Source organism: Phoca vitulina, unplaced genomic scaffold (assembly GCF_004348235.1).
Source record: "Phoca vitulina isolate PV1807 unplaced genomic scaffold, GSC_HSeal_1.0 scaffold25, whole genome shotgun sequence".
NCBI classification, from domain to species: Eukaryota; Metazoa; Chordata; class Mammalia; order Carnivora; family Phocidae; genus Phoca; species Phoca vitulina.
The window spans coordinates 10,572,240-10,644,328 of NW_022589728.1; the positions used below are offsets into that span (position 1 = coordinate 10,572,240).

A 72,089-nucleotide genomic window follows, 5' to 3' on the forward strand; every position below is an offset into this window, starting at 1 on the left:
CAATTTCCTAGTGATGGAGAGGAAGAACCGTTTGAAGGGGGAGCCTCTGGCAGTCTTACAAGATACCCTTTAAAAAGAATTGATACTCTGGGGACAAGATTTTAAGGGAAGAGAATTCTAAATATTCCACCCTTTGCTCACCACAATATAAAGCTGTTTGACATGGTGTGCTTTTGTTCCAAAGCACATAGATGCATGGGTGTGGAGAGAGCTAGGCTCTGTCGTACACCAGTTTTCCCCTTTCTCTCCTTCTCCTGAACTAAATCCCAACACGCTGCCAAAGGACAACTCCTGTGAGGACAGATACATTTCATCACTTGTAGAAATTAGGCAAATATGTAGATAGCAGAACAAATTGGTACTTAGACTCTGCCATGTTTCTAAAAATAACAACAGTAACAATTACCCCTGAAACTGCTCATTAAAATGTCTAAAACTCTTTCAAAAATAATAGTTAGGAATGCTATTGAATCATCAATTACTTTTTTTTTTTTAAAGATTTTATTTATTTATTTGACAGAGAGAGAGACAGCAAGAGAGGGAACACAAGCAAGGAGAGTGGGAAAGAGAGAAACAGGCTTCCTGATGAGCAGGGAGCCCAATGTGGGGCTCAATCCCAGGACCCTGAGATCATGACCTGAGCCGAAGGCAGTCGCTTAACCAACTGAGCCACCCAGGCGCCCCCATCAATTACTTTTTAAAGGCATTTGTTAATTGACATAAAACCTCCTTGTTAATATAATTTATTGCAGATAGTCTGTTACAGATGTAACATAATTTTTTACATAATTTTGGAAAAAATGCATACAAATCTAATTTTGTAAACTGTATAACATTTTAAATATGCTTGAGAGCTTTCTATCTGGAAAAAAAAAAAGCCCATACTGTGTCCATTTGAAGGTGAGAGCAAGAATGTAATATTGCAAATAAAAATTGCCTACTTTATCTTCTCTGTACTTTTAATATCTTACTCTTTAGAATTTCTTAAAACTAGTACACTCTCATAAGGATGCATGTATGTATTGCATATTTATGCAGTATAGTCACTTATTAGAATCTTGTAATGAGGTATACCAATTTAGGTATATTCCCAGTCAGGTTACATTTCCCCACACATAACAACTCGATATGTTATGTATGCAGATTGTAAAAGTGTGATATGGCTTGAGGAAGCATGGGCTCTGGAGTCAACTATATTTGACTCCCACCTCTTTCAGTAGCTTTGGGAAAGTTGCTTATACACTCTAAGACTCAGTTTCCACAACCGCAAAATAAGCAATAGTAATAATCTTATCCTCAAGGACTTATGGCATATAAAAGCACTTTTGCATAAGACAAATTGATCAAGACTGTAATAGTCCCACGGCAGTCAGTTCTTGCTGAGGTAAGGCTGTGTAACAACTTCAAAATCTGAGAGACTTACAAAAACATTACAGTCTGTCACTCAGGTTGCAGGTCAGGAGCTAATTGACTGCAGCTCTGTGGGTCTGAGGCTATGTTGCAGGCAGCAGGTGGATGATGGGTCAACTCTACATCTCTGCTTATGCTAAAATCCAGGCTAGAGAAGTGGCCCCTATTTGATACATGTTGTTCACATGATGGAGGGCAGAAACTCAAGAGTAATGGTGGAAATATGCACAACCTCTTAAAAAATTCTGCTCAAACTGCCACCCTGTCACTTCTCACACTACACCTGGACCAAATGGGTCACAGGGCCAAACCCAAAGTCAATGAGGCAGAGATATATACCCCCCACCAGGAGGAAAGTAAGTCACATGGCAAAGGGTATGTACGGATATTTAATTTATTCAAGGGGAAAAGAGAAAATTTGTAACAATAATGCAATTTACTATATATGCCCAGTGACAAAAACAGCTTAATATAATTTGGTGAAAAAGGGGAATTTGCTGAAAAAGACCACTGATTAGAGAAAGGGATGAACAAGTAAGTCATGAACATGGTAGACACACACCTACACCTCAAGAACATGGGAAACAAAGTCTTGATAGAGGTGGACTTCTGTTTCTCTCTCCCACCAATGGGTGTTGTCTTCATTTTTTTTGTCCCCAAAGAAGATTAAATTCCATCATGTGGCAAAAAGCATGGCTGTGTCTGGCTCCCAACTCTCACATTCTTCCCTTAACAATGAGTGACTCCCTCTCTTTACCAATTCTGGTTATGGAAGTCCTGAAGAAGAATACAGAATGAGTCAGATAATCTGTGTTTTGGCCCAACCTGAATCAGATGCCCCGTCAACTATCAGCCCGAGCTAGGGTCATTTTCCACAGGACCACATGATGGTGAAAGCTGGTGTGGGGACAAAACAAATGTTCACCATACCAGGACATAGTACATGGATGTATTTAAGAGTTGAAAATTATTGGGGCACCTGGGTGGCTCAGTCATTAAGGGTCTGCCTTCGGCTCAGGTCATGATCCCAGGGTCCTGGGATCGAGCCCCGCATCGGGCTCCCTGCTCTGTGGGAAGCCTGCTTCTCCCTCTCCCACTCCCTCTGCTTGTGTTCCCTCTCTCCCTGTGTCTCTCTGTGTCAAATAAATGAATAAAATCTTTTTTAAAAAAGAGTTGAAAATTATTTATAGAACAGGTAGTATTTTGCTTTAAACACTTAAATATATTTTTATGTAGTATATCAGTTCTATTGAGCAATTCTCAGTGATACAAGTTTAAATTTCCATATACAATTCTGAATGACCTTTAGAGCCCAGTGTACCTAGTTGAGAAGCAACCTGCCTTAGCTGTAAGATGGATATTAATGGAGTACCCTGTCATATGGTTTTGTGAAGGTGAAATGAGTTAATACATACAAAGTGCTAGAACACTGCTTGGTCCATAGCGAATGCTCAGTAAATGTTTATTTTTTTAATTGATCTAGATTGATGTATAAGTGAAAGCGTGTGTGTATAACTATATAAAAAGCATATATTTTAGATGTATAAGGGAAATACATATACGGGAAAATGGTCCTCTCACAAAGCAGAAGGCCATCATGAGATTATTATTTTGTGCTGTATTACAGCAATATTTCCTGGGCCACATTTCATCTTAATGGCTAAGCAACAAACAAGGTGCAAACAGATGGTTATTCTGCTGTGGGTCCAGATGGCTTCTCTATAGTCCTACCGTGGGCAGTTTCTAGGTTCACCTTGAAATGTGTACAGCAACATGTTTCTCTTGATGATGCAATGACTTGAGAGCACTACAAGGGTCTGCCAGGTGCATGGTGGTGAGGATACCACAAGAAGAGTGCTGGAGTATCACCCAACCCTCCGCATTCCACGTGTGCCATCCTCAGATGAATTAACGTAATGCCTTCTCATAATTTTCAAAGTATCTACCATCTATCTGACCCCACTGAAATATTTTTGAGATGATTGTTTTTTAACTAAGATATATCAACAGAGGGGAACTATGGGGAAATCTCTGAGGTCTTTATAAGAAGTCAGTGTTTGACCAAAACAGAGGATCATAGGGGAAGGGAGGGAAAAATAAAACAAGACGAAATCAGAGAGGGAGACAAACCATAAGAGACTCTTAATCATAGGAAACAAACTGAGGGTTGCTGGAGGGGGGGGGTTGGGGGATGGGGTAACTGATGATAGACATTCAGGAGGGCATGTGATATAATGAGCACGAGGTATTATATAAGACTGATGAATCACTGACCTCTCCCTCTGAAACTACAGAACACATTATATATTAATTGAATTTAAATTTTAAAAAAATGAAATAAAAAAAGAAGTGAGTGTTTCAAATTCCTGACAGCTCTTCATTATTTAGAAAAATTCCAATGGCATTTTAATAGCATTCTTCTGGCTGTGGGTGGAAGAATAGCTTCTCAATGGAGAAGACAACATATTAAAACAATTCATGAGGCCATGTTTTTGCATATTACCTGAATAATGTCAGTAGTCACTCTTAGATTATTTACATATTTTCTATTTTATATATGGAAATAGGAAAGTTGCAGCAAATAAGTTGGGATGCACAGGACAGCTATAGAGCATAGTGGGAAAGAGTAAGGACTTCAGCATAATTAAAAATAGGTATGAATCTTAGATCCACTACTTTAAAAAAATTTATTTTTGCTTATTTTGATGCCAAGCAGTTTTTTGTTTTGATTATTTGCTAAAATTTTTGAAAATCTGTAGACATAACCAACATTGAATGGTACGATGAATGGCTGTATGCCATGTTATTGTAAGCATCTCTTAAACATATGGATATTTTTCACTCAATCACAATGCCCACATGACCCCTAACAAAAACAACAATTCCTTGGTATCATTTAACATGGACTCCATATGTAAGTTTCTGCAGAAATCTCAAAATGTCTTTTTTCAATTAGTTCAAATCATAATCAAAGAAGAGACTACATGCTACATTTGGTTGCTACATCACTTGAATGTGTGTTTTTTTTAATTATTTAGTTTATAGAATTTACAGTAAAAAAATAAATAAGAAGAATTTATAGTAAAATTCACCTTTTTTTATGTACTGTTTTATGAGTTTAGACAAATGCCTAAATTTGTGTAGCCACCACCATAAGATACAGATGGTTTCATCACTACCAAAAAATTCCCTGTGGCTGCCCCACCATAGTGACACTCTCTTCAACAGCTACTGAGCAATATATTCTCCATCCCTATAATTTTGTCTTTGCCAGCATGTCATAGAATCCTGAGTAGTATTCCATTGCTTACATATGCCATAACTTGTTTATCCATGAACCAGCTAAAGGACATTGGGTTTTCCAATGTTTGGGGGGGATTATAAATAAAGCTGTTATCAACCTTCATATATAGGTTTTATGTGACTATTTTAATCTCTCTTGGGTAAATACCCATGAGTAGGATTGAATCATAAGGTGAGTGCATGTTCAACTTTGTAAAGAAATGGCCAAACTATTTTTCCAAAGTAGCTATATTATTTTGTATTCCCAATGGATGTGTAGGAATGTTCTAGTTGCTCTGCACCATAGTCAGCATTTTGCGTTGTCACCATTGATTATTGTAGTCATTCTGAGAGGTGCGTAGAGCTACATCTTTGTGGTTTTAATTTGCATGTTCCTGAGGACTAAATAACGTTGAGAATGCTTCTATGTGCTTATTTGCTTACTATATGTTTTCTTTAGTGAAACATCTGGCCCAGCACAGACACCACACAAGGGTTAGTCTGGCACTGGGGCAATGGAATTTAGTTCTCAAACTCTTCGCTATGTTTATTTGGTCTATAACACATATATAGCTCACAGGGGCCACCGAGATTTATGTCAGTTCATGCACAGAATTAGGGGGTGCTCTTCTCCAGCTCTCTGCAATCTGGGATTTGTCCTACAGTCTCTGGCCCCATGCTGTCTTTCCTAGTCCTCTATCCAGAAAGATGGACTTCTCAGAGTTTAGCCTTCTACACAGACACAGTTCCACACAGCGGAAGCTGTCCGTGTCTTGCATCATGAGTCAGGTTTTGACTTTTGTCCCCAGTCCACCATTGTTTATTTTTCAAGATCTTCAAGTAGCCGCATTTTATATTCTGTTCAGAGTTTTTAGATGTGATCAGTGGTAGAAATGGGCTGTTGTCAGTTTTGTCCAACTTGGCCAACACTACAAGTCACTTTGAGTCCCTAAATCCAGAAAGTTCTCCCTCTCTTTTTCACTGTGCTGTTGGCTTTTTGAAGAAGCTGGATCAGTATATCTGGATCATGTCCTCCAGTCTGGCTTTCTGTGCTTCTACATACTGTTATTGACATTCTTTCATCCATTTATTTTCAGTAAACTAGATACTGGCTCCAAAGACTTGTTTAGCTGTGTGACTATGGACAGGTTCTTTTAGGTCTCTGAGCCTTGGTCTCTTCCCCTGAAGGTATAAGAATAGTAGTTATGCATAGATTTGTTATAAGGAGTAAACGGAATAGGACATGTAAAGAGCTTAATGAGATTTCTAAAATAGAATCATATATACTGTACAGAACCCTGGGAATCTAGTGATTCAGCCAAATGGGTTTTCTTTTACTCAAGTAACTAGAAGTGCAGAGGTACATAAACCAGGGCTGATGGTGCTGCCTAAGAACACCACCCCGGACCCAGCCCCATCTAGCTCGTGCTTCATCACTCTGTTATGGAAATGAGCCTCTGTGTATCAGCCCCTGGTTGTTTATTCCTTCAGGGAAGGCTGAGGACCATCAGCACAAAAGCCTGCCAGTACCAAACTCAAAATTTTACACATGCAATTGTTTTAAAGATAGTCCAAATGAGTAGCAACTTAGAGCCTGCCTGCTTTGCATATCTCACAAAACCTCACTCCACATCTGCTAGCAATAGATGGTATAGAGCCTTGTGGTTATAAGACCTCCAGCTGTTATGGCCCTTGAGGGCTCTCTGACCCAGACTCCCCACCGAGCTGCTGAGGGACATCAGTTGGGCACATGAGACCCCTCTCCCATCCCCATCTCCTCTGGGAGTCTCCTTGCCCTCCTACCCCTTCTGGGTAGCAGCCCCTCCTCACCGTGAGCTTCTGGACAGCCCCATGTTGTGAATCCATCTCGTGCAACCCTGTCCAAGCACAGCCCAGTCAAGCTTGTTGTGTGTCACTGTGCCTGGTGGCCATATCTTTTTTCTTGATCAGCGCCAAAATCCCTCAAACCACAGCTACTCTTAGGGTATGGCTTTCATTTTCATACCCACAGGAGAGCTGCGCCTCTTTCTGAAGGCTAAACACAAAGGGCGTGGGTCATCTGACTTGATCATCAATTTATCAGGAAAGCAACAGTTCTACAAGTGCCACTGAAATGTAAGTAGGCTCAGTTATATCTCGTTATCCAAAATGGCAGAAGAATTTGAAGAGGTGAGCATTTTTAAACTGCGAACTTCTATATCCTGAACAAAAGTCAGTTTTCTGTAGGGAGCAAGAAGAGGAGAAGGGATATTACCTAGATAACTGGCAGGGCGGCTTTTTTTTTTTTTTTTAAAGAGAGGTGCCAAGCTAACAGCAAGGACATGCTCCATGTACTAGAAAAGAATAATGTGCTGGTTTTCTTATCACACATGTAAAAACATTACCCCACTTCACATACAGCTGGTTCAACTCCTAGGTCTTTGCATGTGGCAAACAAGTATCATTTTGTACTTTAATTTTATTTCCCAAATTGTTTACAACAACAGTTATTTTCCTGTGAAAAAGAGTGGCTGGAAGGGGAGACATTTTTTTTCTACCAGAAACGTAGCTTCTCATAGCAGCATGATGAAATTCAACGGTACTTGTGGAAAGGGGGCAAAATCACAAATGTAAGTATATAGGCAAATATGAGCTTTTCTTCTTTCATCTTTTCCTTTTGCCTGGAGATAGCTATTAGTAAAAACTGCAGGAGGTGGAAAGAAGAGCTAGGGCTTGAACCTATCCTCTATCACTGGGATTCCAGTGAACAGAACATGCCCAAATTCAAGACTACAGTCAAATCATTTTCAATATGGAACTTTTTGTTGAAAATACAGTAAACAAAAGAAGTTTTTCTTGTGTTTTGTTTGTTTTTCCAAATGAGAGGTCTAAGTTTTCTTTTCTTTTCTTTTTTAAATTGAGGTATAGTTCACCACATTTAAATGTGTATTTTGATAAAATTTGGTAATTCTAAACAGTTGTGTAAACACCACCAAAATCACTTATACGACATTTCCCTCTACCTAAACCTTTTCCTCTTGTCCCTTGTAAGTTAACCTTCTCTTCTCCCCACCCAACCCCTTGCAATCACCATAGCCTTGCCTTTTTTGGAATTTAATATTTATGGAATCATCCATTACGTAGTGTCTTGTGTTTAACTTCTCTCACTTAGCAAAATGTTTTCAAGAGCCATTCATGTTTTGTGTATTAATTTTTTGTTGTGGATTAAGGATACACTACACTTTGCTTATCCATTCATTAGTTGAATATTTGGGTTGCTTCCAGTTTTTTGCTATTATGAATAACGCTATGAACTTATTTATTTATATACATGTCTTTGTGTGAACATATTTTTATTTCTCTTAGGCAATGCCTAGAAGTAGAATTGCTGGGGTTGATAGCATATTTATGTTTGAATTCATAAGACGCTGCCACATTGTTTTCCAAAGCATGTAAACCAGTTTTGCATTCCCACCAGCAATGTGTGAAGGTCTACTTGCTCCACATTTGGTATTGTTAGGCTTCTTAACTTTTACTGCTTTAGTGGGTATGTGGTAGTATCTCATTATTGTTGTAAGTTACATTTCTCTAATGACTAATGATGTTGAGCCTATTTTCATGTGCTTACTAGCCATTGATACTATATTGTATCTATTCAAATCTTTGGTCTACTTTCTATTGGATTATTTACTCTTATTATTGAATTTTAAGAATTCTTGATGTATTCTGGATAAAACCTTACCAAACGTATGTTTCACAATTATTTTTTCTGAATATGACTGTGATTTGCTTTTATTCCCTCAATTGTATCTTTCAAAGAGAAAGTGATTTCATCTTAATGCAGTCTATTTTACAATTTTTTTGTGTGTTAGAGTTTGGGCTTTTTATACTTGTTTAAGAAATCTTTGCCTAACATAATACCACAAAGATTTCTTCCTATGTTTTGTTTTTGAAGTTTTATAATTTTAGCTCTTATATTTAGATGATGATACATTCTGAGTTAATTTGAGTGTGTGGCTTGATTCAGTGATCAAAGATTACTTTTTTTTTCCAAACAGAGATCCAGGTGTTTCAGCAACACTTTTTGAAAAACAAAATTATCTTTTTCTCATCAAATCTGGCACTTTTGAAAAAAAAAATGACCATAAAAGTGTGAGTTTATTTTTGGATTTTCTATTCTTTCCCATTTATTTATATGTCTAGCCTTACACTTGAACATACTGTCTTGATCACTGTACCTTTATAGTAAGACTAAAATTAGGCAATGTTTAAGTTCAATCTTTTTCTTCTTTACTGAAATTATTTTGGCTATTCTGGGTCTCTTTCCTTTCCATATAAATTTAGAATTAGCTTATCAATCTCTTTCAAAAGCAGCCAGTTAAGGGGCACCTGGGTGGCTCAGTTGGTTAAGCGTCTGCCTTCAGCTCAGGTCATGATCTTGGGGTCCTGGGATCAAGCCCCACATCCGGCTCCCTGCTCAGCAGAAAGCCTGCTTCTCCCTCTCCCTCTGCCTGCCACTCTGCCTACTTGTGCTCTCTCTTATTCTGTCAAATAAATAAATAAAATCTTAAAAAAAAAAAAAGCAGCCAGTTAAGACTTTGATTGGAATTACAGCAAATCTACAGATCTACTTAGGGAAGATTACCATCTTAACAATGTCAAGTCTTCCAATCCAATCCATAAACATGGTACATCTCTCCATTAAGGTCTACTTTAGTTTCCCTATGCGAATTATTCTAGTTTTCGGTGTAAAGGCCTTATGTGCTTTCATTAAATTTATTCCTAAATACCTTTGATGCTATTGCAAATGAGGTGGGTTTTTTAATTATTTCATTTTGTAATTGATGTTATATCTAGAATGAACTCCTTTTTATATATTGGCTTTGTATCCTGCAACCTTGCTAAATTCACTTATTAGTCCTAATAGCTTTTTTGTAGGTTCCTGTCATCTGCAAATCAGAAAATTTTTATTGCTTCCTTTCTCATCTATATGCCTTTTATTACTTTTTCTTATTTTACTGCACTGGCCAGGATCTCCAGTGCAATGTTAAATAGTAGTGTTGAAAACCAAAATATGTGCTATTTTTTTAATATAGAAAACGTTGTGTCTTTTACCACTAAGTATATTAATTGTAAGTTCCTTTGTACATGCCCTTAGTCATGTTGAGGAAGTTCATATCTATTTCTAATTTGCTGCATGTTTTTACTGTTAAATTTTATCAGATGCTTTTTCTGTATCTATTGGGATAATTATATTTTTGACATTTATTCTATTAATATAATAGATTTATATTGTTTAATGTTTAAATATTGAACAAGCCTTGCATTTCCAGGATAAATTCTGCTTGTTCATGATATATCATATATATATATATATACATATATATGAATTTCTGGATTTGATTTTTTAATCTCTTATCAAACATTTCTGCATTTATGTTCCTGAGGGATATTAGTCTGTAGTTCTCATCCTTTGTGAGACCTTTGGCTTTGGAATCAGATTAAAACTGGCTTTCATAAAATGAATTAGGAAGTGTTTCCTTTCCTTCTGTTTTTCTGAAAGAGTTTGTATAGGATTGGTATAATGTCTTCCTTAAATGTTTGATAGGATTCAACTGTGAAATTAGCTGGATTTTATTTGTAAAATTGCTGGAGTTTTTTTTTTAACAGGAAGTGGGATTTATTGGTGGGCATAAATAAGGAGGGGGCAATGCTGAGGTTCTCATGAGTGCAGACCCCACCATTTGTCCAGGAGGCCACAATTAAGGATGCCATGTAGATGGCCCACAAGCCATCTGGGATGAGCTGCTTTTCAGCCACCATGTCTTCAAAGTCCTCCACATTAAACTTAGTAAGGTTGGATCTTGTAATATGGATCTTCAGGCAGCCAGGGAACTTGAACTTGGCCCTGTGTAGGCCCCCAATCACATGCTCCTTGTTGTGCAGCTTGGTACAAATGGACATGATGACTTGGCCTGTGTGGAATCTGGCCACTGTGCCCTGGGGCTTTACAAAGTCACCCCACATAACATACTGTTGGGAGCAAGTCAGCCCCAGCACAGGACAACATCTTGTTGATATGGATGACGTGGAAGGGGTGGAGCCATGCTCAGATGAGAAAACCATCTTTTCTACAGCTTTTCACCACGTACTTATTGGCACAAATACCGGCAGCCTTCAGGGTTTAGAGGAAAGCTGCTCATATTCATTTGATACCACGTGACCACATAGTGGGCATTCATCCACTTTTGTTGTCTTCCACCCCAGATCAAAGATGCGGATCTTGGCATCAGGGACACCTCTGCAGAAGCGAGAGTTTGGATACGGCTTTTTCTTACAATACTGTTAACACCGGGTGGGGGGGTGGCCCCTGGCGACACCAGGATCTTCAGTGGCGTGCCAAGGAGAAAAACTATTTGTGAAATTGTTTTTTAATTATAAAGTCAATTTTTAAATTGAGATGGCAGGGTTCATGTTTGCTATTTCTTCTTGTGTCAGTTTTGGTCATTTGTGTCTTTCAAGGAATTTATCCATTTCATCTAGGTTGTCAAATTCACTGGCATGAAGTCCATAAAATTTCCTTCTTATCTTTTTAATGGCTGGAGGTTCTGCAGTGGTTCCCTTGCTTTTATTCCTAATATTGCTAATCTGTCTGCTTTCTTTTTCCCTAATGAGTCCAGCTGGAGGTTTATCTGTTACGTTAATCTTTCCAAACATTAGCTTTTAGTTTGAAGAGTTTTAGCTATTGTTTCTCTGTTTTCTATTTTATTGATACCAGTGCTTACCTTTATTATTTCTTTCTTTTTAGCTCGTTCTGGGTTAAATTTATTCCCCTCATGGTAGAAGCTTACTTTGATCATTTATTTGAGACTTTTTTTCCTAATATAGGCATTCAATGCCATCAGTTTTTTCTCTATGTTCTGTGTTAGCTCTATATGTTTCTTAATTTCTCTTGTGATATTTTTCTTTGATCCAGTTCCTTAGAAGTGAGTCATTTAATTTCCAGGATATTTTGGGTTTTCTTAGTTGCCTTATTTTAATATTTCTAATTTAATTCTACTGTGTTAAGAGAACCTAATTGGTATGATTTAAATCTATTTAAATTCACTAGGGCTTGTTTTATGGGTCAGAAAATAGTCTATCTTAGTGAATCTCTAGCTGCATTTTAAAAGAATGTGAAATATTTATTCTGCCGGTGGTAGTGGAGTATACCATAAGTATCACTTAAATCAAAGTGATTGATAACGTTGTTCGGATATTCTACATCTCTGATGACTTTGTCTAATTTTATCAATTGCTAAGAAATAGCTGTTAAATTCTCCAACTGATGTAGAATTGACTGCTTCTTCTCTTGATTTTGTCATATTTCCTGCATGTATTGGGTGCACACACATTTATAATTATTATATATTTCTGATGAATTGACCCTTTTATCTTTATTAAGTGCCTTTATCTCTGGCAATACAATATTGTTAAAATCTATTTTATTTGATATTAACAGAGACCCTTGAGCATCCTTATGCTTTTTGTTTGCATTGCATATCTTTTTTCCATCAGTTTACTATAACCTCTCTCATCTTTATATTTAAATGGAATCCTGGTAGAAAATGGTTGGTTTTTGCTTGTTTTGTAACCCATTCTGACAATCTTTTGGAGTGTTTAATCCATTAACACTTATTATAATTATTAATATAGTTTAGTTGGGTCTATTATTTAAGCAACCATTTGTCTCCCCTGTTTTTTTGTTCCCCTATTTCTCCTTTCCTGCTTTTTAGATTATTTGAATATTTTTTAAATTACAGTTTAATATTTCTGCTGACTCTTTTGCTATGCTTCTTTGCAGCTTTTTCAGTATTTTCCCTAAGAATTATAATATACATTCTTAAATTTTCATTGTCTACTTACTGGAAAAATATTACTACTACAATAATAGTTGTTATCTGTGTTACAGCTACATATTTATAAACCCTACAAGAAAGATTATATTTTTCTTTACACAGTTCAATTGTTTACAAAGAAACTGGAAGGAAAGGGGGCCCCAAACAGTCCTTTGTTAAACATCCTCCAGATATTCATCATTTCCAGTGCTCTTCTTTTTTTTCCTGAGGACTCAAGTTTCCATCTGCTGTCATTTTCCTTTAGCCTGAAGAACATCCTTTAGCATTTATTTTAATGCAGGTCTTCTGGTGACAAATTATCTTAATTTTCTTTTACCTGAAAATGCCTTTTTTTGGGTCTCATTTTTGAAAAATACTACGTGTGAAGAATACAGATTAAGTACATCTCTTAAGCCTTGCCTTTGAAGACTTTCTAAACTTCTTAACGAGGTGGAGTGCTTAATTGAAATGACATTGTGCTTTGCACATGTTTTATGCCTATATGATAAGTCTTTTTCTCTCCTCCCCTCCCCTCCTCTGAATGAAGATTCTATCCTCATACTTTGACATACAATTCAAATATCATCTCTTCTTGTGTGCTGTTCTGCCCACTGTGCTGGCCAGATAAGTGCTATTTTCTTAGACTTCTTATTTATATATTATATATTACATCTCAAATAGAAAAGAACAAATCATAAGACAGATGGTGAGGATGTCCTAAGTGAGAGCATTTCTTATCTGAACATTTCTTTTTACTTTCAATCCACTTACCCTGCACTGAGAATTTCAGCACGCAACTACGTTTTCCTTTTGTTTCTTGATCCGGTTATGTGTCCTCCTCCACTGATGAATTTTTCATGTAATTTCCCATTGCTGTCACTATGAGGTCTTTGATTGCAGATCTGTTGCATTTTTTATCTTTCCTATATCTATGTATATGGCCCTTTTTTAAAGATAGTGCTGGATAGTGCATTTGGTCTTTCACCCATGCCAATGCCAATAAGCAGAATTTCCAATGGAATTGAAAAGCATCAAGAATGTTCCAGAACACCTCACCATTACCCCTGAAAAGGCATCTGGCTTTGGCCCCAGGTGCAAGTTTTTGCAGAGAGATCTGAGAGAACATACCACTGCTCCGGGCAGTTGCCTTCATTCTTACATGATATTTTCAATAAATATAGAATTCTAGTTTGACGGTTGTTTCCTTTCAGCATTTTCAAAAGGTTATTCTATTCTTTTCTGTCTTTAAGGGTTTCTGATGAGAAGGTGCTTATTTAACCATCACTGTTCCTCTATATGCAATGTGTCAGTGTTCAAGATTTTTTCCTTATCTTCGGCTTTTAACAATGTGCCATGATGTGACTTAGCCTTGGATTTTCTGTGTTCACTGTGGTTGTTGTTTGTATAGCATGTTGTACCTAAACATTTCTGTCTTTCATCAAATTTAGGAAGTATTCAACCATTATGTCCTCAAATATTTTTTTCTGTCCCATTCTCTCTCTCTTTTCCTTCTGGCATTTCTGTATGTTTGATCATTCTATCCAATCTAACAAGACATTGTCTATTTTTCAAAATCTGGTTTTTCTTATTTTTCATTTTTGGTCATTTCTATTGCTCTATCTTTGAGTTCACTTACTTGTTCCTCTGCAATGTCTTTTTGCTTATTAAGTTTCTCAGTGAATTTTTTTTTCATAATTCTAACTTTCAGTTCTGTAACTTCCATTTGCTTCTGACTTTATTGTTTTTATTTCTCTGCTGAAACTTCCCATTTCTCTGCTGAGATTCCCAATTACTGAAAACACATTCTGTCTTACTTCATTGACTTTTGTTATAATAGCTGCTTTAATATCTTTATCTGTTTATTCCAGCAACTTGTTCATCTCCAGGTCAGACACAATTCATTGTCTTTTCTCTTGAGAATGTGTTTCATTTTGAGGGATCTTTGTACATTAGATAATTTTCAGTGTATCTTAGACCTTGTAAATGTTAACAGATCCTGGATACTGTTTTTTTTTCCCTCTGGTAGTGTTGTTTTCTTAGTTTTAGCAGGGAATTTTCTTGGCTGGTCTTGAAGTGCAGATGGTTGCTTAGACAGCAGTTCCATTTCAGTTCAGATCTTTTGTCTTTAGCTGAGCTGTTTTGAGACTGTTCCATGCATGCGTGTTTCTGGGGTCCATCAGAGATACTGTTGGACAGAGACTGGGGATCTCTCCTCTAACCTCTTTCCCTTCCAGCATTACCCCTACTTGCATTCAGTTTCCTGGCTTCACTATGGTTTTTCAGTAAAAGTACCCCTGCCACTGCTGTGTGAGCCACACAGACTGCACTTAGCCCCATAGCTACTAAAATCCATGGAAATGGAAACTTGACCGGATAGATCCACCTTCCTGGAAGCACATTTGCATTCCCCATCAGTCTGGGCTTCGGTTCACTCTCTGACACTATCAGGTAGTCTTTTCCTATGACCTGCTTCCACAGTGATTTTCTGCAAGGGAGGGAATCGTCCAGTAGGGTCTTAGTCTATCAGACTCATAAGTGGAAGACTCTGCATAAGTTTGTGTGTTTGTTTGTTTGTTTTAAGAGAGAGAGAGAGCACATGGGGGCATATGCACAGGAGTTTAGGGAGAGGGACAGAAGGAGAGGGAGAGAGAGAATCCTAAGCAGGCTTGATCTCAGGACCCTGAGATCATGACCTGAGCCAAAATCAAGAAACAGGCGCTTAACCGACTAAGCTACCCAGGCGCCCCTGCATAAGTTTATTTTTTAAATAATATTGTACCCAGGTGAAAAGTCTCCATTTTAAGTACTAAAAAACCACTTTTTAATCTAAATGTAATGGAAGGAGTTAAAAAAGCTACCTTGTTCACTTGCTGTAAGGAATCAGTAGAGATACCAAATCAATTGATAAATGCTTGGGAGGTGAGGTTCTGTAATTCTCAAGGGAGAAGCAGAGGAGAATATTTAAAATATTTAAAATAGCAAATAGTTGGAGAGTCTGGGTGGCTCAGTCGTTAAGCATCTGCCTTCGGCTCAGGTCATGATCCCAGGGTCCTGGGTCCTGGGATCGAGCCCCGCATCGGGCTCCTTTCTCAGCGGGGAGCCTGCTTCTCCCTCTCCCATTCCCCTGCTTGTGTTCCCTCTCTCTGTGTGTCTCTCTCTGTCAAATAAATAAATAAAATCTTAAAAAAAATAAAAATAATATATAAAATCGCAAATATTTATTGAGTGCTTATATTTGCTCTTCAGAATGACACGATGACTTAGGTACTAACTTCATCCCTGTTTTACAGCTGAGGAAATAGAGGCATGGAAAGTTAAGTAACCTGACCAAGGTCACAGAGTGAGGGAGCCTGGATGTTTCAGGGGAAGCCAGAGACAGCCAGAGCTGACCTTGGCATCCCCTGGGTGAAATTTTAAGAGACTGTCAATATCCTCAGCGGAGTGTTGTGGTCAAAAGGCAGAACAAAAGGGACAAATTAGCTTTGTAGAGATACTTGAAGGCAGGCTCAGAGACTGCCACTCACTTGCAGGGAGAACAGAATAAAAAACCCACCTTAGACAAGAGGTGCCGAAGTCACAGGAAAGGCGTCGGGTTGGGATGGGAAGGCTGCAGAGTGTAGGAACCCTCATAACCCGAGGCTCTGTGGAAACATGGCCAGCAGTGTGCACCAGCACAAAATTCAAAACTAGCAGAAGGCACCTGCCACACCTCAGGGGACACCAGTGCAGGAGGCCCAGAAGAGGCAGCATTCTGTGCAGAGACCTCTTCTGCGATCACCATAAACCCTTCCTCCACTCAGAAGCCCTCAGGGGAAAAGACCGTGAGGGAAGAACCTTGAGAGACAGCCCTGAAGGAAGTTTGAGCTTTGCACTGATTAAATACTCTCAAGATTTTCTAAAATTAGAAGTGGCATATTAGCTAGCAAGCTTAAAGGTGTTTTCCTCCCCATTCACAGCGGATACGGAAGTTTTAAAGTAAGATGAGGTCAGTTACAGAAAACAAATTTTATGATACTTTTCACACCTGAGTCTTAGCATTTCGTACATTGGGACCCTCCTCTCTTACACCAGCAGACATTTGCGATACAATGTGTTAGTTGGTCCGTGGAGAACAGCAAAGTCTTCTGAGAAGATAGAAGATAACGGCGTCTAAGTTAAGACGCTCCAGGGCCGGCAGTATCAAGCCTGGGAGGAAAAGGTGTTTCATGATCTTGCCTTCAATTCTTTCAACTAATTAAAAGATTTAGAGGTAAACATGATTGGTCTGTGGTACTTCAAGTCTACTATTAGAGCTGGAATTTTCAGAATAAGGGAGAAAACAGAAATGAGGGTAGAAGTTAGGAAGATGTAGATCATTAGTGCCCTGTTCCCCCCAAATTAAATGAATTACACAAAATGTTTTGTAAAAATACAATAAGATTATTATGGAACTAGAAAAGCTGGCTCTAAAGTTAATAACGAGAAATACTAAGCAAGAAAACCAGAACATTTTTGAAGAGTAAGAGTAATAAGGCATCATTTATTGTAACATATTACAAATCTATACTCTAATAAAACATAGGATGGTTCTAGCACATGGGTAGATTGATCAAAGGAATGGAATAGAAAGTCCAGAATTAGACTCAAATACATAAAGTAATTTAGTGAATGATAAAAATGATAATTAGGGTCAATGGCGGGGGAGGAAATGGATTATTCCATCAATGGTGTCTGAACTTCTGGAAAAAATAATAACAAAGCTGGAGGTACAGGTCTGTAATTCATCTGTCTTACACAATTCACAGCACAAACTGAGGGTTCCAGAAGGGAGGGTGGTGGGGGGATGGGTTAACCCGGTGATGGGTATTAAAGAGGGCACGTATTGAATGGAGCACTGGGTGTTATACGCAAACAATGAATCATGGAACACTACATCAAAAACTAATGGTGTAATGTATGGGGATTAATGTAACATAATAAAATAAAATTTAAAAAAATAACAAAGCTGGAGCCATACCACACACTTTTACCAAAACAAATGCAGAATTCTGATGAATAAAAGTTTTAAGTGTCAAAAATAAAGCCATTAACATTCTGGGGGAAGCCATAAAATATTCTTTTTGAAAACATAATCTCGGAATGAAGAGGATCTTTCTCAGTGTGATGCAAAACTCAGAAGCCAACACTTTTTGATAAATTTGGTGACATAAAAATGTTCCTCACAGAGAAAAATGCCAAAAGCAAAGTCAAGATAATGACAAGCTAGAAAACACATATTTTTTCAAAAAGTTATTCTGCAAAGAACTAATTTCTTTAATATGTAAGGAGAATGACCAACAGTATGATAGGTAGTAGACAAAATATGTTTTCAGACAGTTCACCAAAAAAGCTAATACGAACATGGAATGTGTTCAACTGCTCTTTTTTTTTTTTAAGATTTATTTATTTATTTATTTATTTGTCAGAGAGAGAGAGAGCATGAGCAGGGGAAGGGGCAGAGGGAGAGGCAGACTCCCCACAGAGCAGGGAGCCCGATGTGGGGCTCCATCCCAGGACCCTGGGATCATGACCTGAGCCGAAGGCAGATGCCTAACCAACTGAGCCACCCAGGCATCCCTGTTCAACTGCTCTTGTAAAATTTTTTTTAAAACGCAATTAGAACTACCATGGCACACAGATTTTTACTGCTCAGGTGGACAAAAGGCACACATGGGAGCTCTGTAGGCTCTCTCTGGCAGGGAAGCGCTTGTCCTTTCGGGGGATGCGTGCCCTGAGCTGGTCTGGAAGGCAGTGATTCTCAACACGGATTGCACTTTAGCATCACCTTGGCCCTTAAAAAATTCCTGATGGCCAAGGAATAACCTGAATCTTTGTGGAGAGACCCAGGCATCTGCAGTTTTAAGCTCTCTGGGGGATTCCTATGTACAGGCAGGTTGAGAATCGCTGCTGGAAGGAATTTAAGAATTCAGGTTGCAGATATACTCGCACACATAACATTATATGCAAAAGAGATGAGTCCTTGAAGCATGGTTTGCAGTTGCAAGGACAGGCAACACGCCTGTCACCTGTCAGCTAGGCACCGGTTAGATGATCCGATGCCTCCGGATGAGGGAAAACTACGCAGAAGGCAATTCTGTGTAAGTTGGCTTGGAGCAATTGCGATAATGTACAGTATGGTTAGTGAGAAAAACAAAGTGTAAGAGTGTGGATACCATATCCCCATTGGTGTGCACTGGAAAGACTATGTGTGCATCAGCTTGTAAATGTATGGAGACAGAAGAGAGCTGGTAGGTCTGGGGGACACTGGTATGGGAACTGCCTCTGGGAGGGCAGTAAGACAGGGAAGGGGTTGGGAGGGAGACTCCTTTTCACTATATAACTCTTTGTTCCTCTTGGATTTTGAGCTGTGCGCATGTATTAACTATTTTTTAAAGTTAAATAATTTTTTTAAAGCAGATGTGGGCCCAATCTTTCAGGCAGATACGGATTGTTGTCCTGCAGAGGGTTTTAAACTATTTAAATTCATTGTCAGTATTTGAAAATCAATAGCTATACTTTAAAACCACATTTTTGATGTTTCTTAAAAAAAAAATCATCTGGCAACACTGGGCCTAAAGGCCGGGACAGTGTCCATGAGCTGAAGACGGTGGGCACCACTGTCCTCTTCAGGCAGGGCAGGAGGCTCCCACTGGTCACAGGAACCTTCCACAGGCTCTTGAGGCAGGAATTTTACTGTGTTTATTTCTCACTCGCCGAGGATAGTGTCTGGCACATAGGAAGTCCTCGATGATTTTTATTTTAAAATGGAATCAGATTTCCATATTAATTATAAATTCCAGTTTACTGGAATGAACAAAGGGGGAGTGGTGTAGGAGGGGGTTGCTGCAATGAAATAATTCTTATTTTACCCTGAAATGACAGCAGTGCGTGTGTATGGTATTCAGAGGAGGTCTGGTTACTCCTCTCTAGTGGCATTGCAAGGCCTAACACGTACCAGGAAACAAAGGTGCGAGAACTGTGGAAAGTAATGCTTCCAAATCAATGTTTCTAGGAAGATGGAGCTCCTCTTTCAGAAAGACTGTGTTATTTACTGATGTATTCCAGAGAAACTAATTTGTAATCTGGTCAGGATATGCTTATGAGTTTAATACATTCATTTTTCTCTCACCAAAAAAAAAAAAAAATTAAAACGCCTATCAACTAGTATACAATTCAGAGAATGGAAATTGGCACAGGAACTAATTACAGCTCACAAAGAAAAAAATCTGCTATTTTGATGAATGTGTGTTTTCCTAGCATTTCTGTTATTTCCGTTGGTAACTGCAGAAAATAGTTTTAGTGTGAACAATTGTTATAGTTCCCTATGTATTTCTATTCTAAGTTGTGAATAAGGCAGTGTTCTTGGCAAATACTTAGGGATCCATCTGGAAAGAGGGAATGACAAAAATTTCAGAAGATAAGCTTTCCTGGTTTCAATGTCTCGCCTGCTTTAAACTGCTCGTTACATAAAAAATATACATGATGTGCATTATGAGACTCAGAAACTTAAAAACGTATGCTTTCAGCTTCGAGTGAACAAAAACCCATAGAATACTTAAATATCTATCTGAACACAAAAAAAGCTAAACAACTGTGTACTCTCGGTTTGTCGGATACAGGTTAGGATCAATTCAGAAAGTCTAGCCCACAGGCAGCTGTTTTGTTTGGAGGGCGTTAGGGACATTCTTTGGCAGACTGCATTCTGAGATTTTTTTTTTTAAGTTCTATTCCAGGGTCTTCTGCAGGCCCAGAGTCTACTGTTGCCCCAGCTGTTAGGATGATGGGGCCCAAAGAATGTGAAAACGGAAGAATTAATATATAAAAGAGAGATCTGCTTTAAAACAGCATGGAAGTACCAGTATTTTATAGATTTATAACTGTACATTTTCAAATCAATTTCACAATTTATTCTCTAATGAGGTAAAACTCCTGCTTGCTCCTGGCATGCATTTCAAATTTGAAACACATTTTTCTATTCAATGAAAGTAGTAAATGATGCTGCTTGGAGCCTCAGAGGAACCCCTAAAACTCTTGAACAGTCCCTAGAGTTGCCAAAATACCACATATTTTAAATGAAACAAAAAAATAGTACAAAACCGAAACAAGTAAATTTGTATTTGAAATAGTTAACAAGGACCTTAAAGGCAGTTTCACGAGATAGAAAGAAATTAACCAGAAGTAATGAAACAGATGAGCACAAAAATTATGAAGATCTGTTTCGTTCCTAATGTTATATGGGTTTCCTGCCTCTTGATACGGGGGGATCATTACCCATATTTGTGTGTTTATCCGCTTTAGTTAAGGTTGTGGAAAGGAGAGATTTTCCTCAGGCAACTAGCCACAAACTGGAAAGTGTAGGGGGTATGTATATAAATATGTAAGAGAGGGAAAGTCTTCTGTGAAATAACTTGAGTGGATGACAGAACCACAAAGAAGAGCACGAATGAGCGTGAGTCCCTCAAGAGAGGGTAGCAGTCCACCAACTGGAGAGTGAGGTGCTGTCTGGAGTCTGCCTGTTGGTTGAAGCTGGGGCCCAACTGATGGTTTTCAACTGTCTCCCCAGGGCTTACCATAGAGCCGGGCATGTAGAAAGGGTTCACAAATATTTGTGGAATGAGTGAGTGAACAAATAATAGGCCAATGAATCCTGACCCCTGGGGGAGTCTGGTGTCTTCTCACACACACGCACACCTCCTTTCCTAAAGAATGGCAGAGGTGGGAGGAACAGGGAGGTTGGGGGATGGGCAGGGTGGCTCTCCTGCCCAGGGTGCCCTGGCTCCTCTCCACCAGTCTTTGGGGATATGCATCAGTCTTGGGCTGGACACCCTCCCTCGGTCTTGCTTCTCTACCCTTCAGGCTCTAAGGATACTTTCTAAGATTTATTCCTGCACTTGAAGGTGAGAGAGAAAGTATAGAAGAGTCAAGGCAATTTTTCCAAGGGGACGCAACAAAAATTGATATCTGACCCATTTGGGGCTGCAAGAGAATGATTGAGTTGATCATGGTAAATACTTTATTTATTTATTTATTTATTTATTTATTAGAGAGAGAGAGAGCAGGGGGAGGGGCACAGGGAGGGAGAGAGAGAATCTCAAGCAGACTCCCCACTGAGCACAGAGCCCATCGTGGGGCTCGATCCCATGACCTTGAGATCATGACCTGAGCTGAAACTAAGAGTCGGACACTCAACCAACTGAGCCACCCAGGTGCCCCTGTGATGAATACTTTAAAGTATATTCTTATAATGTAATTTTCCTTACTAATGTTTACATAGTCTTGATAATAGGCATAAAGTATTATATCATTTGGTAAGATATTTACTGTAACCATTTTTCCGTGGAGCAATGTGAGACGAAGCATGGTTAACTGACCTGCTTGTAGCTATTAAGTGACAGAGCCAGGACTGGGACCCAAAGAATCAGATCACAAGGTCATCACTCCTGCCACCTGTTAATAATTAGCATCCCAACATCGATCCAGGTACATGTTTCTATTATAGGCAGAGCATCAAGCTGAGCCCAGATCTCGGCTCCACATCCTTTGTCCTCTCTCAGCTAGGCCTCCTTAAACCCTGCCTGTAAACTTGGCTTATCTTGGATCATCCTGTTGCCATCAGCTGGGTGCTGGTCCAAGCCCTGGTCTCCAGTCCCAGTTATCCCCAGGCTGGGGCCTCCTGGCCATGCTTTGGGTAGCTCCCTCCAAATGACTATGAAGACCCGCTCTTGCCCTCCTCTGCCTCCTGTTCCTGGCCGAGGACTCATGCCCTGCTTCTACTCTGACCTTCCATTTTCCTCTCCACTGGCCATGCCTACTGGTCTCTGCTCCTAGTATTAATATCAAATATTCAGCTTGGACTGAGCACTTATAGGTACAAGTATGTTAGCCATGAGGACCCAGCAACAAGCAAATCAGAGCCCTGCCTTCACGAGGCTTATAGTCTGCCAGGTACAACGGAGGTTGGACAAGGATGACAAATTTGCTGACTGTCATAAAGTGAGGACCACAGGGGACGATGAGCTGATCGAGAGCAGAGAGCAGAGGTCAGTCCAGGCCTCTTGGCAGACTTTGGGACGACACTATCATTTGCATACCCAGGTGGAACGTGCATGTCTCAAGCTGGATCGTGTGAGGTTCTGGTTTGTCCTCTCCCGCTCTTTGTCATCCTAAATCAGATGCCACTCTCATGTCAGAATACGACAGAAATAATATCTCTTCTAAACCCATGCCCTATCTGTAACTTATTATTCATTTTTCTCCTCAAATGCGCACCTTTCCAAGACGATTTCATAAAAGACAATTTCTCAGGAGTGGGCATTGTATAGATGAGTTGCCCTACGGCAAACTGGCACACAAGGCTTATCGGAGCATAAAAGAGAACATTCAGGAATATATTGCTGATTGTCTCTGTTAATTCAGTTTTTCAAAATGTGGCTCTCCCATCTGAACAGGAGTCAGCATGAGTCCATTCGTGGGCTTTCAAGAAGCATTTCTGAGCCTCTGCTTGACCCACTGAGTTCTCTGTGGGAGTAGCTGAGTGAGGACAATTTAAATTTCCATGGTGCCCCAGCCCTCTTAGTGACTTGGAAGCATCTGGAGAACTGTGCTGGCCAGGTAAAGGCATGGAGGCTCTGGGGGGAGGTGGAAGAGGGGGGATCCCTGCAAACTCCAGCATGCTCCTGCCAGGAGACAAGAGGATCACTGTGGGTGAGGCAGGGGCAGGGGGAGGAAGAGCAAGGCAGGGAACAGACAGAAACTAGCATGACAATGTAAAACTATAGTTTTGGCTCTTGGCCAAAGACAAGAAAGAGCCTGATTATATTGCATATTTTAGGATCCTCTTTCTATTCCGTTGGAAATGAGGAGGCAAAAAGCTTCTCTTTGTCATAAGAAATCAATTTCTTAGCTGCCATTTCTGCTTAGCACAATGTTTTTCTGCTATATCCTTTAAAATGCCATTTGTTAGTGTGATTACAGACTGAATTCCGATCCATGTTTAATTCTTTAAAATCATCTTTTGCTTTTAAAGGGTATGAAAAAAGCATATGGATGAGCATATTAATCACAGCTACTATTTCCAGGGTCTGAGTGAAAAGAAGTATTTATGTTAATGGTGTGTGTGGCTGAGCATACAAGTCTAGAAATAGTCCTGATTACCAAAATTATCTCTTTTGCTGCAAGAAGAATATAACTGAAAGAATAAATTTCCATAAAGTACCATAGCACACCCCATGCAGGTTAGCTTTCTGAGGTTAAATTGTTGCTCTTTGAATTGGGGTTACAGAATATATATTACTAGTCACACCACTTAGGCCGTGATTGAATGAGCCAAAATGTTTAAGCCACATTCTCTGGCTCTGACTCTGAATTAATTTGGAAAGTCCCAAATGCATCCCATTGGGCTCCCTGGAGAATCAAACCCTATGAAGTGATTCCTTGTTCACTTACAGTAAAATCTCTTGCAATCTGTACCTTAGTCAAAAATTGGCACCGGTTGTCCATAGCATGCTCTACGTCACCCACACAGGCCACCGAAGCGCTGGAGGCCAAATACTGTGCAGTTGGAAATCTAACAAATCATGTCGGAATTGGGCAGGGAAAGCGACTGCACATCCTTCAGTGGCCTGGGTCCTTGAAGAGTATTTTAGAGCCACAAGCAGGGAAGTCTTGGGAATGATAAACCAGTGTCATGTATCAAAGTCACATTAAACAGGATAAGACCAACTGTCTCAGATGTCTTGTCTGATATTTTGCCTTCCACAAGGTAAGACAAACTCTCCATCATCTGCATAAAGGATGCGCAGATCAGTATACTGTTTCCAGAGATGAAGAAAGATTCCATTCTTGTTACCTCTGAATTACAACCAGGAAAACAACTGATTTTTTAGTCAATTTCAAAAACACTGTGGACAGCTAACATTGTTTTTCTTATCTGTCAAAAAAAAAAAAAAAATGGAGAAACTAATCCCTAAGCATCCAAGGATACCAGATTAGGACCACGGGAGCCTAAAATGATCAGATCCTGGATATCGGTTTCGACTGCTTCTGTGAGGTTTCAGTCAGAGGAACAAGATTTACCAAAAGCTTCTGAGATGAAGAGAGTGGCCGGCAACATGTAAAGCTGAGGTATTAACCCCATTACTGCATTTGTCTTCAATTTATCAGAATAAAATATTCATAAGCATGGAGACCCTCATGCAGTATTCCAAATTACTAAGCAGGGCTTTTGCTAGCACTGTGTTTATTGTCCAGAAAAACAACGTTCTAAAGAAAGAAGATGACTGAAAAGTTTTAGAAATACCACCAATCAAAGAGGCCGACACACAGCGTATCTGTGGACCTGAGCGATGGTAGTGAGAACGATGATTATTGCCCCTTCAGCGGAGAAAACCAAGAAGCTATTCCACACTGATGCAGCAACAGGCAGGAGGCTGACACTCTGGCTGACTGTTGTCATCCTCAGCATCCTCATAGCCAGCATGCATCTTCAAGCACCTACTACTCGCTTTACCTGTATGATTTCATTTCATTCCTATGGCAACTGTGTTTGTTTGGGTCCTTCGTGGAGCAGACAGCAAGACGGGATTAGATCTGTAAGAGATCTAAGGGGAAAACAGATTTGATGGGAATGGGAAGGGAGCTGGGGAGGTCACGATGCAGGCTACGCTGGAAAAGACTGGGAGGGAAGGAAGGTTGGGTAGGAAAAGTCTTAGAGTACAACACACTTTTTAAGGAAGTCTATGGAGAGTCCCTGAGCCAAGGTTGCCCGTCCAAGGAGCCCACATCAACCAAGAACAAGCATGGCTCCCTGTCTGTGCCTCACTTGGTCACTGGTGGTGAGGAGTGTGGCCTTGGCGAGGACACCATGGTGTATCAGACCATAGCAATGGGACCGTTTCGTGCGCCATCAGTCTGGGTCCAATTAGCAGAGAGGAACCACATTGTCAGTTAAACAGGACAAGTTTAACCTAAAGAATAATTAAATTCTGATAAAAGAATGATTATAAAACCCAAAGACATTCTGTATTATAGACAGGGATTAAGGAGACAATCCAAGAGAAGACAGACTTGAAAGGGCCCTCTCCCCAAGGCTGGGGTTCAGACTTCATTGCAGAAGTAGCTCAGCCTCTCAGGTAGCAGGGGCATTTGCTGGTTTGTCCCAGCTAGAGCTGGGCTGCTGTCACCAGGCAAGCAAAAAACAGCCCTCTGGGGCACACGCAGGGTGCTGGTGATCAGCAGAGAGAGCATCAGCTCAGAGGGAAATTGTAGGTGTAGGCTGGCCAGCCACACCTGGCCTGCAGAGGGAGCTGGGGGCCAGCATGGGCAGGAGGCCTCAGGACTCTGGTCAGCGTGTTGAGAGAGTCATGGGATCCGCCGGCTGGACGGAGGGTCTGGGCAAGAGGCTGAGGGCAGAGCTCCACTAGATTCTTCACCCTCATGCTGGGACCCACTGTGCAGAGGGTCCTTCCTCCTTCAGTGTCCCTGCAGGGCGTGGCCCTGAGAAAGTTCACCATCCAGCTCACTGTGAAGCAGAGATATTTAAAGGAATGCTGTCCATTCAGGCAGAGCATCTACAGAAGGTGAGCCTGGATCCGAGAGGGGTGATAAATTGATAATGACAGCAGGTGGTCACCTCGGGAACCCAGGAGGATAGTTGTCCCTTTCTAGAGAAGAGAAAACGGAGCCTTGGGGAGGTTATATAATTTGTACACGGTCACATACATAGCAAGAGGAGGAACAGGGGCTCCAACCTAAGTCTGTATGATTCCAGAACACATGTTCTTAGCCACCACGCTGTTTTATCATGATTCATCACAGAAGATACTAGAATCCTTCGTAAAGCCCCTGATTATGACAGGAAACTCTTTTCTAATAAGCTTGGGGATTTGTTAGTATACCATCAAAATAAGTTGTCTTTTCCTGCAGCCTTGAGAAGATATTCTTCCCTTACAATCTGTAATCATTCAACTCTGCCAAGAACACAGAGACAAATGTTTAACCAGATGTGAAGAAATTAAACCCTCCTCATATAAAAGGATCAAAGATGAGAGAGCAATGGGGACCAGTGACTACAAGGAACCATTCGAGGCCCTTGGCTATTCAGACTCAGGGGGAAACAGGAAAGGAGTGATGATTCAATATGGCGAAGATTTTCTGGATTGAGAAACCCAACAGCTGTTCTCCTATTCCCCTGAGGTCTGAATCCGAGGAAATGAGCTTGCTGATTTCTGCTGCATATGAGGAGGAACTTCTTAACCATTACGATGATGAAACACTAGAAGAAAATTCCTTGTGAAGTATTAAGAGTCTCCATTCCCAGAGATATTAAAAAAGGAAATCAAAACTATCTATCATGAATGATTTAGACACTCCTCTAGATGAACATAGTAGTTCCTTAGGGTCCTTCTGTGTCCCAGATTGCCCATATGCCTCAGTCATCTTTAATTCTTCCTTGTCACTAGAGGTAAATGCCTTCCAAGGGCATGAGCCAACAAGTGGCATCACTAATAAGAGTTCACATCTCCTGAGTGCTCACATTCGCCAAATGCTGTATGCATATTGTCTCTCATCTTTGCAACACTACAAGATAAGCCCCATTGTTTCCAGTTTCCAGATTCTGAGGCTCAGAGAGGTCAAGTAGCTTATCAAAGATCACATAGCAAATAAATGGTAGTCAGAATTCTAACCCAGGACTGTCTATGCACAAGCCTGTATGACCTCATGGGCAAATCGTGCCTTTTTAGCCCGTCAGCAAGTAACTTAGCAGTAAACCCTCATAGGCTTCCTCTACTCCTGAAATCTCCCCAAATCTGCCAAGTCTAATTTGTACAACTCATTTAATACTGCATGCCTGGAAAACTAGCAAATAAGTAAGCCACAGATGGAAAAAGGAAGATAAGTGATAAAGACAGAGAGAAAAAATAGAAGCAAAAGTTTCAAGAACACGCACGATCTCTTATCTCTACTGCCCAGGCTCTCATGAAATAACAAAGAACTGACTCGGTTCACAAACCTCATCTGAAGGGAGAAATACATGATGCAGCCCTAGTCAAGCATGAGAAAACTGTGACACCACCCAGCCCCATTATTTTTGCACGGGGAAGTGTGAAAACTGAATAAGTTTTGCTTTATTATATGTGTGTACAGAAACGGGACCATCTGAAATACACAACCTCATGTGTTTCTCTAAGGGATTGGGTTACGGTGTTTTGATAACTGAAGATTCTTTCTTAGTCCCTTGTCATTAATCTTTTGCATCTGAGGTCACAGAACAAGGGAGCAAATCCCTTTCACACATATGCCTCACTGGGCTAACCCCACCTGCCATGAGCATTAACTAAGCGTGGTGGCTGGTACCCTTCCCAAGAAGCAGGGCTCACTACAACCTCCCCAGTCACGTCAGCTGGCTGGCTCAGGATCCCTGTTACTCCCTCTGTCCAGATGGCTTCAAACTGGAAGTTCCTTATGAGAGCTCTACATGAAATATATTTCCCAAAATGTTCTTTAGCTGCCTTGAAAGATTTTTTGCAAAATACTCCTAAATGATCAACCAACAAAATATCTCCGTTCTGTACCTCTCTCAACATTAAAATAAACAAATGACATGGTGGGGATTTTGAAACAAAGATGAATAAAAGACTCCCCTTGCCTTCAAGGAGTTCACAAAACTAGTATAGAAAATCAGAATGACGGTAAGCACAGTAAGATGCGGGGCCCTGATGAATGTGTTCAGGGACGGCACGTCAGCAGAGGAGAGGCACCCAGCCTTGGATATTGGAGCGCACTCTGCAGGGTGTGAGGTTTGGGCAGAGCCTTCTGTATCGGTCAGCTCAGGCTGCGTAACCAAATGGCTTCAACAACAGGCATTTCATTTCTCCCACTTCTGGAGGCTGGGAATACGATATCAGAGTGCCAGTAAAGTTGGTTCCTGGCTCTCCCATGGCCACCTTCTCACTGTGTCCTCACACAATGGGGAGACAAAGAGCTCTCTGGTGTCTCTTCTCATAAGAACATTAATCCTATGGGGTCAAGGCCCTGCCTTTATGGCCTCATCACTTCCTAAAAGCCCTATCTCCAAATACAGTCACTTTGGGAGTTAGGATTCATATATGAACTCATATATGAATCCCATAGCACCTTCAGAATGGTAGGAGTTGGCCAGGTGGAAAGTAGTCAGATCAGGGATGGCATCCCTGGCAAATACATCCATGAGCACAGGTTGAAAGGGGTAGGCAGACACAGCAGGTTAGGGGAATGGAGATCAGTCCCACATGGCTGACAGTGGAGGGGATGGTAAGGGAAAGGCAGGAGGGAAAGTCTTTAATGTTTTTTAAGCAGTGTGTACTTTATCATGTGGGCGGTCAGGATATTTGCAGGACTTTTTATTTTTTATTTTTTTATTTTTGCAGGACTTTTTAATAAAGGAGTTGAACAGATTTGCACTTTAGGAAAAAACCAGTTGGTCCACATTTGAAAAATAAGTAGTAGGACAAGGGGGATTGGAATTTGGGACCCAAGCCACAGACACTGCAGTAATTCCAGGAAAGATAACAAGGGGTTTTGCCAAGATGTAGCAATTTACGTGAGGTTGAAGAAACAGATTTGAGAGTTATTTAAAAGGCAGAATTGTAGGAATGCTGGCTAGAGAATGGGGAAGGGAAAGGTAGAGTCCTATTCTCTGGAATGGGTGCCTGAGCAGTACTGAGGTTTCTGTATGATCACTACATTTGAGTTAGAGCTACATGCTTTGCTTTTTGCTGTCACTGTTGTTATTTTATTCGCAGACCACCCCTCAGTCCTCCCCATCTCGCTTAACACAGCGGTGGGGCTAGCATGTAGATCAAAGGGTAAAGACACAAACAATAACCGGTATATATATGCTGCCGAAGCGAGCACAACAATAACCAGTATAAAAATTGGACTTAAATACTTAATAACGGTAGGAAATTTGATGAAATACACAACAGTATTACAACTTAAAGACCAAATGTGATGAAATACACAACAGTATTACAACTTAAAGACCACATGTGCAAATATTCTGCATATTACACTAAATTCATAGTAATTATAGAAGCTTATACTGATTAAGTTAACCCAATATATCAAAAATTGTGTTGGGGTGCCTGGGTGGCTCAGTCAGTTAAGCATCTGCCTTCAGCTGGGGTCATGGTCCCAGGGTCCTGAGATTGAGCCCCACATTGGGCTCCCTGCCTAGTGGGGAGTCTGCTTCTCCCTCTCTCCCCTATCACCTGCTTGTGCTTTCTCTTGCTATCTCTCTCTCTCTCAAATAAATAAATTAACAAGATAGTGTCATTTCACATGTAATTGAAATAAATATTATTGACAAAATATTTTATGTGTTTGTTCTACTTTGTCATTGAAGTCTACTTGCTATTTCATCCGGTGAGTTACATTTCTGGTGCTCCGTAGTCATGTGTTGCTAGTGGGTTCCGTGTTGGACAGCGCAGGTCTAGACCAAGAAAAGTTCTTGAGACAAGCATTAAATATCAGACACTAATATTTATGAATCAAAAGATCCAAGTACAGTTAGTAGTTTATTATAAAAATGTGAAACAGTAAATGTTTTAAAGAACATATAATTATTTTAAAGACAAGCTTCCTAAAGCTATATAATAAGACAAAATTTAATGCTCCTGTTTTTAAGTATATTTTCTCACACATTGCTTACAAAGCCTTCTGAGGACATGTAGTCTGTGATTGCCCAAGGGCACTTGATTAGACTATTTACCTTGTTGCAGAGATAAACGGGATATCCTCTACCTCCACACAGATGAGCCAGAGGACTTTGGGGGATAAAAAAAAGTCTGCTTTTATTACATGCATAACTTGCTATTGAACACAGGAAATTTGTAAAGCTCCATGGATACCTGATGCGATGAGGTGGTAAATGTAAATTAGTTTGGTTTACCAATATTTATTTGTCACAATTATAATAATCTGGTTCAAAACAAATTTGACAGTAATCCTGGGATGATTCCTACCAACACAACTTGAAGTCTTTTTTTCAACGGAAATGATTTTAGGTAGGAGAGAGTTTTGAGTTGTGTTAACTCTTGATGAAACAATTAAAGAAAAAGTTTAAAATTGTGTGCTGGTATAAAGAAAGCAAAACAAGTTGCCAGCTTCCAATCTTTTTTCTGAACGTCTGCCACTGCTCATGAGTCCATCTGTATATCATAACCTCTAGCTATAACCCGTATAACGTGTACAGAAGCCAGCTTCTGTGTCCACACAAAGCAGAGAACCAGAGACCCTGCTGCCTTGGGAGGATGTTCTTTCACCAAGGCCTTTCAATGTCACCCCTGGGTGCAGGCCAATACACCCACCATCTGGTTTTACCTAGCACTGATATTTAGACCCAATCCATCCATGAACTAGGCTTAGGCTTTTCCTTTCTCCATCATAAGAGATCCCCTTATAGGGCAGCAGATGTAAGCTGAGCAAGAGGTGATGGTGTAGCCGTGATTGATGACATGGGGTCTGGGCTACCTGCTTATTCAGCTTCTGGGAACACAGCCAATTGCTGTCCAAGATCAAGTTCTGCCTCAACCAGGGTCCAGTAGCGTGCTTGGAGCTGTTTATAGAAAAGTTTGTGATTCTTCTGTGATGCATTCCTCTAACATTCAAGGCATCTGTGTGCTGATTCTCTCATTGAGGATTGTCATAATGCCACGTAGCATCTTTTTCCACCTCTGACAACTTTACTATAGTAGGTCAAGTTGACTAGGTCATATGGCCCAAGTGGCAGAGCTGTGTGTCCTGTGGTCTGGACCTGCTCCTAAGCCCTTTGCTATTTTGGCCTCACTAAGAGCTGGCAGCCCCTGTGGCCCCTGGGTATGAGTTGGAACAGTTTTCCCAGGTGTGGTGTATGCCGTCTCTAGAACGTGAAGAAGCCTATCAGGCACCATGCATCCTTCCTGCTCATAATCAAATGTCTGTGTTATGTATGAGTGACCTCTGGGCTCTGTGTTCTGTTCCACTGATCTATTAGTCTCTCTCCGATCCGATTCCACACAATCCTAACTACTGTGGTTTTTCAATAATTCTTGATTTCTAGTAGGGTAAGTCCTTCTATTTTGTTCTCCTTCAGCTATGAGACTATTCTTGGCCCTGTACATTTCTATATAAAGTTTAGAACCAGCTTATCAAGTTACAACACACACACACATATCTGCTCACACACCATTGTAATTGTGATTGGAATTGCTTTGACTCATAGATCAGTTTGGTGATAATTGACATCTTTAAGTATTGAGTCCTTTTTTTTTAAGGATTTTATTTATTTATTTGACAGAGAGAGCACAAGCAGGGGGAGCAGCAGAGGGAGAAACAGGTTCCCCACAAAGCAGGGAGCCTGATGTGGGGCTCGATCCCAGGACCCTGGGATCATGACCTGAGCCGAAGGCAGATGCTTAACGACTGAGCCACCCAGGCGCCCCTTAAGTATTGAGTGAGTCTTACACATAAGTGGAATACTTTAAAAATTAGGTATTCTTTCCTTTTTCTCAATAATAAAGTTCTACATAAAGATGTTATACATATTTTGCTAGTTTGACTCTGAAGTATTTGATATTTTACATTACTGCAAATTGAATCTTTTTAATATTTATTTTCTTACCATTTATTGCCATTATGCAGAATTGCAATTAATACTGAACTTATATCCAGAAACCTATTAAATTTATCTATTAATTCCGGTGATTTATCTCTAGATTCTTTTTAACTTTCATGGACATAATCGTATAATCTCTTAATAAATAATAGTTATTTCTTCCTTTTGGTCATTATACTTTTATTTCATTAATTAAGTTAGTTAGTGGGGTGCCTGGGTGGCTCAGTCGGTTAAGCATCTGCCCTCAGTTTGGGTCATGATCTCAGAGTCCTGGGATCGAGCCCCGAGTTGGGCTCCCTGCTCGGCAAGGAATCTGCTTCTCCCTCTCATTCTCCTTCTCTGCTCTCCCCCCTCTGAAATAAATAAATAAAATCTTTTTAAAAAATTAAGTTTGTTGGTTTTTTGCTTTACTGCCCTGGTTAGAACCTCTGATACAATGTTTTTATTTTTTTTTTTTTTTTTAAGATTTTATTTATTTATTTGAGAGAGAGGGAGAGGGAGAAGCAGACTCCCTGCTGAGCAGAGAGCCAGATGTGGGACTCGATCCCAGGACTCTGGGATAATGACCCGAGCCAAAGGTGGATGCTTAACCTACTGAGCCACCCAGGTGCCCTACAGTGTTTTTAAGGTAGTCAGAATAAATACTTGTGTTCATCCTGGTCTCAGAGAGAAAGCTTCTAACATGTCACTATTATGTATGCTACTTGTACTTTTTAAAAATTATTTTTTGGTAGATATGAATTAAGGAAACTCCCTTCTTTTCCTAGTTTGCTGAGGGATTTTATCATGAGTGAATGTTAAATTTTAACTAATGTTTTTTCTGCATCTACTGATATATGATTTTTCTCTTTATTCTTTTAATATAGTGGCATATTATTTTTAAGTATGAAATTAACCTTGCTTTTTAAAAAAATAAATCCAACTTGATTTTGATGTATTTTTGTTTTTTACAGATTGTTGGATTCTATTTTGATTAATATTTTACATCTTTCCTCATTAGTGATATTGATATTTCAATTTTTTTATTGTAGTGTTGTCCATTTTTAGTATCTGAGTTATGCTGGCCTAAAATAATATGTTGGGAAGGGCTCTTTTTTTCTATTTTCTCAAAGAATTTTTAAGATTGACATTATGTATTCCTTTAATAATTGACAGAATTCACTAGCAATGCCCTGAGTGTAGAGTTTCACTTCTGAGATTTTTTAATTACAGACAGAATTGTTTTATTAAAAATCCCAGTATTTATATTTTCAGGTTTTTTTGTATCTATTTTAGTAACTTGTATGTTTCTAATAATTTATTAATATTAATTTGTTCATAAAGTTTTCTTAACTATTTAATGAATAGAGAATCTATAATGAGGCCCTCTTTTTCATTCTGACATTGGTTATTTTTTACATTTTACCTTTTCCTTGATTGGTAGAGGTATTTGCAATAAATTTAACAAAAGATGTGCAACATCTTTGCACTAAATACTACAAAACATTGCAGGGATAAATTTTACACCTTTAATAATGGAGAAAAAAAGGGAGAGTTATACCATGTCCATAGGTTGGAAGAATCAATAATGTAAAAATGCAAGTTCTTCTCAAGCTGATCTCTAGATTCAGTGAAACTAAAATCCAAGCACCAATAAACATTTTTGTAAAAACTGACAAGCAGATACTGAAACTTATGTGGAAATTAGAGGGATACAGAATACTCACAACCATCTTGCAAATGAAGAACAAAGTTGGAGGGTTCACACAAACTGATGTCAAGACTTACTCTAAAGCCAGAATAATTATGATAATGCTCTATTGGCAGAAGTATAAGCAGACTGATGAACAGAACAGAATTGCCTTCAGAAATAAACCCACACAGAGATGGTCAACTGCTTTTCAACAAAGGCACCAATGAAATTCAGTGGAGAAACAAAAGTATTTTCAACAAATGACACTGAAGAACCAAGAGAGCCGTGTGGATACAAGTCATGACCCGTTTCTCACACAACACACAAAAATGAACTTAACATAGGTTGTACACACAAGCGTAAAAGGTAAATAAAGGTCTTAGATAGAAATATAACAGAATATCTTTGAAAACTTAAAATACACAAAGATTTTATTTCTTAGGTCAGTTTCAAAAAGTAGTATCTTTTTTGAAAATGATCAATGCTACTTCACATAATTTTAAAACTTTGCTCCTCAAAAGACACCAGTTACAAAATGAAACATCAGTTTGCAGACTGGGAGAAAATTTAGATGATAGGTAGGTATATAGATAGATGATACATATAGTCAATTCTCATTATTTGCAATAGTTAAATTCTATAAAGTCATGAAATTTGCAAATGCTAAACTATTGTGCCTAGAGGAAATACAGGGTTAGGTTCCTACAGGCCTTTGGTCACAATATTTTCATCACCTGACTAATATGTAACCTTGTTTCGTGCATATTTTCCTTTAAAGACATTATTTGACATAATATATATTATTGATTCACTCTAACTCCTGCCTGAATGAGGCTTATCTAACATGTATTTTCTCCATAAAGTACATCACAGCATTCCTGCACTTCGGAACACCAGACAGCACTTCAGCCTTCACTTAGGGGCCATTTAAAACAACAAAATCATCAGCAGATGAGATAACAAAAATGTAAAACTTGGCACTCAGTAGGCTTTAAAAAGGACCCTTATTTATAGAATGAGCTGAAGCAAGAAAGCAGAGCATCGCTTTGACCTCATCTGGAAACATGCACATCAGGTGACTCAAAATTTTCACAACTCCCCTCACGTTTGTAAGAGACCACAGAAGTGCCTTGAGTATTGATTTTGAAGTTGCAAATTCATTTTAGCAAATTATGGAATCCATGAATAATGAGACTCCACCTTGTATATATTTGTATGTGTGTGAATATCAAACAAAGAACATGTCTCCAGAATATATAAAGAATTTTTAGAGATTGATAATAAAATACAAAAAGCTCAGTAAAATGGACAAAAAGAAGACACAATTCAGAAAAGAATAGAAGTATATGGGTGCCTGGGTGGCTCAGTCAGTTAAGCGTTTGCCTTTGGCTGATGTTATGATCCTAGAGTCCCAGGATTGAGCCCCGAGTCCAACTCCTTACTCAGTGGGGAGTCTGCTTCTCCCTCTCCCTCTGCTGTTCCTCTGTTTCTCCTGCTGTTCCCCAGCTCGTGTTCTCTCTCTCTCTCACTCTCACTCTGCTCTCTCTCTCTCAAATAAATAAATGAAATCTTAAAAAAATTTTTTAAAGAATTTAACAATGATTCATAAATAAAACTGCTAATTAACTCAAAATAGAAGGGAACTTCTTAACCTGATAAAGCGCATCTATAAAAATACATTACAATAATCATCTTGAACCGGAAAGTATTACCAATATTCTCTTAAAATCAGAAACAAACAGAGATGTGCACTAACATCACTCCTAGTCACCTGGTAGTAGAAGTTCTGGTCAGCCCAAAAGCCAAGAAAAAAAATTTTAAGACAATAAGGATTCAAAGAGGGAATAAAAATGTAATTATTTGCAGGTAGCATGACTGATTAGAAATATTTAGAGACTTTAGCAAAGCGGAAAGATGTGAGGCCAGTATATAAAGCTCAATTGCGTTTCTACACATTAATCAGCAACAAACAATTAGAAAGTATGATTTGAAAAGATGCTATTTATTATAGCAACAATATTATAAAATACCTAGTAATAAATCTAACAAAAGATGTTCTAGATCCACTCAGAAAATTCCAAAGCTTTATTGAAGGAAATTAAAGAAGACTTAACAAATGAAAAGATGTTCTTATCCATAGACAAGAATACTTAATATTGTAAAGATAGCAATTTTACCCCAAATGATTCATGGATACAATGCAATTCTAATAAAAATTTCAACACACGCTTCTTGAAACATGACAATTTGCTTCTAAAAGTTACATTAAAGAGCAAAGAACCAAATAAGAGATAAGACAATGTTGAAGAATGACTGGCCCAGTGGGGTAGAATGGGAACGGACTGTCCTACTAGACGTAAAGAGTTCTCACACAGCTGTAGTAACTAAGAGATTATCACATTGGTGGGAGGATGAAGAGCACAGAAGGAGCAGAACAGAAAGTCCCCAAAAATGACACATAAGAGCCAAATTTAAATGTTATTTAAACTGACAAAAGATGGAGTCCACGACAAAGACCTGATGACAATTTGGAGTCCTTATTTGCTAGGTAACATAGCTTTAACATTAATAAAACAGGAAGAGAGCATGAAAAACAGGCAAAAACACAGTGGGAATTATTCAATTCCATTATTTTTATCTTTGTCAGATATGCACATCAAAGGCATATAAAACTTAGCATAATCCTGTTGATCATATATGCATATATTAAATGAAAAGAATTCTCTTTTCAATATATATTATATACTGAAAAGAAATATTTTTATGTATTGAAAAGAGAATTCCCACTCATTTTAAGTACCCATGATAATACATTAAAACCAAAGTCAATTACAAAACCAGAAAACTAAACTCTAAACCCGAAAAGGATAATTTTCTGGGAAAACATAATTCACTACAAATGATCTCAGAATATAGCAAAAATATAAACTCACTATTTTTCATAGAAGAATAAAGGAAATTGTCAAAGGATTCCTCCCCATCAAAAAGCATCAGGTCCAGATGTGTTCACAAGAGAATTCTACAAACCATATAGATAATTCTAATACAACTTTAAACTGTTCCTGCATATAATGTAAAGGGGACTTTCCCAATTATTTTAAGGAAAATATTTTATTTAAACCTTGATACCCAAATTCATAAGAGAAAATGCTGGAAAAGAAATCTAGAGATCAACCTCACTTAAAATATTTATGAATGGGGCACTTGGGTGGCTCAGTCAGTTAAGCGTCTGTCTTCTGCCCAGGTCATGATCCCAGGGTCCTGGGATGGAGCCCAGCATCAAGCACCATGTAGGGCTCCTTACCCAGCAGAGAGTCTGCTTCCTCTCTCTCTCTGCCCCTCCCTGTTGCTTGTGCTCTCTTGAGTGTTCTCTCTCTCTCAAATAAATAAATAAAACCTTTAAAAATATATTTATGAAAAAATACTAATAAAATATATTTAACCAAAAGAATCCATGCATACTATAAAACATTGCATTCGATTAAGCAAGGTTTATGCTAGTAATACAAGGTTGGCTTAACATTAGTAATCACCTAAATAGCTGCTGGCTATGAAAACATTTTGTAAAAATTAATATCCATTTTTAATATTTTTTAAGTCTTAAGGTAAGTATAAGTGTAATTTTACTTAAGATGAATAAATGACTGTGTACACACACACGTCACAAAAGGTTTAGTGGAGAATAGTAGATACATTTCTATTACACCAGCAGCAAGACTGCAATGTCTACTCCTACCATTATTATTTAACAGTGCTAGTAGATACTAGCTAAAGCAATCAAAAAGAAAACAAATAAGATATATAAAACTGGAAAAGCATAAATAAAATTGTAATTATTGTAGATAATTTGGTTGTAAAACTGAAAAATACTTGAGAATAATTTTTAAATAATAACAAAAATAAAGTTTAGTAAGATGTCAGGGTACAACTTTAGTACCCTGGAAATTGGTACAATCTCTGTACATAGAAATTTGGTAATTGCTACTGAAATTTAAAATGTCGATGACCTTGGATCCAGAAATTTTACCTCTGGAAATTTGTCCCTCAAATACACAGGGCATGTATAAGGTTGTTCAATGACCAATTATTTATGATAGTAAAAGGTTGAAAGTAACTTAAACATTCAACAATATGGGCTATTGAAACAACATCTGCATAGCTATAAAACATACTACTTTAACTGCTCAAAAGAATGAAATCGAGAGGGGGGAATATGGCGGAGGAGTAGGGGACCCTATTTCAACTGGTCCCCAGAATTGAGCTGGATATCTACCAGACCACTCTGAGCACCCACGAAACCAGCCTGAGAGGTAAGAAGATCTGGATCTCTGCAAACAGAATATCGCAGGCGGTTGGTTTCGAGGTACGAAGCGGGGAGCTGTGATTCCACGGGAAGATATCGGAGGATAAACGGCAGCGGGAGGGTGCCTGGCCGTGGGGATCCTACACCACCGGTGAGTGACAGCCTCTCGCGCTGCGGACGGGCACAGACTCCCAGACCAGTAGCGGCAGGGAAAGGACTCTAGGGCAGCCCCCAGGGTGGAAACCCGGAGCGGTGGGGTCGTGCGCGTGCAAACTGGGAGCGGCTGGCGGTTTTAGAAGCGCAAAGGGCAGAGACGTGCCCCGCCCTGGAGGCAGGACTGGGAGCGCTGCGGAGGGGCGCACAACCCTGGATGCTGCAGTTTATAGCAGCACGGACAGAAACGGAGACAGTGTGGCCTGGAGAGCTCACTGAAGAACAAACTGCGGTCTCTCTGCTCTGAGGCAGAGGGTTGGAAATGGTCTCTTCTGCTCTCACTAGTGGAAGAGACGCGGAAAGCTGCCAGGGAAAGCCGCCAGAGAACAAAAGCCCCAAAGACTGATTCTCACTGAGCCCATCCCCCACCACAGGGGGGCAGGGCAACTCCGCTGGAACAGGGTTGCCTGAGTAACAGCACGGCAGGCCCCTCCCCCAGAAGACAGGCTGGGAAAACAAGAGGCCAGCAACCCTAAGGTCCCAAGAAAACAGGTGCATCTTGCTTGGGTTCTGGTCAATAATTTGGATTCTATACATTCCCTCAAACACCCAGTAACAGAATGACTAGGAGGAGGAGCCCCCAAAATAGAAAAGACTCAGAGATTATGACTTATGCTGCAGATTTACAGATGGATGCAGATATAACCAAGATGTCGGAGATGGAATTCAGGCTAGCAATTGTGAAGACAATGGCTAGAATGGAGAAATCAATTAATGGCAACATAGAGTCTCTAAGGACAGAAATGAAAGCTGAATTGGCAGAACTTAAAAATGCTATCAATGGGATCCAGTCCAATCTAGATAATCTAACAGCTAGGGTAACTGAGGCAGAAGAGCGAATAAGCGACCTGGAAGACAATATAATAGATAAAAAGGGAAAAGAGGAGGCCAGGGAAAAACAACTCAGAATCCATGAAAATAGAATCAGAGAAATAAGTGACATTATGAAGTGTTCCAATGTCAGAATAATTGGAATCCCGGAGGGAGTGGAGAGAGAGAGAGGACTAGAAGATGTATTTGAGCAAATTGTAGCTGAGAACTTCCCTAATCTGGGGAATGAAACAAACATTCGCATCCCAGAGGCAGAGAGGACCCCTCCTAAGATCAAGGAAAACAGGCCAACACCCCGGCATGTAATAGTAAAACTTGCAAATCTTAGAACCAAGGAAACCATCTTAAGGGCAGTTAGGAGGAAGAGATTCCTTACGTACAGAGGGAGGAACATCAGAATAACGTCAGACCTATCCACAGAGACCTGGCAAGCCAGAAAGGCCTGGCAAGACATATTCAGGGTACTAAATGAGAAGAACATGCAGCCAAGAATACTTTATCCGGCAAGGCTTTCATTTAGAATGGATGGAGAGATGCAGAGCTTCCACGACCGGCAGAAAATGAAAGAATACGTGACCACTAAGCCGGCCCTGCAAGAAATATTAAGGGGGGTTCTATCAAAGGAGAAAGACCCCAAGAGTGATATACAACAGAAATTTACAGGGATAATCTATAAAAACAACGTCTTCACAGGCAACATAATGACAATTAATTCATATCTTTCAATAATCACTCTCAACGTGAATGGCCTAAATGCTCCCACAAAATGGCACAGGGTTGCAGATTGGATAAAAAGACAGGACCCATCCATATGCTGCCTACAAGAGACTCATTTTGAACCTAAAGATACATCCAGACTGAAAGTGAAGGGATGGAGATCCATCTTCCATGTCAGCGGACCTCAAAAGAAAGCTGGGGTAGCAATTCTTATATCAGACAAATTAGATTTTAAACTAAAGTCTGTAATTAGAGACACAGAAGGACACTATATCATTCTTAAAGGGTCTATCCAACAAGAAGATCTAACAATTGTAAATATCTATGCCCCCAACATGGGAGCAGCCATCTACATAAGCCAACTGTTAACCAAAATAAAGAGTCATATTGATAACAATATGTTAATTGTAGGAGACCTCAATACTCCACTCTCAGCAATGGACAGATCATCTGAGCAGAAAATCAACAAGGAAACAAGAGCTTTGAATGATACATTGGACCAGATGGACCTCATAGATATTTACAGAACATTCCACCCTAAACAACAGAATACTCATTCTTCTCGAGCGCACATGGAACTTTCTCCAGAATAGACCATATACTGGGTCACAAATCAGGTCTCAATCGATACCAAAAGATTGAGATTATTCCCTGCATATTCTCAGAACACAGTGCTCTAAAACTGGAACTCAATCACAAGAAAAAATATGGCAGAAATTCAAACACTTGGAAGCTAAAGACCACTCTGCTCAAGAATGTTTGGGTCAACCAGGAAATCAAAGAAGAACTTAAACAATTCATGGAAATCAATGAGAATGAAAACACATTGGTCCAAAACCTATGGGATACTGCAAAGGTGGTCCTAAGGGGGAAATACATAGCCATCCAAGCCTCACTCAAAAAAATAGAAAAATCCCGAATTCAACAACTAACTCTACACCTTAAAGAACTAGAGAAAAAGCAACCATTGATGCCTAAGCCATGCATTAGAAGAGAAATAATTAAAATTAGAGCAGAAATCAATGAATTAGAAACCAGAAACATAGTAGATCAGATGAACGAAACTAGAAGTTGGTTCTTTGAAAGAATTAATAAGATCGATAAACCACTGGCCAGACTTATCCAAAAGAAAAGAGAAAGGACCCAAATTAATAAAATTATGAATGAAAGGGGAGAGATCACGACTAACACCAAGGAAATAGAAACAATTATTAGAAGTTATTATCAACAACTATATGCCAATAAATTGAGCAATCTGGATGAAATGGAGGCCTTCCTGGAAACCTATAAGCTGCCAAGACTGAAACAGGAAGAAATTGACAACCTGAATAGGCCAATAACCAGTAACGAGATTGAAGCAGTGATCAAAAACCTCCCAAAAAACAAGAGTCCAGGGCCTGATGGATTCCCTGGGGAATTCTACCAAACATTCAAAGAAGAAATAATAATTATTCTACTGAAGCTGTTTCAAAAAATAGAAACAGAAGGAAAACTTCCAAACTCATTCTATGAGGCCAGCATTACCTTAATCCCCAAACCAGGCAAAGACCCCATCAAAAAGGAGAATTTCAGACCAATATCCCTGATGAATATGGATTCCAAAATCCTCAACAAAATCCTAGCTAATAGGATCCAACAATACATTAAAAGGATCATCCACCACGACCAAGTGGGATTTATCCCCGGGATGCAAGGATGGTTCAACATTCGCAAATCAATCAATGTGATAGAACACATTAATAAGAGGAGGGAGAAGAACCATATGGTCCTCTCAATTGATGCAGAAAAAGCATTTGACAAAATACAGCATCCTTTCCTGATTAAAACTCTTCAGAGTATAGGGATAGAGGGAACATTCCTCAAGTTCATAAAATCCATCTATGAAAAACCTACAGCGAATATCATCCTCAATGGGGAAAAGCTGAGAGCCTTTCCCTTAAGATCAGGAACACGTCAAGGATGCCCACTCTCGCCACTATTGTTCAACATAGTATTAGAAGTCCTAGCAACAGCAATCTGACAACAAAAAGAAATAAAGTGTATTCAAATTGGCAAAGAAGAAGTCAAACTCTCTCTTTTTGCAGACGACATGATACTTTATGTGGAAAACCCAAAAGACTCCACCCCCAAATTACTAGAACTCATACAGCAATTCAGTAATGTGGCAGGATACAAAATCAATGCACAGAAATCAGTTGCTTTCTTATACACTAACAACGCAACTGTAGAAAGAGAAATTAGAGAAACGGTTCCATTTACAATAGCACCAAAAACCATAAGATACCTCAGAATAAACCTAACCAAAGAGGTAAAGGATCTATACTCTAGGAACTACAAAACACTCATGAAAGAAATTGAAGAAGACACAAAAAGATGGAAAAATATTCCATGCTCATGGATCGGAAGAATAAACATTGTTAAAATGTCTATGCTACCCAGAGCAATCTATACCTTCAATGCCATCCCGGTCAAAATTCCAATGACATTTTTCAAAGTGCTGGAACAAACAATCCTAAAATTTGTATGGAATCAGAAAAGACCCTGAATCGCCAAGGAAATGTTGAGAAAGAAAAACAAAGCTGGGGGCATCACGTTGCCCGATTTCAAGCTATATTACAAAGCTGTGATCACCAAGACAGCATGGTACTGGCACAAAAACAGACATATAGACCAATGGAACAGAATAGAGAACCCAGATATGGACCCTCAACTCTATGGTCAAATAATCTTTGACAAAGCAGGAAAAAACATGCAATGGAAAAAGGACAGTCTCTTCAATAAATGGTGCTAGGAAAATTGGACAGCCACATGCAGAAGAATGAAACTCGACCATTCTCTAACACCATACACAAAGATAAACTCAAAGTGGATGAAAGACCTCAATGTGAGATAGGAATCCATCAAAATCCTAGAAGAGAACATAGGCAGTAACCTCTTTGACATTGCCCACAGCAACTTCTTTCAAGATACATCTCTAAAAGCTAGTGAAACAAAAGCAAAAATGTAAGTAAAAAGTAAACTTTTGGGACTTCATCAAGATAAAAAGCTTCTGCACAGCAAAGGAAACAGTCAACAAAACAAAGAGGCAACCCACAGAATGGGAGAAGATATTTGCAAATGACACTACAGAAAAAGGGCTGGTATCCAAGATCTATAAAGAACTTCTCAAACTCAACACCCAAAAAACAAATAATCAAGTCAAAAAGTGGGCAGAAGATATGAAAAGACACTTCTCTGAAGAAGACATACAAATGGCTAACAGACACATGAAAAAATGTTCATCATCATTAGCCATTGGGGAAATCCAAATCAAAACCACATTGAGATACCACCTTACATCAGTTAGAATGGCAAAAATAGACAGGGAGAGAAACAACAAATGTTGGAGAGGTTGTGGAGAAAGGGGAACTCTCTTACACTGTTGGTGGGAATGCAAGTTGGTACAGCCACTTTGGAAAACAGTGTGGAGGTGCCTCAAAAATTTAAAAATAGAGCTACCCTATGACCCAGCAATTGCACTCCTGGGTATTTACCACAAAGACACAGATGTAGTGAAAAGAAGGGCCATATGCACCCCATGTTCATAGCAGCAATGTCCGCAATAGCCAAACTGTGGAAAAAGCCGATTCAACAGATGAATGGATAAAGAAGATGTGGTCCATATATACAATGGAATATTACTCAGCCATCAGAAAGGATGAATACCCAACTTTTACATCAACATGGATAGGACTGGAGGAGATTATGCTAAGTGAAATAAGTCAAGCAGAGAAAGTCAATTATCATATGGTTTCACTTATTTGTGGAACATAAGAAATAGCATGGAGGACATTAGGAGAAGGAAGGGAAAAATGGGGGGGGGGGGATTGGAGGGAGAGATGAACCATGAGAGACTATGGACTCTGAGAAACAAACAGGGTTTTAGAGGGGAGCGGGGAAGGGGGATTGGTTAGCCCAGTGATGGGTATTAAGGAGGGCATGTACTGCATGGAGCACTGGGTGTTATACGAAAACAATGGATCATGGATCACCACATCAAAAACCAATGATGTATTGTATGGTGACTAACCTAACATAATAAAATTTTTTAAAAAATGAAATCGGTTTATTTATATATTTTTGTAATGGAACAATCCTCAAGATACATTGTTAAGTGAAAAAGAAAATGCAAACCATTCATGTAAGGTAAAAATACATTTTACATGCTTGTATAAGCATTGATTATCTCTGAATGATATGAAAGAAGTTGATAATCATGAATGTATCTAGAGAGGGATCCTGGTGGCTGGTGTTATGAGAGAGACTTTCTTTCTATGCTGTGAATTTTTAATGTCTGTACTATGAACATGTTGATAAATGTGTTGGTGGAATAAAGGACCACTTATCTCAGTGGTAATAACCACAGTTGTTATGGTAACTATTCTTGGTTCATCCAACCGAATAACAGCAGGAAAAAAAATCACTTAAACTGTGGGAGATAAAATTAAACTTCCCATGGGACTAATTTTATGCAAATTTATACTAATTTTTATTTTTTGAAAATACTTTTTGAATTCTCTCACCAAGTGTACAAAACAAAAATATATTAAGAAAATACAAATCTTACTATCCAAAATAATTGTTAATGTAATAATGTTACCAAACAGTTAATTTAATAAGAAGGATTTTTTAAGTAACTATTCAATATTCAATAAAATTAAGTACTGCTAGTAGGTACTAACCCATGGCCTAACGGCCTTTATTTCCCGATTATACAGAAAAGTAGTTCATCTCTCCCAAGTAAGAAACACAATCATAAAGAGACCACACAAAGACTCTGGGCTTTGATATATTCAAGGAAATATTTCCAAGTGTCTTATTAATCAGTTTGAAATGGATAATGTATTTGTTTCTATAGCCAAATAAACCTGATGAGACTGTTGCATTACAGCAGACTTTCACTAAGGTTTCACATCTTACCATCTTATGTCCAGTTTATGAACTTGCAGTTACCTGTGCTGGGTAAATGCTAAGCCCCCAAAACTTGGAGCCTCAGAGGTGGAAAAGTGAGACAGAAAAAAAATGTTAAGTTTTTTGTTTCATGAACAAGAGATGGATCTCAAATAATAACGTTCAACCCTTGTGCAAACTACTTCTTCCCCCTAAGTCTTTCCTCATTGGTGGTCTACTAATAATACAGCACTCACAGCTAGACCTTGATGCTTTTCCTTTGAACATCAACAACTTCACAGAACACTGACATCGGAGAAGGTCATTCTGTGACCATGATAAAGTAGTAAAAAAAACAAAAACACTTCATAATTTTATCTAAGGACAGACAAAAACAAGGTCACTGTGCAAACCACAAAACCACCACCCTCTCCTAATATAAGTGACTGCTACTTCTTTCCTAATGACAACGTTGACCTCACTCGAGTCGCCCAGCTCTGTTGATAAGCTTTATTAAGATAGCCAGTCATAGGATTATCTCTGCTTCCAGACAGTTCCAATCCAGAGCAAAGATCCAGTTACTTACACCTTCCCCCAAATTACCAAACATCTTGCTGAAATGCCCACCATTCTCCATAGTGTGTGGTCTCCCTCACTGTAATAAGCAACAAACCCAGCTTGCTCAACTACAGTATATTCTTGGCGGTCTCTGGCTGAAGAAGTGAGAAAGAGTTGCCTCACCCAATGACTTACATTATTCTTCAGTTCTCTCTTAAGTGCACACCAATCAGTCTTTCAACCATACCAAGCCACTGAAACTGCTCTTCAGTGTCACCAGTGACTTCTAGGTGATCGGATCCAATGGTCAATTCCCAGTGCTCATGTTACTTGACCAATCAGTAGCATTTGCTGCAGTTTACTTCCTCCTACTGGTAATCATTCGCTTGGCATCCATAACACTTGATTTTCCTCCTCTTTGGCCTGCCACTTTTCATTAGTCTTTTTTCTAGATTCTGCCTCATCTCTCTAACTTCTAAGCATGCTATACCCAAGGGCTTAGGTCTCTGACTTCTATCTGTACTTATTCCCTTCACAACCTCTGGTCCCATACTTGCGAATATCATTTATGCTGATGACTTGTGTGTGTGTGTTCATTACTCCATCCTAAAATACATATATCCTGAAATACAGAATTCTGACTAAACTGGAATAAATATGTATTCATTACATATTCATTCAATTCAACTCCATTTACTCTGATCTCCACATAATGGCTGTCTGTATTCAGCATTTAAAAACATAAGTCAGATATCTCAAACCCCTGCAGTGGCTTTCATCTCACTCGTATAAAAAGCCAAAGTCTATACAAGTATCTACATGATCCACTCCCCTCACACACATACACAGACCTACCTCTAAAGCACTGTTCAAGTTCTTCAAGGCAGAATTCAATTATTCAGATGCACTCAAAAGATTGCAATTCAAACACAAAGTTTTAGGACAAAAAAATTTTTTATTCAAATCAATGAGCATGATGTAGGGTTTTTTATTTAGATGTTCTTATAAGAAGCTAAGATTAATGAATGACTGCCAGATATACTGGTAACTTTAAAATATGTCAGGGCTCTTGGGATCATGGTGTCCTTCCCACTCCAGATGTTTGATGAATCATCTTCTTCCAGGATCCTGAGAGCCTCCTACAACCTACCCAGTCCCCTTCTTCTTCCTCTAGCTACTCAGGGGTCATCCCATACACCTCTACCACACCTTCCCAGAAACAGATCAGCAAACCCTCACCAGGTTCACTTCCAAGGTTAATGTCTAACAGCTGCTTTGCACCAAGACTTAATCTTGCAAACATGAAATGAAATTTCCCGAGCACAGCATTTTCTTTATTCAACAAAAAATATGTTAGTTAAAGCAACAAGAATAATAAAGAATCACAAAATGTTAGGTCTACAGTAGCTCTTAGATATGATCTAGCCCAGGGGTTTTGTCTGTAAAGGGCCAGATAATAAATATTGTAGGCTTTGTGGCTCATGCAGCCTCTGCTGTACTGACTCAGCCCTGCCAGTGTAAAGCAGAAGTCACGGAAAACATGTAAACAAATGGCTGTGGCAGTGTTCCAATAAAACTTTATTTACAAAGCTATACATCAGGCTGAACTGGGCCTTGGGGATATAGTTTACAGACTCCTGATTTAAACCAACTCAGTCATTTCATAAATGTAGACAAAGTAATTTGACACAAAGAATAAGGGTGACCCATGCTCCTATTGACAAGGATAACCTCAGTATGTGCTTGTTGTCTCAATATCATTATTAATATGCCCCTTATCACTCTCAAAATCATCCTGGCTTGGATAATAAATTATACAGTCACCTTTTATAATATCATGTCCTTCAACTTATGTAAATCTCCATGTTTCTGGTGTATTACTAGTACCTCAAAAATGATTTAAAACTGAGTAAACATACAGCACAGATAACACTGTTTAAAAACTACTAAAGTTAGTTGAAGAGGTCCAATTTTTAATAGCCCGATGGGAATCTATTTTCTAAAAATCAATAAGTAATGCTGGATAATGGAACAAAAGATTCAATATTTGTTATATGTTATTTAAAAATAATGTAATTATAACTATTCAAGAAAAATTTTAGTTTTCTTGGAAATGTACAAACCATCTTTCAAAATACTAATAGCATTAAATATTTAGAAAACTCTAGGCCCACTATTTGCCAAGTTATCCTAAGTTATAACTTCAAATTCTACCCTTTGACATATTCCATGAGTTTGCTTCTTCCTGTTGGACACTCTTCCTTGATGTTCTAACATGGCTTCAGAGTCAGGCATGGCCATGGATGGAAACACTTTCTAGCTTTGAATGCTAGAGCAATGCAATCAGCTCTGAGAATTAAAGAGAAGCAGAAATTTTGTGGGATTGCATTTCTTTCCTGTGCCCCTGACTCTTCTACCAGCCTGATACAGGCTTTTAGATCGGGTCCAGAGTCTCAAAGACTCAACACAAGATGAGGTTAACCCATGATTACGGACTGAATGTTTGTATCTCCCCACCCCAAATTCATATGTTGAATCCTTAGCCCCAAATGTGATGGTATGTGAAGATGGGGCCTTTGGGTAGGAATTAGGTCTAAATGAGGTCATGAGGATGGGTCTTCATGATGAGATTAGTGCCTTTATAAGGAAATACCAGAGAACTCTTTCTCTCCCTCCCTCTCTCTCTCTCCTTACCATGTGAAGATACAGCAAGAAGGAAGCCATCTGTAAGCCAGGAAGATGATTCTCACCAGAAACAGAATCTGCTGGTACCTTGATCTTGGACTTCCTAACCTCCCAAACTGTAAGAAATAAATGTCTTTCATTTAAGCCCCAGGTCTATAGTGTTGTTACAGCTGCCTGAGCTAAGATATCCAGCTTTCCACCAACAGCATCTGGGAATGAGCTTACCACAACCCATTCTCTGGCAGATATAGGATGGATTTTGCCCTTACTGATGAAGCATGAGGTTTGAGTTGGGACATTCAGTAATAACATACCTGTAGGCATTTTTTAATGTCCCAGAGGAATTACAGTTTTAAATAGTTTTGAAAAGTGTGCTGATTTATGTTTTTAGAAGAAATTGTGTTTTAGAAAGTGATTTTACTCCTAGATAAAATATTTTATTTTCATAACAGAGATATATGGAATAAGCTTGGGGTATCATTCCAAATAAAATGATAAAAGTTTATTTCACAGTTTAAAATATTGTCAACATTTTTAGCCTATCCTATTAAACTTGGGCCTGAGGCTTGCACATCATTCAGTTGTCATCTGCCCAAAATAAAATCTTATCTTTCAAAACATCTGTGTAAGTGGCTAAAATGCTGAAGGACATGCAGTTATTCATCACTATTGTTCCCAAGTTTGAAGAGGAAAGGAGGAGCAAAATAGCCTCCTTTAAGATCATCAGGTAGGGGCAGATTATGTACTGTGTAATTTCTAAAACGGGCTGTTTTTTCACATTTTCTATAAACCACTCTTTTTTAATTCCATGTTAATTTCCACGCTAAGCTACTTGAGAGCAAGATCATATTTTGGATTAAAAGTTTATCAGTAGGAGCCCCTGGGTGGCTCAATGGGTTAAGCATCTGACTCTTGGTTTTGGATCAGGTCATGATATCATGGTCATGGGATCGAGCCCCGAGTGGGGCTCTGTGCTCAGTGCAGAGTCTGCTTCATAGTCATTCTCCCTCTCCCTCTACCCCTCCCCACTCCTGGGTGTGTGCATAGTTTCTCTTTCTCAAATAAATACATAAAATCTTTTTAAAAAGTAAAAAATAAAATAAGTAAAAGTTTGTCCATAACTCCCTAGTTATGCCAAGAATCCTGGTTGGCAATGACTGTCGAGCATAATTCTTGGAAATTCTTTTTTATTTTTTTTTTAAGATTTTATTTATTTATATGACAGAGAGACACAGCGAGAGCAGGAACACAAGCAGGGGGAGTGGGAGAGGGAGAAGCATGCTTCTCGCGGAGCAGGGAGCCCGATGCGGGGCTCGATCCCAGGACCCTGGGATCATGACCTGAGCCGAAGTCAGACGCTTAATGACTGAGCCACCCAGGTGCCCCAATTCTCAGAAATTCTTAACTACCAAAGGTTTTATTTAAATTATCCAGCTATCAGTGAATCTGTTTGAGTGCATTAGAAGGTCAATGCACATTTCTCAGCTCCTCCAGGAATTTTCATACCTAACAAATATGCCACAACTTAATTGTGAGGGGATTTACTCAAGGCACTGGACATTTCTAGACCACATCTGTGCGGGTTAAGGGGGAGAAAAATGAGAAAGGGCTAGCAGGCCTATCAAATATAACCTTTGCCCCTCTAACGCTAGTCAGTGAAACAGAGCCATGACGTAGCAACAGCATCCTCTGGTTTACATCATCCCCAACCTGGGAGCAGTATGGAAACTACCTAAGATTCAAAGGGAGAAAAAGCAATCCTTTGTTTCTTCTCCCTACATTACTACTCTTGTATTTACTAAAGGGAGATTCAGAAGAGTTAATCAATGCTCAGGAAAAAGGAGGGTGTTATGGAATCAGTTGAGTGTCCAACCAAAATCTGTCTTGCTTTGAGCATATTTCCAGGCTATATTATACAGTCTTCTTTTCAGTTATGTGTGACCGTGTGGCTAGGTTCTCCACAATTCAACTTGAAAAAGTGAGATATGCTGTTTTTATGGAGTCTGAACATTACTTCTTTTTCCTTTGTGAAAACTGGAAACTACTAGAAGGATTAATGTGAGTAGAACAGGTAATCAACCCCAATCCCAGCCCATACACTTAGGACTTCTGCTTCTTCATGAGGTATTATAAAGGAAACATCCATTCTTTCTCTACTTCTCACAGGTTTTTCCAAATGGAAGGGGAGTGATTTATCTGACTAGTCAAATTGAGCACAAGATTCACTCTCTATGTCTGGCCTGGTCTGGTGGCTCTTATTCTGGATACTGTGCTATCCTCAAAGTGTTAATTTTCTTTTTAGTTCCTTCTATTCCTAGCTAATAAATATACCTGGGTAAAGAGAATCAGCCTCCTTGGGAAGACCAGGAAGCCCATTTTTTTGGCTTCTCCTTTCTTAGGCTTGATGAGTACAACATAGGCTACCACTTTCAGGGCAGCTATCTGGGTAAGTCCCCTTATAAACCACGCTCTTTAGACACAGCCCTTTCCAGTAGCAAGCCCCCAGTACAGATCGGGAAGGGGTGGGGGAATCATTGAAAGCTCTTTTTTCACTTCAGACCCAAACACAGTCTCTGTTCAATCCATGGGATTTCCAGTATTATGTTCACCAACTGATTTCCGGGTGTACTTCTCAATTTGTTTCAGAACCTTCAGAAAAAAAAAAAAAGGATGTAATTGTTTGGCATCTTTATACCCCAAATGAGAGGGCAACACCTCAAAGAAATATTACAAGGCCTAATAATTATTTATTTTATTACTTTTCCTCTGTTTTGAGAAATATGAATTTCGACTCATTAGGTACATGAACAAAATCATCCTGGATGATTTTCTAGCATGATCTATGAACAGTATTAAAAATGGGCTATGGCTAAGAGAGCTACAGGTCCACCACATATTCATGTTCACCTAGGGTGGAATGACTAAGGTAGGCAGGGTCATTTCCCATCCCTCTACCATCTAAATGAGGCCATGGGACTCACTGTCACCAGTGGAACATAAGCAGATATGAGGAGCATCATTTCTTTGCCACACAGCTTAAGGGGTGTGCTTTCCCCATCCTTTATTTCTCCTTCCACTGGCTGGAGCAGACTTGTGTGATAACCCTAGAGGGCTTGTCTGGAAGATGGTGGAACTCAGTACCACCAGAGGAGAGAGACTCATCAACACCCACTTTGAGTGCTGAGTAAGAAAGAAACTGTATTCGAGCCATCACAAGTTTTTTAGTCTACTTACTTAGGGTGGGCACGTAGCCCACCCTAAACATAGTATTGAAGCCACAATTCTACCTACAGGCAATGGACCAAGGAAATAATTACAGATGCACAAAAAGTCATGTCCAACCATGTTACTACAGTATTTTATGATCATGAAGCCACTTGGAAGCAACCAAACGGTCAAACAGAAGTCAGTAAGTAAATTTATTTATGATGGGATATTTTTATCATTTAATGTAAATTTTAATTTCAAGTCAAATGATATAATAATAATAATTCTAAAAACAGCTGATTAATACCTATGAAGTAGTTGCCACATTTCAGGCACTGTTCTAACCATTTTAATCTTTACAAGAACCCTGCTATGTGCTTTTTATGGATAAGAACACTGAAGCACGTAGGTTAAATAACTTAACTCAGGTCACACAGCCAATACATGGGGAGCTAAGAAATGCACATAAAATAATATGTGAAAATATTTATTGGATATGAAGATTAAGAGGCAGAGAACAAAATAGATGTACATTCTTGACTATTTTGTATGAGTGGGTCAGGTCAGTTGGGGGTCATTCATGTATTCATTCATGTATTCATTTATTCATTCATCCATCCATTCAAAAATATTTCTTGCTTGCTTGCTACTTGTCAGGCAGTGCTTGAGCAGCACATGACACTGACTTCATAAACCTTCCATTCCAGTAGGAGAAACGTAAGAAACAAATAAATATGTAATAAAATGTTGGCTTGAGAATTGCTGTGAAGTGAAGCCAGGAAAGGAGACTGATGGGTGAGCAGGACACTCCCTTTAGGAAGGATGGTCAGAAAAGGCCTGAGAGAGAAGGAAGTAGGTCATGCAAAATTCTGGGGGACAATTCTGTTCTGGGCAGAAGGAAATGCAAAAACCCTAAGGATGGAACAAACCTGCAGTGTCTGAGGAAAAACAAGGGTGACTGTAATAGAATGCATGGAAAGGACCGAATGGGGAGAGGAGGATGGAGTCAGGCAGGTCTAATGTGCACATGGCTTTGCCGGGAAGGAGTTTGGATGGGTTTTGAAGTAGGAAGTATGGCAGGTTGAGTTCCCTGAAATAGACTCCGAGGTGGAAATGCATTGGGCAGGATGTTTCTGGGAAGGGATCTTCGGCATCTATAGCTACAGAAGAGTGAAAGAAGCAGGATTGGCAGAGGGGGCAGTCAAACTGTGATGTAGCCTTCCCACTGGGAGCTGGAAGCTAAAAAGCCTAAAAACGCAGGCTCCATATGCCTGCATCAACCATCAGTGGATGCAGGTGGCCTTGAGGGGGCTTGGATGAGGTAACACTCTTCAGCAGAGCAATTCCTAAAGAGACCCAGCAGAGGGCTGTCAGCTGCCAGCCATCCCAGCATCTGAGGAAATTAGTACTTCAGTCCTGGGCAGGGGTATCTGGGCGGTGCAACAGAGCATCCACTCCAGGAAGCCATTGGAAGGTTTTGAGCAAGGGAGTGACATGATTGGAAGTATGTTTCTAAGGGTCACTCAGGCTGCTGTGAGAAATTATTGTGGGAGTAAGAGAAGAAGCATGGAGACCAGTTAAAAGGTGAGTGGCCACTTTGGGCTTCTGGTCTTGCACATTCTAAAAAATAAAGCAGGAAGCAGTGTGAAACCTAATAGGCATCCAGAGCAATTTTTTTTAAGAGCATTTTTTTTTAAGACTTATTTTTTTACCCTAGAAAGAGAGAGAATGCACGCACCAGCATGAGCGTGAGCCAGGGCAGGGCAGGCAGAGAGAAAGGGCAAGAGAGAATCCTCAAGCAGACTCCCCACTGAGCATGGAGCCAACACGGGGCTGGATCCCAGGACCCCGAGATCATGACCTGAGCCAAAACCAAGAGTCCACCACTCCACCGACTGAGCCACCCAGGCACCCCAGCAGTTTCTTGATTAGTCATATCAGAGAATCAGAACATCCTCTGGAGAATTCCACTTATACTTTTGACATAAGCAACAAAGTCTGGAGAAAGCTACATGGATCTTAGGAGGCAACATCAGTCCCACTTCAGAGAGAGACAATGGCATCATCACTTCTTCTACAATTGTCATGATAAATTGGCTCAGAAAACTGAGGATCTTAAAAAAGAACGACCTGAACCATAAGGGTGACTTTGTTATATCCCATTAAGAAAGTTGGGAAATGGTGTGGCTGTTAATTGAAATTGACAATACAGACAAAACAGGAAATTCTCACCCTGTGGAGGTGCCATCTCTTGTCCAGGCTACTGCAATAAACACAGCAATAGGTATATATATATGCAAAATTCTAGACCAAAAATTTATGCAAAATCATATGTTATATGAACTTATCAGATCATAGATTTAATTAGTCAATATTTTGCCAATTTGGATCTTAAAATATCTCTCGTTAAGGGAGGAAAAAATGAATCAAAACAAAACTGGAGAGGGAGACAAACCATAAGAGACTCTTAATCTCAGGAAACAAACAGGGTTGCTGGAGTGGTGGGGGGTGGGAGGGATGGGGTGGCTGGTGATGGACATTGGGGAGGGTATGTGCTATGGTGAGCGCTGTGAATTGTGTCAGACTCATGAATCACAGACCTGTACCCCTGAAACAAATAATACATTATATGTTAGTTAAAAAAAATCTCATCAAGAAAGTGGTTCTGAAACTTTTCTGTGCCTGAGAGCCACCTCAGATGCTTGTTTAAAATGCAAGCTCCAGGGGCGCCTAGGTGGCTCCGTCGGCTAAGCATCTGCCTTTGGGTCCTGGGATCAAACCCCACATCGGGCTCCCTGCTCAGTGGGGAGTCTGCTTCTCCCTCTCCCTCTACACCACCCCCCACTTGTGTATGCTTTCTCTCATGCTCTGTTCTCCCTCTCAAATAAATAAATAATCTTTAAAAATAAAAAATAAAAATAAATAAAATGCAAGCTCCAGGCTTCAACCCTGAACACTTGATACAGGTCTAGGCGTGGCTCAAACACCCAGGATGATTTTGATGGAGGTGGTTGATGTGGTGTCTTCGAGAAACTGTCTAAGGGAACATTCACCAAAAACAGAGGGCAACTAGCATTCTAATGTGGTCAGGTTATCTTGGTAAGTAGAGCAATGATATGCAATCGTGAATGGATTTATGGCCATTGTCACCATAAATATCCTCTGCCCAACACAGTAGTATGTCACCCTTCAACATGCCTGAGTTTAAAATAGTCCTCAGCCACAAAATCCTGTAAACCCAAGTTCATAATGTTAGTGCCAGAAAATAGCTCAGCTGAAAGCCATTAGCCAAAGGAAGTGCCACAGACAAAATCACAGGAAGACAGGTAATCGCTTGTACTTATCACTACATCTGCTACATTGCATAAGAAAGTTTTGGGTTCACACCCAAAGTGAAAGAAAAACTTAAAATCCCATAAATAATACATTGAAGAGAGCAAAGTTGTTCTAATGCAGTATCTGGAGAGGCCCCGCTAAGATAAAAGGCTCTGTTCAGTGTTTATCTTGCTGGCAGGAAACAAGGCAGGCAGTGAGGCAGACTTGTAATTGACCCAAAAGTGTATACGACAAATGAACCAAGGAGAGTGTGGATTTAAAAGCTTCATAATAGAAAGAGTGCAGTAAGATAAAAGTCCAGCAAATCTGCAATTCAATGATATGAAAACATGTTTCATTCAATATTCTGATGCACTGAATTTGTATGAAATTTGACCTTTCATCCTGGGGTATATGGCAAGGTACAAAAATAAATTTGAGGTTAAAGTTTTAGCATCCTCTTTCTCTGAGACACACTGAAGGATACAATTAACTAGAACAGCTTGTTACAAGCTTTATTGGACCCTCTAGGAAGCCAGTACATTCCACCACTAAGCCTAGAAGTTGAAATCTACAATAAATATTGAATTTGTAAGCCAAGATGCTTATTAATTCTGATCAACAAACAGTCTTCTGATAAGACCATACTATTAGTGTTAGAGCATCTCTTTGATGATTCTTATATGAACAGATATTTAAATCTGCCTTATGACCAAAATCCTATTATCAAACATAAAAAAAAGAAATTGTTATTTGATAAAAAGCCAGATAAAGAAAACTACATTTAGTATAAGATAGTCAATTCTTTTTTTTTTTAGAGTTAGTACTTTTATATTCTACAAAACAACCACACAAGTATAAACTCTTATTTAATATACATGAAAGAAAATGATAGTCATTATGTGGCATATGGTCTGAGCAAGGGAGTTCAGACTATAAGACTGGGATTTTTCCTAGATCTTCCCATGACAGTAAGGAGTGAGAGGAGAAGCATACAAATTCAACTATTGTCTTCAGTTTAGACAATTGGAGGTGTTTATACTCATGTGTTTTCTTTTTTTAATTTAATTTTATTATGTTATGTTAATCACCACACATTACATCATTAGTTTTTGATGTAGTGTTCCATGATTCATTGTTTGCGTATAACACCCAGTGCTCCATTCAGTATGTGCCCACTTTAATACCCATCACCAGGCTAACCCATCCCCCCACCCCCCTCCCCTCTAGAACCCTCAGTTTGTATCTCAGGGTCCATAGTCTCTCATGGTTCGTCTCACCCTCCGATTTCCCCCCTTCATTTTTCCCTTCCTACTATCTTCTTTTTTTTTTTTTTTTTAACATATAATGTATTATTTGTTTCAGAGGTACAGGTCTGTGGTTCATCAGTCTTACACAATTCACAGCACTCACCATAGCACAAACCCTCCCCAATGTCTATCACCCGGACACCCCATCCCTCCGACCCCCCACGACTCCAGCAACCCTCAGTTTGTTTCCTGAGATTAAGAATTCCTCATATCAGTGAGATCATGTGATACATGTCTTTCTCTGATTGACTTATTTCTCTTAGCATAATACCCTCTAGTTCCATCCACATCATTGCAAATGGCAAGATTTCGGGGGGTTTTTGATGGCTGCATAATATTCCATTGTATATATACACCACATCTTCTTTATCCATTCATCTGTTGTTGGACATCTTGGCTCTTTCCATAGTTTGGCTATTGTGGACATTGCTACTATAAACATTGGAGTGCACATACCCCTTCGGATCACTACATTTGTATCTTTGGGGTAAATACCCAGTGGTACAATTGCTGGGTTGTAGGGTAGCCCTATTTTCAACTTTTTGAGGAACCTCCATACTGTTTTCCAGAGTGGCTGCACCAGCTTGCATTCTCACCAACAGTGTAGGAGGGTTCCCCTTTCTCCGCATCCTCACCGACATCTGTCCTTTCCTGACTTAATTTTAGCCATTCTGACTGGTGTGAGGTTGTATCTCATTGAGGTTTTCATTTGGATTTCCCTGATGCCAAGCGATGTTGAGCATTTTTTCATGTGTCTGTTGGCCATTTGGATGTCTTCTTTGCAGAAATGCCTGTTCATGTCTTCTGCCCATTTCTTGATTGGATTATTTGTTCATTGGGTGTTGAGTTTGATAAGTTCTTTATAGATTTTTGGATACTAGCTCTTTATCTGATATGTCATTTGCAAACATCTTCTTCCATTCTGTCAGTTGTCTTTTGGTTTTGTTGACTGTTTCCCTTTGCTGTGCAAAAGCTTTTTATCTTGATGAAGTCCCGATAGTTCATTTTTGCCCTTGCTTCCCTTGCCTTTGGCAATGTCTCTAGGAAGAAGTTGCTGTGGCTGAGGTCGAAGAGGTTGCTGCCTTTGTTCTCCTCTAGGATGTTGATGGACTCCTGTCTCACATTTAGGTCTTTCATCCATTTTGAGTCTATTTTTGTGTGGTGTAAGGAAATAGTCCAGTTTCATTCTTCTGCATGTGGCTGTCCAATTTTCCCAACACCATTTGTTGAAGAGACTGTCTTTTTTCCATTGGATATTCTTTCCTGCTTTGTCGAAGATTAGTTGACCATAGAGTTGAGGGTCCATTTCTGGGCTCTCTATTCTGTTCCATGGGTCTATGTGTCTGTTTTTGTGCCAGTACCATACGGTCTTGATGATTACAGCTTTGTAATAGAGCTTGAAGTCCAGAATTGTGATGCCGGCTTTGCTTTTCTTTTTCAACATTCCTCTGGCTATTCAGGGTCTTTTCTGGATCCATACAAATTTTAGGATTATGTGTTCCATTTCTTTGAAAAAAGTGGATGGTATTTTGATAAGGATTGCGTTAAATGTGTAGATTGCTCTAGGTAGCACTGACATCTTCACAATATTTGTTCTTCTAACCCATGAGCATGGAACGTTTTTCCATTTCTTTGTGTCTTCCTCAATTTCTTTCATGAGTATTTTATGGTTTTCTGAGTACAGATTCTTTGCCTCTTTGGTTAGATTTATTCCTAGGTATCTTATGGTTTTGGGTGCAATTGTAAATGGGATCGACTCCTTAATTTCTCTTTCTTCTGTCTTGTTGTTGGTGTATAGAAATGCAACTGATTTGTGTGCATTGATTTTATTTCCTGCCACTTTACTGAATTCCTGTATGAGTTCTAGGAGTTTTGGGGTGGAGTCTTTTGGGTTTTCCACATAAAGTATCATATCATCTGCAAACAGTGACAGTTTGACTTCTTCTTTGCCAATTCGGATGCCTTTTATTTCTTTTTGTTGTCTGACTGCTGTGGCTAGGACTTCTAGTACTATGTTGAACAGCAGTGGTGATAGTGGACATCCCTGCCTTGTTCGTGACCTTAGGGGGAAAGCTCTCAGTTTTTCCCCATTGAGAATGATATTCGCTGTGGGTTTTTCATAGATGGCTTTTATGATATTGAGGTATGTACCTTCTATCCCTACACTCTGAAGAATTTTAATCAAGAAAGGATGCTGTACTTTCTCAAATGCTTTTTCTGCATCTATTGAGAGGATCATATGGTTCTTGTTCTTTCTTTTATTACTGTGTTGTATCATATTGATTGATTTGTGGATGTTGAATCAACCTTGCAGCCCAGGGATAAATCCCACTTGGTTGTGGTGAATAATCCTTTTAATGTACTGTTGGATCCTATTGGCTAGTATTTTCATGAGAATTTTTGCATCCATGTTCATCAGGAATATGGGTCTGTAATTCTCCTTTTTGATGGGGTCTTTGTCTGATTTTGGATCAAGGTAATGCTGGCCTCATAAAATGAGTTTGGAAATTTTCCTTCCATTTCTATTTTTTGGAACAGTTTCAGAAGAATAGGTATTAAGTCTTCTTTAAATGTTTGGTAGAATTCCCCTGGGAAGCCATCTGGCCCTGAGCTCTTGTTTGTTGGGAGAATTTTTTTTTTTTAAGAATTTATTTATTTATTTGACAGAGAGAGACACAGCGAGAGAGGGAACACAAGCAGGGGGAGTGGGAGAGGGAGAAGTAGGCTTTCTGCGGAGCAAGGAGCCCGATGCGGGGCTTGATCCCAGGACCCCGGGATCACGACCTGAGCCAAAGGCAGATGCTTAACGACTGAGCCACCCAGGCACCCCTGTTGGGAGATTTTTGGTTACTGCTTCAATTTCCTTAGTGGTTATGGGTCTGTTCAGGTTTTTTATTTCTTCCTGGTTCAGTTTTGGTAGTTTATACATCTCTAGGAATGTATCCATTTCTTCCAGATTATCTAATTTGCTGGCATATTGTTGCTCATAATATGTTCTTATACTTGTTTGTATTTCTTTGGTGTTGGTTGTGATCTCTCCTCTTTCATTCATGATTTTATTTATTTGGGTCCTTTCTCTTTTCTTTTTGATAAGTCTGGCCAGGGGTTTATCAATCTTATTAATTCTTTCACAGAACCAGCTCCTAGTTTCATTGATCTGTTCTACTGTTCTTTTGGTTTCTGTTTCATTGATTTCTGCTCTGATCTTGATTATTTCTCTTCTCCTGCTGGGCTTAGGCTTTATTTGCTGTTCTTTCTCCAGCTCATTTAGGTTGTGTATTTGAGAACTTTCTTGTTTCTTGAGAAAGGCTTGTATTACTGTATACTTTCTTCTTAGTAAGATAGTCAATTCTTAATTATCTACAAGAATCAAGAAATAAAACAGAGCAAAAAATAGTTAACACTTGACTCTAATATTTATAATATTGTATAGATTTATTTTATCAACTGTTTTCTCTTAGGAAAAAAATACTTCATTTAAGATATGTTTTACTCTTCTTTCTGGAGCACATTTACAATGAATAGGGATTGGCCCAGGGAAGAAGGCATCGGGATAAATCATATTAAGATTTAAAGCTTACCCTTGATCATCTGGAATCAGAATATGAAAGTTAAATATAGAACTTCCACCTTCCATCTTTGACAGAGTAACTAGGAGATTTGCCCTCCCACAATAACAACCATAAACTAGACAAAATATATGAGGCAATTGCTTTCAGGTATTGAAAAATAGGTAGCACAGAACTATGATCCCTGAGAGAAGGAAGACACACAAAATAAGCTCCACAATAACCCAATTTTCTGCCTGGGGGCAAATTCCTTCTGGGGCAAAGAGGTGGAACCCAAGCAAAGCAGCAGTCTCAATTAGCTGAGATGAGCAGAACAGACTAGACTGCTGAGACAGCTGGAATTTGCAGGACAGGTTATTAGAGAAGCTCAGAGGGTCACTCCATACTTCTGCAGAAACCTTGAGTCCTGGGCCCAGGGCTATGCATCTGTAGGGTATAACTGTGAAGCAAGACTCACGTGCCTTGGGGCTGAGACCCATATGGTGACATCAGAGGTTCAGAGTGCTAAGAAACATTGGCACTCCAGTCCAATCGAGTATAGTTTGCTCGCTGAGCAGCCACACACTTGAATAAGAGAGGTACCTTAGGATGAAGTTCAAAACAAAAGAGATTCTCTTAATAAAGAATATAAAAAAGATGCATAGGATGATAAGAACTTACCATTAATTCAACTGGCTACCAAAACAAAACTCAATACCCTTTAGAGGAAGATAATGTAATCCAGACTCTATAGAACATATCCACACTATAAAATATACAACAAAAATCACAATTATAAAACAATAATAAATATAACAGATGTTTAAGTAAGCAGGAATGCATAGCTCATAATTAAAGTAAAAAAGAAATTCAAAGAAAGAGAGCCAGTCATGATCCAGATGTAGGGAAAGATGAATGAATGTACAATAGTGAAAAGTAGCAGAGAAATGGGAACTATAAAAAAATCAAATGGATAGACAAAAATGAGCTATAAGGGGTTGTATACTTCCCCCGCAACACACCAGTGGGGGACGTGGCAAAGACCCGAGGTTCAAGCCTCAGTTTTCCATCCTGGGTGACTTCACATGGCTCTTTTTCTCTAGTCCTAAAGCTGAGAAATGTCTCTCCTAAATCTTCCTTTAGAACACAGTCCAGATTGAATTGTACTTGGGTAGACTAAAAAATGTTTTCTTTCCAAAATTTTTGACCTCAGTCTTGGAAGTTCAATTCTTCTGATTTTCCCCAGGGCCAGGGATTGCCCATCCTCCTCCCTCCCCCAAGATATAATGACTAAGAATCAGGAGCAAAGTGAAGGGAAGAAACATAATTGTTAGGACCTTTGAAGAGGGAGGCAACCATGGCTATTTACTCTGAGGCTTTTCATTCTTCTAAAGAATAAGTGAAAGTCTCATATTTTAATATCCCCACTTTCATTTGCCATTACATTATATGATCCAATTAGAAACTGTATTTTCTAAATTTAAGTCTCATTTAGAACAAATGTGAAAACTAACACCTATATACATCAAATGTTTTTGGAATGTAGGAATTTATATTGTTTTACTGATTATATAAAGGGTAACTGGTTGCTCATTTTATCCTTCATCCTTATAGTTTCCCTTCTGAAGTTTTTCAACCAGGCACAAGTTACTGCAGAGTGGAAGGTCAAATGTAAGGACACACACACACACACACACACATCAAATAGAAATTATAAAATTAAAAAATACAATATCTGAAATAAAAAACTCACTATATGGTTTTAACAGCAGGTTGTAAGCAGCAAAAAGAAGTGCTTAAACTTAAAGATAGATCAACAGAATTTTTACAATATGAGGATCAGAGATAAGAAAATCAGGAAAAGTAAATATCGATGCGTGACCTGTGGGGCAACATAAAGCAGTCTAAATGCAATTGGAGTTCCAGAAACTCAGGGGTGAGAAAATGGAGCATAAAAATACTTGAAGAAATAAGAGTCAAAAATTACCTATATTTAATAAAAACAAAACAAAAACAAAAACCCAAAAACTCTCTAATCTAAGAAGCTAGGGAAAACCAAGCAGGATAAAGAACAGGATACCTAGGCACATTGTAGTCAAAGTACTGAACGCAAAAGACAAATACAAAACCTTGAAAGTATTCAGAGGAAAAAAACATAGCTTTCATGAGAAAAATAAAAATAAGAATGTACAGGGGCTTGTCTTCAGAAATCATAAAAGTCAAAGACAATAAAATAATAGCTTTAAAGTGCTTTGAAAATAAACCCCTGCTAATCTAGAACTCAATGCTCAGTGAAAATATCCCTCAAAAATGCAGACAAAATAAAAACATTTTCAGGAATAAAATAGCTGAAAGAATTCATCGCTAGCAGAGCTGCACTACAAGAATGGAATTGCTACCAAGACGAACTTACGATCATCACAAACAATGAAGAACACTGGAAATGGTAAAAATGTGGGTAAATATAAACTAATTTTCTTTTCTTTCAATTTCTCTAAAAGATAATTGATTAATTAAATAATGATAATACAGTATGTATAACATATGTAGTAGTATAATGTATGACAAAAATAGCAAAAAGCATACAATGGGTAAAAAACGCATAATGCACTGTAATGTATCACATTATATGTGACATGATATAATATACAAAGCTCGATGGTAGTAAGTTAATGATGCTTATTGTAAGCCTTCGAGCAACCACTTAAAAAAATAAGAGAAAGGGGCACCTGGGTGGCTCAGTCAGTTAAGCACTTGACTCTGGATTTCAGCTCAGGTGATGATTTTGAGGTCCTGGGATCAAGCCCCATGTCAGGCTCCCTGCTCAACAGAAAGTCTGCTTGCCTCGCTCTCCCTCTGCCCCTCTCCCTCTCTCTCCCTCTCAAATAAACAAATAAATCTTACAATAAATAAATAAATTAGATACAGCTAATATGTCAATAGAGGAAATAAAATCCATTATTGCAAGCACTGAATTAATCCAAAAGAAGATGGGAATAGAGAGAAAAACTCAAAGAACAAATGAAACAAATGGAAAACAAAATAGCAAGATGATAGGTATAAGTCTATCCACATTAATCATTAAAAGGCTTTAACACCCCAGTAACAAGGCAGATTGTTAGATTTTCCTTGCACCTCAAAAAAGGAAATTTGTCTAGGCAGAAAAATAATATGGCTGTGGAAGTTGTTCTACTTGTGCTTAAACTTAATCTTAGAAGTACTGGAATCCTCACCTTCTCTTCAGGTTGTTACTCTTTTTGATCATCACCAAAAGTGTGCGATGAGGTAGGTTTAGTCTTCTGACATTATCACTAGTGCACCTGTTGATATAGTCATAAGACAGACACTACTAATCCAACATTACCAATGAAGAAACTGGAACTTAAGAAAAATTTATTTTGTACATTCCCAGTGCCAGTTCTTAAAGTAACCACTCCAATTTTTAAATACATACAACCATTAACCAAATTCCCAAAATTTGAGGTGTAGGCAAATCTTAAATAAACTATAAAGTTAAATAGGATGTCCTGCTCAATGCTTTAGTGCTTCATTTCTTTATCACTGTTCTTATGATTTTAAAGTTTAGTGAAGGAAATATTTGGCCTTAAAAAACTTTGTCATCATGGATTTAAAGCATGAAAAAATTAATGCCAATAACAGCCAACATTTATTGAGCATTTACTATCTGTGAGGCCCTATGCTAAGCATTCTACATATAATATCTTCTTTGTACTAAAAGAAAAAAAAAAACAACCAATCTCCATTTTAAAGATGAGTCTCAGAGATATTAATTGACTTGCCCATGATCACCTGAGGTGATCACCAGAGGTGGAGCTTGAGTAGTTTTCAGTGAAGAACAGCTGACATGAGAGCCTGTGTGGTTTATAGCTTTATCTTCATTCTTACCTTTCCTCATGTGCCTCTTCCATCTTTGGAAAGGGTTCCTATGAATATGATCTGCCAAAATAAGCAAATTGTGAAACTAATCAGTTAGCTTTCAGCCAAAAGGGAAAAGATTGTCACTTGGAGATTGAAATCAGGCTAAAAATTCAAGTATGGAAGTGCTCTGTGTCATTCTAATGAGGGCTCTTCTGCAAATTAAACCACAGATGACCACTCCAAACACCTTGGGAAGAAATGAGTCAGAGACACAGAAGCATAATTTGCTATACTACTGAATATCAGTTTTGGCAACTCAATCTCTAATGTGAACTCTGTGAATCAAAGAAGTGAATTCACTGAGACAGAAGTGTTTTCTGTCACTTGTGTGCTGACCAAGAGTCCATCAACCCTGTGTGCCAAACAGAATGCCTCTGACAAGGTCATCAACAAAGTTGCCCTTAAGTGATTGGGCTCATTTGATTATTACATAAACACTCATGGCTGACTGTGGAAATGTTGAAGGCTGGTATATACTAAACAACCTGAGAGACTGGAATTTAGAAAATAATACCACATTTGTCCTGTTGAGCAATCATTTTATTGCCAACAGAATATAGTTTATCACCAGCAGAATACAAAATATGCTTGGAAAAGACAAAAATTGCATAATTTCTTGTCACTGACTAGACTTTGAAGATTCCATCTCAGGGACCCAAACTAATGATCACACAACTGTGCTCTGAATTGATACAAGTACAAAATCACCACATTTCCTTTAGAGTTTCATGATTACTGTGCAGGCAAGTGAAACATAGATACACGATGTAATTAATTTGCAAACAATTGTGATTCAAGTTGAAGAATATTATTTGCTCATCATAAGAGAATTTGAGGTCTTTAAGCAAAAATAATCATTCATATTATATCATTCACATATCACAAGTTGGAAAGGTATGATGGCATGGTGATTCCTCAGTATCTCAGCAGTTGACTGTGAACTAGTTTAGGAAAATCTTGGCTGTATAACAAATACCAACTTCGAAAATTCACGTTAGGGAAGAAAAATGGTCTTTTGGTATCTATATGGCTCCATTATTCCAGCTCACTAACTTCTATTATTCAAGAGCATTCTGTATCTACTTATTCTTGGAGAGATATAGGACGAGTCTAGGAATAAATAACTTAGGTTTTTTCTTTCTCCAAGTCAGGCTTTCCTAAAAGTAGAGTGAAACAATGGTGATTACTTATTAAACTGGGATCTTTTTTTATTTTGAAAATTTTTTTTATTTAAATTCAATTAACATATAATGTATTATTAGTTTCAGAGGTAGAGGTCAGTGATTCATCAGTCTTATATAACACCCAGTGCTCATTACATCACGTGCCCTCCTTAATGTCCATCATCCAGTTACCCCATCCCCCAACCCCTCCCCTCCAGCAACCCTCAGTTTGTTTCCTATTATTAAGAGTCTCTTATGGTTTGTCTCCCTCTCTGATTTCGTCTTGTTTTATTTTTTCCTGTCTTCCCGTATGATCCTCTTTTTTGTTTCTTAAATTCCAAGTAAGAGTGAAATCATATGATAATTATCTTTTTCTGATTGAATTATTTCACTTAGCACAATACCCTCTAGTTCCAACCACATCATTGCAAATGGCAAGATTTCAAATTTTTTGATGGCTGCATAGTATTCCAGTGTGTGTGTGTGTGTGTGTGTGTGTGTGTGTGTGTGTGTGTGTGCATACACCATATCTTCTTTATCCAAATGGAAAGAAGATGTCAATGGACATCTAGGCTCTTTCAATAGTTTGGCTATTGTGGACATTGCTGCTATAAACTTTGGGGTGCACGTGCCCCTTTGGATCACTACCTTCGTGTCTTTGGGGTAAATACCTAGTAGTGCAATTGCTGAGTCGTAGGGTAGTTCTATTTTCAACTTTTTTAGGAACCTCCATACTGTTTCCCAGAGTGGCTACACCAGCTTGCATTCCCACCAACAGTGTAAGAGGGTTCCCCTTTCACCGCATCCTCACCAACATCTGTCATTTCCTGAGTGGTTAATTTTAGCCATTCTGACTGGTGTGAGGTGGTATCTCATTGTGATTTTGATTTATATTTCCCTGATGCTGAGGGATGTTGAGCACTTTTCATGTGTCTGTTGGCCATTTGGATATCTTCTTTGCAGAAATGTCTGTTCATGTCTTCTGCTCATTTCTTGATTAGATTATTTGTTCTTCAGGTGTTGAGTTTGATAACATCTTTATAAATTTTGGATACTAGCCCTTTATCTGATAAGACATTTGTGAATATCTTCTCCCATTCTGTCAGTTGTCTTTTGGTTTTGTTGACTGTTTCCTTTGCTGTGAAAAAGCTTTTTATCTTGATGAAGTCCCAATAGTTCATTTTTGCCCTTGCTTCTCTTGGCTTTGGAGACATGTCTAGGAAGAAGTTGCTGTGGCTGAGGTCACAGAGGTTGCTGCCTGTGTTCTCCTCTAGGATTCTGATGGATTCCTGTCTCAGATTTAGGTCTTTCATCCATTTTGAGTCTATTTTTGTGTATGGTATAAGGAAATGGTCCAGTTTCATTCTTCTGCATGTGGCTGTCCAATTTTCCCAACACCATGTTTTGAAAAGACTGTCTAAACTGGGGTCTTTTAAAGAGCAAAAGCTTTTACTGTTGATGAAGTCTTTCTTATTTATAGATTGTACTTTTGATATATAGCTAAGATATCTTTACCTAATCCAAGGCCATAAAGATTTCCTCTTATATTTTTTCCTGGAATTATAGTTTTGGATCTCCCATTTAGGTCTAGGATTCATCTAAGTTAACTTTTATGTGTGATGTGAGGATATATGTTCATTTTTTTGGCATATATATATATCTCCAATTGTCAGAGATCCATTTGTTGAAAATACTATCTTTCCTCACAGAAATGTCTTTACATATTTCTCAAAAAACAATTGACCAAAACTAGAATAACTAGAACAACCTTAAAAAAAAAAAGGATAAAATGGGAGGAATGTAACTCTCCATTATTAAGGCCTAGGATACAGCTGTAATAATTAAGACACTGTGTACCAGCAAAGCCAGTAGAAAAATGCAAATTAAAACCACCATGAGATATCATTACGTACCTTTCAAAATGGCTACAATAAAAAATGGTGATAATACCAAATATCGGCAGAGATGCAGAAAAATTGGATCACTCTTATGTTGCTAATGGGACTGTAAAATGGTACAGCTAATCTAGAAAGTAGTTTGCTGGGTTCTTTAAAAAATAAACTGCAACTATTATAAATCTGGCAGTTGCGACATTTATCCCAGAGAAATGAAAACTGTGTTTATTCAAAAACCTGTATACAGGGGCGCCTGGGTGGCGCAGTCAGTTAAGCATCCGACTCGGTTTTGGCTCAGGTCATGATCTCAAGGTCATGAGCCTGTGCCCCACAATGGGCTCTGTGCTGGGCATGGAGCTTACTTAAGCTCCTTCTCTCCCTGTCTCTCCCCCCAACTCATCCTCTCTCTTTCAAAACAAAACAAAACAAAACAAAAACTGTATACAATTCTTCTTAGCGAACTTTTTTGTGAATAGCCAAAAATGGACACAACCAAAATGTCCTTTAACAGGTGATTGGTTAGGGGCGCCTGGGTGGCTCAGATGGTTAAGCGTCTGCCTTCGGCTCAGGTCATGATCTCAGGGTCCTGGGATCAAGCCCCACATCGGGCTCCCTGCTTGGCGGGGAGCCTGCTTCTCCCTCTCCCTCTACTGTTCTCCCTGCTTGTGCTCTCTCGCTCTCTCTGTCAAATAAATAAATAAAATCTTTAAAAAAAAAAAACCAGGTGATTGGTTACACAAATTGTTGGTAGATATATACATTGAATATTACTCAGCAATAAAAAGAAAAAGAAAAATTCAGCAGTATAAAAAAGAAAAAGCTATTGATGCACTCAACAACTTGGATGAACCTCCAGAGAATGATGCCAGCTAAAAATCCAGTTTCAAAATGTCATATATGTGATTTCATTTATATAGCATTTTTGAAATGACAAAATTGTAGAAATGGAGAAGGGACTAGTCATTACCATAGGTCCAGAATGAGAGGAGGGAAGAGAAGTGTGTGGGACTATAAAGGAAACAAGAGGAATTTTGTGGAGATGGAAATGTTCTCTGTCTTGACTATATCAATGTCGGTACCCTGGCTATGATATTATACTATAGTTTTACAAGATGTTACCATTGGGGAAACTGAGTAAAGAATACATGAGATCTCTCTGTATTATGTATTACAGCTACATGTGAATCTGCAATGATCTCAAAATAAAAATGTTTAATTATAAAATATTAATGACTATTAATATAACAATTCATTTCTAGACTCTGAATTCTGCTTTTTGATTTACATATTTATCTTTATTCAACTTCCACACACTCTTGATTCTGTGACTTTATAATAAATTTTTAAATTTGGCAATGTAAATGCTCTGACTTTGTTCTTGTTTTTCAAAAATGTCTTGGCAATTCTAGTTCCTTTGCATTTCCATATAAATTTTAGGATCATATTATCAATTTCTCCAAAAAAGTCTGCTGGGATTTTGATAAGGATTCTATTGAATCTATAGATCAACTTGGGGAGAATTGACATCTTCACTATTTTTTTCCAGTCCATAAACATGGGATATTTGTCTACTTACTTATATCTTTTTAGATTCTCTCAATAATATTTTGTAGTCTTCAGTGTACAAGTCTTTTTCTTTTTGTTCAATTTATCCCTAAATATTTATTCTTTTTGATACTATTGTGAATGATATTGTTTTAATTTCATTTCTGGATTGTTTGCTGCTAGTATTTTGAAATTGATTTTGGTATATTGATCTCGTATTCTGTAACTTTGCTAAACTCACTTATTAGTTTTAGTAATTTTTGTTGATTCCTTAGGATTCTCTATATACAAGATAATGTCATCTGACAGTAAAAAAATAAAAACTGTTTTACTTCTTCCTTTCAAACCTGGATGACCCTCCTTCCAACCTTCCTTCTCTTCCTCTCTTCTCTCTTCTCCTCCCCTTCTTCTCTCTTTCTCTTTTTCCTCTCTTTCCTTTCTTTGTTCTTTCTGCTTTTTTATTATTACATGTCTTAGAACCTCCAATACAATGTTGAGTACAAAAGGTGATAGTTAAGGTCCTGTCTTGTTCCTGATTTTAAGACAAAAACATTCAGTCTTTTATGATGAAATAAAATGTTATCTATAAGTTTTTCATAGATTCCATTTATCAGGTTAAGTAAGATCATGTCTATCTTCATTATCTATTGAACTCTTGGATATTTGTCATCAAATTTGGGATGTTTTGGCCCTATTTCTTCAAATATTCTCTCTACTTCTCTGTTTTCACCGTCTGAGACTCCCATTATCATGTTGGTAAATTTGATGTTGTCCTACTTATCTCTGAGGGTCTGTTAATTTTTCTTCTGTCTTTTCCTTGTCTGTTCTTTAAATTGGATAAATTTGGTCTATCTGCAAGAGCAGTGATCCTTTCTTCTGCCATATTAACTTTGCTGTTGAATCTATTTAGTGCATTTTTCATTTCAGTTAATATCTTTTAACTTTAGTATTTCCATTTGTTTCTTTTTAAAAGTTTCTGTTTTATTGATATTTTATATTTGTGGAGTCATTGTCAGATTTTCCTTTAATTCTTTAAACATGGTTTCCTTTAGAACATATTTAAAATAACTGCTTTGACATCTTTGTCTGCTAAATACAACATCTAGGCCTACTGTAAGCATTATAAGTTATAATGTTGGCTTTCTTCTCTCAGTGTGGGTCACACTTTCCTGCTTCTCTGCATGATTGCATAATATTTTGTAGAATACTGAGAATTTAGGTAATGTATTATAATAGGCCTGGGTTCTGATTTTGTGTGTGTGTGTGTGTAAGAGAGTTGTTGTTGCTGGAATTTTTTTGTCTGTTTTTTTTGGTTTGTTCTTAGAAATTTTCTCTGGACTAAATCTGCCATATCTGTAACCCCCATGATGGACAGATGCTGATGTCTCTGGTTATTTTTTATAATCTTATTTTTACTTCCTAGTCTGACTTTCTAGAGTTTGCCTATGTGTCTGCATGGCTTAGTAGTCAGCTAATGATTGGTTAAAGACTACTCAAACATCTGATGCCAATTAGGTTCAACCCTATGCAGATGTATCCATGCATGGTTTGGAAACATATTTGAAGTTCAGGCATTTTCAATTCTGATGGCTAATGCTTTCTGCCAGGCCCTCTCACATCTTCCCTAAGCATGCATATAGCCTTCCAATCAGTGTATGGAAAGCATGTCCTCTCTCTGGTCACTCCTGCACATGAATGCAGCCTCCCAATCAGCCAGGAGGTAAGAAGACCTTATCTACCACTTCTATGGCTCTTTGAGTTTTAAGATCTCCCTATTAAATTTCTGGACAGTCTATTAGTCCGCTGCTCCCCCAACCAGGATTACAACCTTAGATCTGCCCTATTCATATGTTTACAAGATTGTTCCTTTTACTGGCAATGCCTCTGAGTGTGGATTTTTTTCCGCCTCCACTCTAAATCAAATCAGCCCCCACAGTAGAGCTGCTGGTTTTCATCCTTGTAGAGGTGGGGTAGTGTTGGGCAAGGCAACCTCCCTGGACAAGAACACCACAAAATTTACTGTTCATACCTGAAATTCAGAAGTTTATCTGTCAATAAATGTGTCTCAATTTATTATTTACTTGTGGTCAATTTTTAGAGCCAGAAATGTTTTTGACTATTCTGTTCAGTTTTATCATTAGTTTTGTAGAAAGGATTTGCCAACCTCTTCTGTCACATCTCTCACTCAAAATTTATTCTTTATTCTCTAGTTTATTATCTCATTATACCTGCCTTATCAACCTTCCTGTTTCTCAGCTTTTGTTTCCTGAATCTTTTCTAGCCTCTCAGCTTTTACTTTCAGTTTTTTATTGTATTCCATTGGAAAGCCTGGAATGGAGAGAAGAGCATTATCTATGGATAGTATACTATAATTATAATGATACAAAATGCATGTTAAGATAGAAAGAGATGTACAAAAAATGTTAAAATGATCATTAAAGGGTGTGAGATTGTGGGTAATTTCTTCCTAATTTTATTAATGTTATTATATTACTATTCTTTATAAATGATGGCTACTGGGATACTATTTTCCTCCTAGAACTTGGGAATAAGGAACATCAGGCCACCACTCAGGAATTAAGTTTATAATCAATGTGTAGTGGGTCAGAGCAAAGATATGTAAAGGTAGCTATAAATGAGGGGATGGCTCCCAGGCCACCTAGTTTGATGGTAACTAAAAGGATGTGCTAATGTCTCCAGGGGCAGTTTGTAAGGGATCAGCCATAGAGGCATAGAGAGGTAAGGTTAGCAGTATCAATCCAAGCACTATCCCACAAGAGGGTGTTCTGGTGCAAGGACATGATATATATGTATTCTGAGTAATACATTTATCTTTCTTATGGAGGTCAATGTATCCAGCTAACTTATCTTCATATCATTAGACGGCTCAATTCTGTAATTAATTCCCCTCTTCTAATGCCATATACACCAATCTTCTGATTACAATTTGGCTTCCCATTATCTTGCCTTCGAGAAGCAAATTAGCTGGCCACAGCACAAGTGTCCCCTTGACAGAGAGTTTTCTCCTTTTAAATTAGAACGTTGGCATCCTGGTGAAATGGAGCATTAGGACGGTGTGGGATAAATTTGAATCTCTGGAGAAGGTCTGAAATTAGGGAGATGAGGCAAACAGCAATGGCAGCAGTTGTGTTATGAAGTCAAAATGACCTCAACAGAGACAATTGCAGTCAAATAGAAAGAAAGAGAGAGAGAAATACAAGAGACACTATGCAGAGAGAATTGGCAGGAGAGTGTCCGGGTGGACATGGGATAGAAAAGAGGTAGGACTCAAGAGTGACTCTGAGATTTGAAATCCAGGTGAATGAGAAAATGATAGGCATGAATAGAAACCAGAGACCTAAGAAGAGAAGCCAGTCTGACAATGAAGTTCAATTACTGAATTCATTCAGACATGTTGAATTTGAGCAATGGGGAAGATGGAGGAAATATCCACTAGGTTGATGAAAAAGCAGAAGTGAAGTCTGGGAAATACAATAATTAGAAAGATTCAGGTTCTGGATATGGATCAGAGATTGGATCATGAAGCAGGGGCCTTACTATCTGGGTGATTTCCAGGTGGTCTCTTTGGAAGAGAGCAGGAAAGAAGAGAGCAAGGCTGGGAGAGTGTAATGTAGGGAGTATCCACATTAGGTAGAGGAGACAGATGGGGCAACACCAGAGTTACAAGTCACGTAGCCCAGAGTGACCTAATTTGCCTGATGTTCAGAGTCATCTATGTAGTTTATTAAAATTACAGACAACCTGGTCCCAGCCCAGACATATTGTACCAGAAACTTCCAAAGATGGACTCAGGAATTGACACTGCAACAGGTTCCTTTTTTGATTCTTTGGAGTGGGCAAGCTTCACCAAAAAGTATCTAGCACCAGATTAGGCAAGTTTCTGAAAACCACTGAAGAAGAATAGAGTGAGCAGAGAGGAAGAAAAGAAGAGGGAACTAGGGCATTAGAAATAAGACCAAAAAAACCTTTTTTTTTATTTAAATGGGAAAACATTTAAAACAAAAGAGGACTTAAAAGGAAGTAGAAATGGAAATGTTAG

General features: G+C 38.8%; 1 pseudogene; it reads right to left on the bottom strand.

Moving 5' to 3' along the window:
* Nucleotides 1–812: 812 nt before the first annotated feature.
* LOC116643234 lies at nt 813–22,372 on the bottom strand (annotated as a pseudogene).
* Nucleotides 22,373–72,089: the final 49,717 nt, after the last annotated feature.